At 35.0% G+C, this 72,089-nt stretch overlaps 1 protein-coding gene across 4 annotated transcripts; it reads right to left on the reverse strand.

The window, feature by feature from the left end:
* Positions 1–7,260: 7,260 nt before the first annotated feature.
* LOC149786888 (monocarboxylate transporter 13-like) lies at positions 7,261–48,864 on the reverse strand. 4 transcript variants are annotated; one of them, XM_089977410.1, is made up of 6 exons: positions 48,847–48,864; positions 47,389–48,080; positions 16,933–17,266; positions 13,360–13,630; positions 11,912–12,293; positions 7,261–10,864 (listed from the first exon to the last, which is right to left on the reverse strand). In XM_089977410.1, the coding sequence occupies exons 2-6, from the start codon at positions 47,618–47,620 to the stop codon at positions 10,155–10,157; spliced, it is 1,929 nt and encodes a 642-aa protein (XP_089833536.1). In that variant the 5' UTR covers positions 47,621–48,080; positions 48,847–48,864; the 3' UTR covers positions 7,261–10,154. The 4 variants fall into 4 exon arrangements, with proteins under 4 accessions (XP_089833536.1, XP_089833535.1, XP_089833532.1 ...); XM_089977409.1 differs by lacking the exon at positions 48,847–48,864 and adding an exon at positions 48,572–48,831; XM_089977406.1 differs by lacking the exon at positions 48,847–48,864 and adding an exon at positions 48,481–48,831.
* Positions 48,865–72,089: the final 23,225 nt, after the last annotated feature.

Here is a 72,089-nt window from a genome sequence, read left to right on the forward strand (position 1 = left end):
AAACGTGGAATTTTCGCGAATTTTGTCTTCTGGACAAGTGCGCGCACATGTGAAAACCGGCGAAGAGAGCTACATGTACCATGTTTGCGACTCTACGATGCATTCCTTCTTGAATTACAGAACAGTGGTCGATGCAAAAGTAAGTTTTTTCTTACCATTAACTTGATTCAACTTTAGGAATCCTGTTCCATGCAAGAATTAGACATTATCTTCTTCACTGCACATACGTCGTATACATGCATCTCTATTTTCAAAATAGGCAAACTATACGGCACACACGTCAACGCTGAAATATGATTGGCTCAAAAGGTTATACTTATTACCAGAGGAGCACGGACTTGTCTCAGCAGTAAAACTTCGCGACAATGCAACGTTTCGGAGCCCGTAACTTCAGTTTGGTACAACGTAGAAAAGTCAATGATGCCTTGATGAATAGAAAAATATCTCAGGAGTAACACAAGCCATAGAGTGTGAACGTGTGTCTTTAAAGACGGAAATAGCAGAAGGAAATCGAGTGTCATGGATGGAACGAAATATTTGGAAGTTCCGTACCTTCTCTCTTATATATTATGATAGAGAGGGTCCTATGTCAGAACGGGTCATGGGGGAAATCTAAGGTATTTTTGTCAATCTGTATGATTTTTTCCTTTAAATTTTTTTTTCTCAACGTCAAGCTCGCGTCCAGCATCTGTGGAATCAGGCTCTCATTCCTTCCCCCGGGATCAATTAAATAATCCGTTTATGGACATTAACCAGACGTACATGCCCGCATGGGCGAAAACGGTTATAATTTAAATGATGGTGATGATGGAATGAAGTCAGTTGCAGACGGTTATTTGTCAAAGATGACATCAAAATGGTCAGAGACTAGGATGGCTTACCGATGATAGTGATTAATAAACAGGAAACTATAATATTTCAGATTTCTTTATTATATGTTACTCATTTATTCCCAGTTGATAATTGTGAGTAAAAGATTAATAATTCTCTATTAAATATAATAAATTGTTATGTTAATGTCGAAGGATATACATTAAAAATTGGCAAAGTAAAACTCGAATTAAAAAAAAATATTTATTTTTGACCGCATCAACATTTCAGTTTATTTGTTGCATTTGTCACTCTGTCTACTTAGAATGGTGTACTTTAAACAAAAGTGAACTTGAAAGGAGCAAGTGAGAAACATATTTCATTAAATATTAAAACTAAAAATATATTGTAAAAACGCTCCTTTCGCACGTATTCTCTTGTATCTAGTGAATTGCATATCAGTACTATCTACATATCAGAACTAGTTAATTACATATCAGTACTATTTACATAATAGAACTAGTTAATTACATATCAGTACTATTTACATATCAGAACTAGTTAATTACATATCAGGACTATTTCATATCAGAACTAGTTAATTACATATCTGTACTATTTACATATAAGAACTAGGTAATTACATATCAGGACTATTTACATATCATAACTAGTTAATTACATATCAGTACTATTTACATAAAAGAACTAGTTAATTACATGTCAGGACTATTTACATATCATAATTAGTTAATTACATATCAGTACTATTTACATATCATAACTAGTTAATTACATATCAGTACTATTTACATATCATAACTAGTTCATTACATATCAGGACTATTTACATATCATAACTAGTTAATTACATATCAGTACTATTTACATATCATGACTAGTTAATTACATATCAGGACTATTTCATATCAGAACTAGTTAATTACATATCTGTACTATTTACATATAAGAACTAGTTAATTACATATCAGGACTATTTACATATCATAACTAGTTAATTACATATCAGTACTATTTACATACAAGAACCAGTTAATTACATGTCAGGACTATTTACATATCATAAATAGTTAATTACATATCAGTACTATTTACATATCATAACTAGTTAATTACATATCTGTACTATTTACATATCAGATCTAGTTAATTACATATCAGTGTACTTTATTAAATATCAGTACTAGACAATAAATGTCTTAGACTAGTATAATGCATGACAATCAATGTGTGTATTCAGAGGTTTTAACGGCACGTCATCACAATTCTAACCATATAGTACTGATAAAAAGTTAAATTCCGTCAAGATAACAAATGTACGCACATTTCGGTCATGGCAAACAAATTAGTGATCAACACTAGCTTTTCTTATCATCATCAATACTGAACTAGTTTTGTAATGATTTGTCTTGCAATCTGTAAATGACGGAGTTCTATCGTCTGTCGTCAACAGGAAAAAGTACTGAGAAGCAAATGTGCGGCCACAAGTCAAAAGGGACGTAAACACGGGCAACTAGGACTAGATAGGAATGCTTTCTTTCTTCACGAACATTTCCAGACATAAAATATATCAGCACACCTAAGGTCAGACTTCACTATATTTCCAACAACGATGCATATAAATGGTTATTTGATAAGATAAAATTCGAACTATTTGATTTTTTAAACTACAAGGAACGATCACTCACATTCCTTTGTTTCTATTTTAACGTCTGTCAGTTTATGAAATATTTAATATCCCTCATGATTTGTTTTCTACTTCTAGATGGAGTTTTATGGATTTATAGACTGGTTCTCTGCATCCGAAAACTTTTTATAATGAGCAAAACTACTGATTTATTACTGCGCAAAGCTGCTAAAGCAGGCAATCAAGTTAAAAAGTACACACACACACCATCTCTAGAGGTAGTATGTTGCTGAGTTCATTATTTGTCTAATACTGTGTGTTTAAAAAGTTGTGACTGTGAATTGCTGAAAGCAAAGTGGAACATTCAATTCGATACGCAAATGTAACTTTTTACGCTTGTTGTATCAATGAAAACATAAACTGCTTATACCGTTTGAAACATATAAAAGGAAAAAGCAATTCTAGTAATTGAACCTGCAACACTATAGATATGTTCGTTCCTTGAAGAAAAAAGGAAGTTGTGCTTGGTCAGTCTCTCAAATTGAGAAACTAATTATTTGTATATAGTTTGATATCCCATTTACTAATCAAGCTGGTATTGTTATAATTTTTAACGGATAGAGTATCTATCAATCTATCGATATATATATATATATATATATATATATATATATATATATATATATATATATATATATATATATATACATACATACATACATACATACATACATATATCCATCCATTCGGGGCCCGAGACGACCGAGTGGTCTAAGTGGTATAAAACACTCGTCTTTACCGATCACTGCCACATCATTTCTTTCCGCGTGGATTTCAGTCTCGGGTTCGGCCAATGTGGGTATGTCAGATACCTTACCAGTAGCTTCCCGTAGGTTAGTGATTTTTAATGGGGTGTTTTTTTTCGAATTCTTTCTCCACCAGTGATACTGGCCACCATGAAGACTATCGTGCGCTGAGAAATGGAGTATTATTCAAAACAACAACAATCTCTCTCTCTCTCTCTCCGATTATTTTGTTATAACACTTTTTTCTGTAAATATATATAATGAAGATCTATGGACAAAATGATGTTCTTTAATTATCAGTAGCTTTGCATGTGACGCATCGATAGACAAACGACAATGACGTAAAAATGTCGAATGATTTTGCAACTGTGCAAAGAGTATACTGTAAAATCTAGGTGCTCTTAAGTAACTAAGACTGTTATCAAGTCCGACATATACTAATGTTCGGGTACAATTATCCGTCATATTCTACAATTTTTAAGATGCTTTCGTCAACGATGATCGTGAATCCATTAAAAATTACCCCCATTCTGGAAGACCGTTGTCTGCGGTTGATGGTGTCTCAAAGTGGCTGCTGTGAAGGTAACAATTGATGAAATTCTTGATACACAGTAGATGATATTTATGTTATTAAATCCAACTGCAAAACGGGTACCACATTTGTTGACGGCTTAGCGCAGACACTGGCTGAAATCACCAAACGGCTACTCGTCCAATACGAAAACAGTGACCAGAGACGTATGACTAACATTGTCACAGGTGATGAAATTGATTTACGTTTCTAAACCCGATTAAGAGCAAATAATAAAGTATGACTTGGGGGAAAACGCCCATAGAACACAAACCGCTCGGCTTATTCACACTGTCAAACAAGTTTTATGCGTATTATTTTTAATGCCAAGTGTGTGATCATCCAGGTACCTTTGCCTCACTCTGCTAGTGTCACTGGACATTTGCATTTGTCCATAGTGTTGCCAAAAGTTATGAAATCCTACAGGACAGAACCGGTACATTGGGTATTCACTGGGATAATGCAAGGGTATTTGGCGAACTAGGCCAACCTTCAACCTTGTGCACCCCACCCCTGGGGGGGGCAGCATCGCTTTTATAAACTGTTCATTACTATTATTAATTCACGTTCGGCTTGAAAATGTATTATTTTCATTATGTTGTCCACAAATTAATTATAATTAATGATAAAACTGACTGTGTACTTCGTTTTGACGCACCCTCCCCCAAATCATATTGCCCTTGACGACCGCCTCGAGGTTATACCGGACCTGGGTATCCATTTAGTCCATATTTCTGCTATTGTAGCTGATCTCCTGAATAAGCAAGATTTATCTCCAAGTCATGTTTGGTTGACTCCTGTTATCAAAGAAGGACAGGCGATATGAAAGCCACCATCCGGTTGACATTGCAGTTTTCCAGTGCATGATGAACATACCAAAAGGTGAATAGAAAATGGAATTTAATAATTAGATAATCAGAACAAGAAAGAGTAGAGGTACATGAGGGGTACCTTGAGGGAATGCGTTCATGTACTTGTACACTAATAGCGAACTTTGTTTTACAGATCACTAATAGTCACACCTGTTTAAATCTCCATCGTATTTATTATACTAATCAAGGCCATGACCCACATTGCACACTCAACGATGTTTCTTTGGCTGATTAGTTTTAGCGGCACATCTATTGGAGTAAACAACCTTGCCTAGGGGCTCACCACTGCAGCTGACCCGGCCTGGTCAAGACAGGATTCTAATATTCTCACCTATCTTGGTCTCCAGCCTAGCGACTGAAAAGAGTAACCAGTAAGCCGAACTGAATAATAAATTCCGTAACTATTCTCCAAAGGTCCGTATTCCCGTGGTTGCATTCATTCTATTTTCAGGATATAAAAATGTTGACAAATGTTATGTCGCATTAAATATAGTAATATCTCTTAATGAGGGCAGTGTATTTCTTTTTTATACGTATCGCACTGTTTAACACGGAATATAATTATCTTTTCATTAGAGTTTTCTATTTTAATTAAAATGTTGATTGGCATTGTGCTGCCATGATTCATTTGGCTGTGTTCTTTGTATGCTTCTTTATCTTAAAAAGCAAGTTTATCCAACTCAAACGTTAGGTCACATGACATATAATTTACGGCAGCTATGACTTTTGTTTGGCGCGAAAGCAAAGCAGCCGATAGTCTGGATGTATTGATTTTTCCTCATTGCTCTTGGTGAAAACCGGGATTAAGTACAGCTACGGGGGAAAAAAAAACAATGGGGCCTTGTCAGGGAAAAGTTGCAATTCAGTATTTATATAGTGGGGGGTGGGGTGGAGGCTAAAATATTCATCCACTAACTAGTGTAAAATCGAGATGCAAGGCTACAATCTACTTTCTCCAGAAGCTGGAATTACACTAAGGTACTACTTGCTCTACTTTCGCATTCATTAAAATAAAACTCGAGTCATGACTTATGGGCACTGTAGAAACAATTCTGTAAATTTTTGTAGTTCAGGTCCGACATGTTTTCTTCTGGTGCATTCCTTCTAATGATTAAAATGTCCTTAGTAACTGGGATAAAAATGTTTCGAAACTAACCATTATTGTCCAGATTTTCTATGGAGTTTTCATCTTAAAAGTATAGAAATAATAAACAAGAACCTGCATCGTTTGTACGGCTAAATGATGACTGAATTTTGCACAAACTATCTTTTCACCAGGAATGGCTGGTAGTGTATCGAAACGGAAATGCTATTAATAATGAGGGTTGTTTAATTATTTTGATCTTCTGTTTGCCATAAAACCAGTTCCAAACAAAATGGTTTTATTGTGATCCTAAGTCTTCAAAAATAGTTCAGATGCTAATCGGAGAAAGGCTGGATTCATCTAAACAATTAGGATGTCATAAGGATAATCCTAGCAAAAATCTAGGACACGTTCCCAGAGAGATTGAAACAACAAGATTTGCTTATCTGCTGCCAATCGGTTGAATCATTTTCATCATCAAGGAAACCAAGAGTAAGGAAAGTATTAAAAAATCTTAGTTTGGAGTGAAACGTTAAAATAAAGAAACAGAAGGTCGATAATGCACATGATGATGACAACGACGATAATATTCAAATCTATCTAACCAGTATGACACACTAAACTAACCTCACTTTCATTATAGCCGTGTGCTATCGCGAATTATAATGTTTTGTAGCAATAACTTCTTTTGTGCACTGACATTTCAACTCTTTCTACGTTGGCTCGAGTCTCAAGCTCAGTTAACGTGTGTACGTGAGAAAGCTTGCCATTAGCTTCCCGTGGGTCTTGTGGTTCTTCCAGGGATTTCCCGGGTTCGTCCTCCACCAAATATACTGGCAACCATTTATAGAATATTATGCGCTGAAAATGGCGTCAAGCCCATGCAAAACAACAAGAAGTCAAAAGTTACCATGTGAACTTAAAATTCAGTCATTTTTGTGCCGTGTTTATTTGAAGTGAAAGGGATTGGGAATACAGAGTTCATGCATGAGAAGAGAAATGCAGAAGACAGAAGAAATATGGCTTCCATACTGAGACCAGCGCAGTTCCCGCACCTCGAACTTGTTGCACTATTTGTTTGCAGGCATAGAAAACGCTTCACATAGTTTCCCGTGAAACAATTTCATGGAGTAAAGTCACGTGACTTCAGTCGTCTAATGGGAGATTGGACAATAACAAATGTTCTTTGTGCAAATTTAACTTTACAAACGATTCTACTATAGAATTTGATATTCTGTGAATACAGTTTCTAAGTCGGTAAAGTTTTCAGTTTAATACACCAAACTCATTTTATTCTGGATCTGCTCTTCTGCTTTGGAAGAGATGGATTTGAACATACCATTAAAAAAAAAACGGAATTCAGGTCTGAATGTAGATGAATTCTGTAGGCGTAGTGATTTGAATCAAAGTAGGTGACAAATATGAAACAAACTATATCAATCAAAATAGATGACTAATATAAAATAAACTATAACAATAATAAAGCTTTATTTTGAACTTCACGACAAATGATGTAACGAAAACACAAACAGTTTGAAAGAGATCAATGCATTTGATTTTTTAACACTTTGTTCTATTACACTTTCTAAAAGTTATGAATGTATTTGTATTACTGGACATACATTTAATTTGGAAAGCTATAGAAGTACGTCTCTCGTACAAAAGAAAATACTTGCAGTACTAATTCAACTAAAACAATTAAGAAATTGTATCAAAAAGCAATGTCAGAAATTTTGTCATTTATCACCCTTCATAGATTACAACAATTAGTACTGGATGCGAAGAGAATATCGGGTCTCAAATGATGATCAAGTTTGCCCCTAGTTATCTTGTATGAATAATAGCATATTTTACTGTGGAATTCGACGATTACTGCACAGAAACGTTAAAGCAGACAGAAAAAAAGACTCTGCAAATGCATGATGCATATTCTTATATTAGTGATGGGTTGTGATCGGCATCAGAGAGTGTATACAAGCTAAGTACGGTATCGTTTGTTTCCTGCATCTTGATTGGTCAAAAATGCAAATGACAAGAAAGAGGATAAATCTGAATTGTATAAAACTTCTGGAATAGTCAAATGTGATATTTTTGATGTTTGTATTAAACTTTTCAATTTGAGTCACGTTACTTTACTTGGAACATTGGGTCCCTTTTATGTTATCCTTATCATATAAACTGACTATATATATAGTGTGAACAACCAATACCAGATAACCCACTTGTAATAATATATAAATAATAGACATGTATGTGAATTGGTACGATGTCTAATTTTGTCAGACAGTCCATTATCACTATAAACTGTTCGATGTAGGGGAATTATTAAACTATATCGACTTCGAGTGATTCAGTCTGTGAAGAATTAAACTATACCGACTTCGAATGATCCAGTCTGTGAAGAATTAAACTATATCGACTTCGAATGATTCAGTCTGTGAAGAATTAAACTATATCGACTTCGAATGATTCAGTCTGTGAAGAATTAAACTATATCGACTTCGAATGATTCAAACTGTAAAGAAAGGTTCGTTCCGTGGCCTGGCAAATACCAGCACACGGACAGTATTCCTGTCTAATTTGCTGGTGAACATTTTTGTTCTGCTTTCTTCTGGTTGATAGAGCAATGGCTGTCTAAAGTATTATAAGTATATAACTTTTTCATACTCGAAGACGACAAAATTGAATTAGGATCTACATTGAAGCTGCGCTATCTTCAGATGATTTTTTCACCTATTAAGTGCTTATCAAACCCCTTCCCCAACATCCCTTTCCAATAGCCTACCCTAATGGGTGTGCTCAACCCCTTCTTACAGCCGTTTCCTATCGCCTTACCCAAGGGTAGAGATCTAAAATACAAGCTGTCGTGACTAAATACAAAATCACAGGCACTTAGGGGCCGGATGCACATAAAATACATTCTGGCTGTTCGGATGCAAATTTTGAACTGCCGGGTTGACCTGGTTGCCAATACGAATTACTTATTCGGTAATTATTAAAGAATCTGATACGAAAAAGTATAAGATTTATTTGAATCGTTTACCAAGAAAGGGTACAATTCTGAGGAGACAACCCAAGTCCAAATTTAATATGTCGAAAAATGATTATATGGATAAAGAAATACATCAGACGTTGTAGAAGGAGCGAGTTGTGCATGACTTTCAAGCATAAATTCACATGTCTACAAACACAAGTGTACGATACTCGCGTTGCAAATAAAATGTAAAGGAAAATTACGGTAAGAAAGTTTGGAGCGATTCTGATTTTACATATCAAGCTGTTGGACATGTACACAAAACAATCACGGAACTAGATCAACAGGCCAAATTAGGCGTCAGTATGTAGGAAAGACAGATAGTCCTAGATATGTATTGCATATATAGCTTAAATCATTTTAGAGACCCAGGAATAGTGTACCTCCATATTATTAAATATGGCTATATTGTACCATATTCTCACATCCAAGGTGAGCACAAAAAAAAGAAAAAAGACCACAAGAAAACGTACAATACAGAGTGACGTAAATATCAAAATAATAATAATAATAATAATAATGATAATAATAATAATAATAATCAAGTTATTTTTATTTTCAAAAAAGCAACTCAAATTGATCTGGGACTGATTCCGGCTTGTCGGAGTTAATTCCTCAATGTGTATTAATTAACAATACAAACCTTATAGGAAATGAGCAAAGGAATATTGGAATGAATCTCTGACCTCTGTCACTAGCACAACTCTCTCTCTCTCTCTCTCTCTCTCTCTCTCTCTCTCTCTCTCGTATCAATCGAAAGTACAACGCTGTCTAATACTAACATAAAATTGGTAACAAACTTCATTTGTGATACACACTCACTAAGGCAAAATATTGGGACTATTTCTTCATTCCACAAGCTTCCAATTTTACAGTGAGTTTCACTTGATATGAAGTTAGGACAAGTATTTCATTAGCCATGTTGAAAAACACGTCAACGTTTGAGGTATTACTGTACCTGTTATTTCACCCTAAGTGACGCGTCGAGAAATCTCACAATTGCCTCGATTCGGACTTGGGTGTTTCAAATAATGGCTGACAAAGCACTCGCGCCTAGCATCACTGACGTTAATGCAGGTCCTTGACATGTTCCTTGTATAGTTTAGATCCACGATATTTCATAGGAAGAAAACAAAAAACAGGCATCGTCGCAATTGATGCAAAATCTAAATAGTGCCTGAATAAGAGCAACTATCCCACTTCAGAATGCATCGATCACAAATTTCCAATGAAATAATGTAATCTTAAGTACGAAAAAGATAACAAAATTGGTCATAACGATAGAAGACTACATTGCAAAAAAGAAACTACGATTAAAATATGAAAAATTTAAACTTGAGCCTCACAAAGATTTATGTACAAATCGCTATCATACGAAACGGTGGCAGTCGACTCTTTTTCCTGGCTCGGCGGATCGAAGTAATCTATCTTGACATTGTCAGAGCTTCTCCGAAACTTTTTGCTCTCACTCGATCGGGACGAATTACTTGCCTTGTTGGTTTTGTCGGTATTGTGTGAGTTGGTACTTTCTGACGGGTAATCTATGTGATTGTCGACCAAGCAATGCGACGATTCTTTGTCATAGGTGTCCCGTTTATTCAAAAGAATGTCCGTCCCTTTAGCAACACTTGACAAATTAGGCACCTCGTTAAAATCTAGTCTAAGACCCTCTTTGTCCTCCGTTATTCGAGACAACACAATTTGCTTTGGTTTCTCTTTATCTATGTGTTGAATAAAGCACTGCATTTGAATTTTTCCGCCATCTTTACAATTATTTTTCATTCGAGATGGAGATACAATAAACTGAACATTGTTCAACGGCTTAGTTACTATGGCGTCTGTAAGGTCAAGGTCAAGCAAGGCTGCGGCCTCAGCAGAGTTTTTGGAGCATGTGTTGTTCTGCTTTTGGATGATCTCATGGTTGGAGAAATGCCTTTCAAATGGAGGCATGCAGTAGAAGAGCAAGCTGCCGCATAACATGGTTACACCAGCGAAAATGTAGCAAGCGTAGTGGTTTGAGTAAGATTCGTTGAGGTAAACTACAAAAGAAAGAAAAGATATATTAGATGATACAGTGCTTTTTAACTATCATTTAAAGTTATTACAGGTATATTGGTTTGATAAGTGGTAATTGTAAAATGGACCTTATGAATTAAAAGTTTTAAAAACGTACATATGGCATTTGTGTACTTTTGTAAAACTTTTTTCTTTTGCGTAGATTTCTGTACAGGTTTTTACAACTCGAAGGATATGATGCTGGCGTGGCGCAGTTCTTAAAATGGCAGAGCACAAAGACACCATTTACGCCTGCATGCCGTAATCGGCTTGACTGAATCGATTTTTTAATCAGTAATAAGTTAGGGTTAAGTATCTGCGGATTGGAATCGGCTTCATATATATATATATATATATATATATATATATATATATATATATATATATATATATATATATATATATATATATATATATATATATATATATATATCTTAAGCCATACGAAGTATGAAATTGCAGGCGATAGAAGCAACCAGGAATAAACCAAATCTACTTCAGCAACAAATAAATTATCTACTAACATCATAGTTTGAAACCTTCTATATGAAGTTTTGACATTTTAGTACAATACTGCATTTATACATGGTTAAAATAACATATCAGAGCTTATGAAAATGCATCGTCTGTGTCCTACTTAAATAATCAGATATCGTGAAACAAATAAAGATGTTTGAAACTAAAACTGATAAAATCTGTTCTTTAAATATTAGATAATTTTCATATCATGACTAAAGACTGTTAATCGAGAAAGATAGTAGGATGTAAAACTCTTTTGGTATTTTTTTCAATGCTAAGCAAATTTCGTCGTATTTGGTACACGACTTTGTAGAGGTTTCGCAAAGAATCATTGACACTCTTTTCAAAGTTTCATTGCCTAAAGGTTATCCACCTGCCCGCTCCAAACTTGCCTCCAACATCACACACAATGTATGTATGTATGTATATATATATATATATATATATATATATATATATATATATATATATATATATATATATATATATATATATATATATATATAACTTACCAGCAAGTGGAGGTCCCAATAGATAGGAAAGAAATTGAGCAGCATTGATGAATCCAAAACCTCTCTCCATAACTTTCTCCTTTACAAGTTCGTATATGTACATTTTGATAGTGTAATAGTATCCACCGCATGCAATACCATACGCCCAAGCATACAGGGCGTGGGAATTGAAGTCTTTAGCCATGATGAGCAAAAGAGTAAATGTACCGCACATGAATACACATGACTGGCACAGATGTCGTCTGGAAATCGCACATTCACTACTGTCCCGGATGATTATGAAACCTAAAACGAGGCAGCCAATCAGAAAACCAAGGCCTAAAAACACATTCAGAAGAAACAAATTTTCTGGGCTTAATCCATAATGCGTGGCCGTCTTCATCTGTGAGAAGAGCAAACAAGAGATTAACATAAAAATGCATTCCATAATTAATGTTACATTTCAGAACAAAGAAACATGGTTCATGTAAATTTGAACAGAAAATGTCGAAAAATCTTAAGTCGGTATATCTATCTATATTTCCTTTCCCACGTTCTTATATCTATCATGCGTTTATTTACTACATCTTCGATAACTGATGTTAACAAATACAATTTAAAAAATGTCACCAGCTAAGTTCTGCGCATGAAAATGTTGTCACTGATTTTGGAAAATATATCATAAAGACTAACCTTTTTCATAGTATAACATATTATGCAAAACAAAATACTGAACGGAAATTAAAAGGTAAATCGGTAGTATAGACTACGAGCAGAAATTTGATTTTATATTCTGCGCTATCGCAATTTAGGTACAATACAGAAAATACTGGAAATTAAGAATTTAAATTTCTGCTGAAATTATGGTGACATTCTCTTTTTGAGACAGTACAACCCACAAATGGGTTATTGACAAGGGCGTCAAATTATTATCCTGGATGAAAATAAGCAATTTATTTGATGCTTCTCATGTTTCCCCATAATGTTTTGAGAACTGATATTTGTCTGGAATAATGTCTGAATTAGCAACATTTGTCATAAATAGAAATGAAAATTATTTATCTGCAAAAGAAATTATGATGTATTATAAAAAGACCATGTGCACATTTTTCAGTTTTCTCCAGTGTATCAAAGACTAAGCTTGAACAATACTGTAAAGTTATACATAATTGTTAAAGATATATTTATACAGAATACCGCGATGATATTGTCATCATCACTTACAAAAAGATAATCCTGCATAATGCAGAGATCACATGCATAAGGTTAGTATTAAGCATTCCAGTTCTTAATGCTTTATACAAACCAAAACCTGCATTACTTTCAAAACGAAGATAACTGTATGCCTATCCATTTCCTTGTTCATTCACAACCATAGTCAGCAAGAAACATTTGCGTATGGGTCACATCAACCTAAATACTTAATCATGCGATGTTATTTGCAAAGTATCGACTGAGAGGTAGCTTACCAGCAAGATGAATGGCACATGAATTCCAAGAGCAATCACGGCGACAATAAACATCAGTCCTTGTATGGACCGCATGCGGAGTGCACTGAAGTCGAAGTAGGGTGGTTTCTCAATATCCCTCTCTCGTCTACTTTTTTTTTGGTTCTTTATGTGAAGGATTACACTTCGGCGTGGATGATACAGTGAAGCCGACCGGTACATCGCCCCGGCAAACATAGTCAGCGCAAGAAGACCGGCGATTGATTGAAGAGTATGATCCCATCCAATCGAGCTGCAAATTTAATCCAAAAAATGTTAAATAAGTTTTTTTTGTGCGAAATCTATCATTGTCATTTATTGGAAATATGCAGTGCTTACGTTGTATCCTAGATATATTTTATCGATGGATGTTATCTGATAGTTGCTATCCCATGAGGAAACAAACTGTTGTGAACAATACAAAGAAAGATATAAGAAGCGAAGAGAATAGAAGAAAGAAAACTTTGGACTTTTGAACAACCTTAATATTAAAGTAAATGAAACTTTTCAATACTTAAACCTCAGTGAACCGAAATTTCCCATGCAACTGAAATAGTGTTCACGTCCCATATGTTCCCTCTTCACAAAACAATTATCTCAGTAAATTCAAACGTTCTCGGTCTTGAAAGATTTCCCTTTTAGTTTCAAAGGCATATCAGATTTACCTGTCATATAACAGACACCCCCTCCCCCCCCAACAACAATAAAGTCCAATACAGTGCATATTCAACAAGTATCGCGGATTTGATGCCTGCCTAGGTCAGCATGCCTGGACTGCGTCGGTGTCCTTAGAAACGGTACTCAACTCCCATTTCCTCCACATGATATAGCAAGGAATATGTTAAAAGTAATTCTAAAACTAAAAGAAACCCAACATTTTCATCGACAATTCCTTGGCAAGTACTGTAAATATCATCTGGTTCGTGTTACTTTAAAACAAACTCATCAGCGTTCTTTGGAAAATAAAACCACTCTTGCTTCCAAAAGATTCATCCTCCCTATATGTCAGAATGTGCTAATTTTGTATTGCCTGGCCTCTCCTAAGTATGTTTGACTGTGGAAGTTGAATGTACACAAGACATGTCAGAACCTTAATCTCATAATAAGTATTCACATCCCATGATACTTTAAGCTCCACTATGCCTTATCCATTGATTGGTTTGGGAAGAAAGAAACTTAAAATAGTGGAAGGAGGTAGTAGATCAGACAACACAGTTGAAAAAGAAATATTATTTTCATATCGAGTACATGACAGACACTTTAAGGTGGGATATTTGTTATCTTTTGAATATTGAGAGTAATTAGACTTTCAGGGCTTCTCTTAAAGTCTTTTGACTGGGGAAGTGGAAGGTAAACATGGTGTGTGAGCACGTATCAGCTTCACAGAAAGCCTGGCCATATTTAATGATTTATTTGGGTTTTGGAAGACATAACTTTAAAATAAATAGTGGCATGAAGCAAACGATGTGGGTAAGAAAATACGACTGTATAAAGAATATTTGTCTCATGTTGAGCAGATGTTGGACAACTTTAAGATGGACATGTTTTATATACACATATAACCTGAAACAATAAATAATTCAGTTCAGCACAGGCACGTTAGCGTGTCACTTCGAATTCAACCAATCAGGGGAGCTTCCTGTTAAGTATTTCGGATAAATTTGTATCAAAATTGCTGGAATAGTTTCTGAAATTAGCACACTCCGCGTCTTGTACCTAAGGAAGCGTACATATTTTGTTAACTTTCCTATAATACAAGTGACAAATCTCATGTCTGGAGACTTTAAGATGGTAATTTTCAGAATGGTGGCTACTATTTCCTTCTTCTCAACTAAAGCAATATAATTTTCAAACATCGTATAGTTTGTACATTTCTCAGACGTAATTAGTGGCTATTTGTTAAAAAGGGGAGGGGATTCTAATGTTTGCTTTATATAGCTTATAGACTGTAGATGTACAGATGACACAGAAGGCGTTGCCCAAGCCACCAGCTTAGCAAACTCCTGTAATAAATGGTAGAAATATGTACATTTTCCAAAGTGAATGTTGTGAATACGTTTCGTTAAGCGCAAGATTGTCCTGATATCAGAACAGACTTAGCAATTGAAAAACAGTGATCTCGAAACAAGTGACTGATCCCGAACTCGAGGAGTTGCGTACTAGCCAAAAGGCTTTTAATTAATTGTAATATCTTCTTTTACCAATAAAACTGTTACTAACTGAAGCAATAAAGATATTAATCGTGCAATATATGATAGTTGTGTTTTTTTTAAACGATCAAAAGCCGCAGTCAGAGAAATGTTCATGCTTTCCGGATATGTCGTCTGTCAGTAGAAGTGTATAGTATAATAAGTGCACCGGTTTACAGAGGCATTTTATTCTTCGATGGTACGTACTACGGTACACTTTCACTGTACCGTTACTTTGGTAGTTTCCGTCATTATACAATGTGCGGAAGTTCCCATTCAGTATTATCCATTTGTACAGAAGAGTTGTATTTATTACAAATTAATTTTCAGCATTACAAATATAATTATATCTGCGAACATTTAATCATATGTTTAAAACGTGTCACATATGTCAAAATGGAAGCCGAATTAAATGTTGTGAAAGATATCCGGGCCAAAAGGGGAAAGTTTGTTGTAGGTTTTACTAGCGTGTCTTTACGTGTTATTCTTCTGTAAGACCGAGAATAATTTTAAGATTTCCATGTATTTGTTTTCCTTTTGAATTCCACATAATTTCTATCTCCCAGCAAATATTGTCTTGTTTCTTGAGCCAGTGTATTTGATGTGTCCTGGCTCTTTCTCTTATAAATATATTGCCCGCATATTAGGGTCCCACCCAAAGTTTCCCTGCCAATAGTGTAGCTCTTAACTTGCACGCCTTATCTTTATCAGCAAGGTCTCTAACTTCGGCAGAATGTGTTACGATGTGTTACAATGTGCCAGTATATCTTTAATCATCCCAATTTAGTTAAATTATAAGTATAAAACAATTACCATACCTGTATCAAATCTATCTACTATAAGGTGCTGACCATTTAATTGGGGGCGGGGCTAGTAATTTTCTTTCGAGCCAAGATGTTTTCAAAATAATTATTTTCTTTCAAATAATTTAATACTTAGAATATGGTGCTATTTTTCATTAGGAATCAGAGCAATATATTTTATCGGCTATTTAATAGCAGGAAAATGTATTTAAAAAAATCCCAGGCAACTGTCTTAGAAAAAATAAAACGTTGGTCCCTAATATAATTGTGGTATGCCGTGTATCGTCGTATGCTCAGAAAGAGATTCCCGTATGTTCGTGGCACCAGTTCTATCTGTCAGCATACACGTGAGGTTAGATGCACGAATGCGCCTAATTTCATATTAGCACTTAACGCAGCTTGATTGGCGCAGTGCCAGCTGCTAATGTAACTCATAGAACGTTCTGGAACGCTCTCTCTCTCTCTCTCTCTCTCTCTCTCTCTCTTTGTACAGGCTTTCGTTAATGTTCTACGCACGAATGATGAAGAGGTCATCAGATGGGATAAATCAAAGCATGCCTTACTCGTTTAACGTTGGAACGATGTAAGCCATGAGTGCACTGCCAATGCCAGTGCTCCCGACTAACAACATTTCTGCTAACTCTCGCTTCTGACAAAAGTAGCGGCCCACTATGATGTTGGCGGTGTTGAGAGTGATACCGGTGCCAATGGCGAGTACTACGCAATGACTTATGAACAACTGCTCAATTTGTTCGGAGAAGGCCAAAAATAAACTCCCGAGCGAACTAATCAGGCCTCCGATGACAGCGTAAAGACGGGGACTCTTTCGTCGACAGATCGTGGTGATAAGCGGAGACAATAGAAGGGTGATGCTCATTCCTGTGCTGCCAAGCCAAACTGAAAAAAATAGAACATAACCTTATTTAGCATTAAATTAAATTCAAAAAAAAATATAGACACAGGAGAACCAAACTAATTTCTTTGATTATTACATATACAGGTTATCTAATTACACTTAAATAGTACCCTTCAATTTTGTAGAGACCAAAACACAGATTAATTATATTAGTCTTAATCTATAATTTCAGCATTAATTACTTCCAAAAACACTTACTATTTTCTGTCCTTTTATTTTGCATAAAAAAATATAAATTTCGACAGTGTATTTTAAAATGTACGTATCCTCGGCCAGGAACCATTATATTGAGGTGCACATTTTCTAATCAATTTCTATACTGTTCTATATCTAGTTTTAAAATGAGCGTCCTTTATCAAATGAAACATTCTTCAAAAACGATAAATAATAATATAGCTTGCATAGTAAACTTAGAGAATATACCAATATCTTTGCTTAGACTGATCTCTGATTTCTTTGATTGATAATACAACAACATATTGAGTTTTCGATAAGAAAACTCTAGATCATCTAACAGAGAATTAACTTGACACGCCAATTTTTTCCCCATCGTAAGAGTTATTGATATCAGCATGCCTTCTTTGATTTTAATTTATTTGTCTTACATTTTTGTTTTACATAGTATACGTCCAAACATTCAAACAATTTAGATTAACTAACAATATAGCCAAGTGTGTGTGTGCAGACGTTTAAGTTCTTATTTTATCGATAGAACAGTATATTCAAATAATTTGCATAAGTTAAAAAGTTACTCATGTATGTTTATATACGTGTCCATGAACGATTTATGAACAAATGCAAAGCTTGGAACTTAAATGAAGCACAATTTTCTAATAATTAACAGTTGTAATACGTTGATGGATTTATCGTTTTACCTCTTTCGAAAACCCTCATTTCTGCTGAATTAGTTTTAGCCGTAATTTTCCAAGAACGGGTTTACTATTCCATATAATTTAGTATGATTTGTAAAAGCTGTTCAGTCTTTGCGAAATTATTGTATCGTCAGGAGACAATAACACAACTAGATCCAAAATATAGACAATGTATCATCTTCATTTACATTATGCTACTAATAAATATCGTTTATAAGAAATGGAAACAATTCTAGTGAAAGAAGTTCCTCTTTGTTTCCAGTCGTACAAACTTGAACACATACTGTATCTTACACAAGATTTTACGGACTTATAAAAAGCACGTACAGTCTTTACTATAAATGAACTAACTCCGCTATGTGTCAATTTAGTCCGAAACAAATAAATGTACCCTTTCCCTCAACAAATACAGAGAGAGAGAGAGAGAGAGAGAGAGAGAGAGAGAGAGAGACTTTATTATAACTCAAAACACCTTCCAAATAATTGCGTTCAGAATAATTATGATACCTAAAAGTGGATGTTTTCTTCTGGAAACCATATAGGTTGTCAATTATTATTATACCTGTCAACACATTTAGAAAATCTTTCAATCAGTATATCTGAATAAAGTGTTGTTAATATACTAATAATTGTAATACCCGTCTAAGTATGGATTTGATCGATACTACCCTTCTTGTGAATCGATACTATGGCACATTTATGTTTTTTAAATCTGGATATTGACGAATTCAATTAAATGGCATTACAAATCTCTACAAGGAAATTAACATCATTTATGACTGTATAAACAGACCTGTTTATTTTTTATGAGGTCTCAATGTTTCAATTGCTTTGTTATCTATTCTGTCTGGTTATATATATATATATATCTGTGTGTGTGATTTGGATTTTTAGTGTAGCTTTAACAATGTTTCAGTCATATTGCTAGGATATATGCAATATGGCAGTTATAGTGATGTTTATCAGTGGGGCATCAATCCGCAGACAGGCAGCACCATGTCCCATCCAGTCTAATTATCCTGACACCAGGCCGACCAATCCTAGTATTAAACCCTTGATGTTGAGCGCCTAGCGAGACAGCTGTTAGTACCATTTTTGTAAGTCACTGGTATGACTCGACCTGGATTAGCACCCACGACCTCCCGCATCCGATGCGGACATTCTAACCACTAGGACACCGGAGCGGTCAGGTATCTTGAGAAATATGAATATTTTGAAAACGCTCACAAAAATCAATTTCACATAATTCACAAATGGTTTCAAATATGTTTATCAATCTCTCTATAATTTTTTAAAGTTAGATTTAATCATATTGGTAAATTTGATACCCTCTTTACTGTAATCATTCTTTGCGAACTTCAAACCGTAAAGTATTTTTCGCATTTTTTTATTCAAGCTTTTATTGCAAAGATATTCGCTTCTATGTAGACTAAACTTCCTAACAACTGTCACGAAACTAAATATCCCTTTTCTTTTTTATCTGATAAGATTGCGATGTAGCTTTCTTTCCATCCAAATGATGTGTACATTCCAAAAATCTTAGAAAAAGAAACCGTCATCAATATCATTTCATATGCCAGGTTTGTCAGTACTTCTGACACTAAATCAAGTTCAAACTGGTCACCTGTACGCCCTTTCATATATATAGGCGCTAGTTTAGTTTATTTTCCGTTAGCCCAGAACCGGTCTAATTTCATGGGTCGCTAGGTAGGTCCAGAGAAAAAATCATTTTCTCACTGTCAGTCCAGACAAAACGGAAGGCCATGGTCTGGCGCCGGGTAATGTCAAGGCGGAACCGGTACTGTGGTCATCTAGAATCAGTTTAAAGTCTAGCCTTCCTCGTAAATAAGCGAAGTAAGAAAAATAGGAACAAAAATATTTCTTATGTCTTCTTCGGCATCTTTATGATAACATGTGTTGCTAATAACAAAAGAGTTCACATCTCGACAAAATAATTGTGTACTTTTATGAGGAGCCGTTGCCGTTGAAATTTTAATATCGTATGTCCAGAATTTCATTTTCACTTGATGTATCAAATATGCTTGTCCTTAAAGTTCCATTTTCTAGGTCGAGATTTTAGATTGTATATGTTGAATTAAACAGTAGTGGTTAAAAGTTATATTTTCTATGTCAGGGTTTTCGATTGTTTCGTTTGAATTACACGGCGGTGGTTGCAATTTCAATGTCATCCGTCGAGAGTTCATAATTTACGTATTGGTTCAAAGAGTTTATGTTGAAAGTTCCATTTCATATCTTGAATATTTAGATTTCATCTGTTGAATTACACAGCGCTGGTAGAAAATTCGATGTCGAATGTCGAGTTTTTAGATTGGATCTTCTGAAGTACATGGCGGTTGTTGAAATTTTTATGTCATATGTCGAGAGTTTCAATTTAACATGTCAGAATTGTTATTTTTATATGGTGAAATTATGTGTTGGTGTTAAAAGTAACATTGCACTATGTCCACTATAACAATTCAAAATAATATATGTATTAAGATACATAATTCGTGTATTGAATTATGAGGCGCCATTTCATTTCATGCATTTACAGTTTGAATCTTATCATTCACAGGTCGAGAATTACTATGAATTTCTTCGCTTGAGGTCGCTCCAGTGAAAGTACCGCGTTATTTTTAAACAGTAAGGCTATTACTGTGAAATTCAACAGATCAAATCTAAATACTCGCCATATTAAATGGAACTTTCATCAAACAGTTACATACAACGTGCGAATGAGAGATTCTTGAACTGTGATGTTGACATTTCAACCACCGCTGTGTAATTCAAAATATACACTATAAATCGCCGACATAGGAAATAGAACTTTAAACCACCACCATACGAAATCTAAAATCTCGATCTAGAAAATGGAACTTTAAGGACATGCAATTTGATCCAACACGTGATATTGGATTTCTGGAGATACGACATCGAGATTTCATCTATAACTTTCTCATTGGACCAGCTTTTATCCGCTACAGCGCCTCATACGCTTTGATATACAATACAGTATGCGCCATGATTATATCAAAATTAAAATTGTAGGTAGGGCAAAGAACGAGATTTATTTACTACACGTACAACATAGCGTTAATGATTCCAAATTGAGTTATTACTTACTGAAGCAGTATTTCTCATTTAGAGATCGTCTACTGTACAATGGTCGACAGGTAAATATGATTACCCTTATATCTGCTTCCAAGTAGGAGCAAACGCTAAAAATGCCCTGTAAGATTTGCATAATATGGAATGGTTGTTTGAGAAAACGAAAAACGTTGTATTTAGTCCTTAAGGTGATATACTTATATCGCTTTGATTGCATCAATATTAACTAATAATTAATTAGTAGACACAAAAGTCGTAGCATTTATAGAGAAATTTTAAACTTCAAATGGTTTCGAGAGTTCCTGGTAAATTCTCATAAGCACAAACACTTTGTCAGTGTTTTTCATGTTATATTTTTTAATCAACTCTATGTCACTGTTTTCCCTATTCAAATATTTTATTATTTTATATACTCACTCAACTCATGTCTGTGATTTCTGCGTTATTGTATTTTATTATTTCGTCAACTCTAAACTTCATGTAATTGTTTTCACAATTATAATATTTTATTACTTTATCTATTCTCAAGTCCATGCCTGTTTTTCCTGATTACTATATTTTGTTAATTTGAGGGGAAAAAATCACCTCCATGTTTTTGTTTTTGCACGTCATTACATTTTATTACTTCATCAACTCATTCAACTCGCTGTCTGTTTTCCACATTATTATATTTATTATTTTATCAACGTTCTTAACTCCATATCTGTGTTGGACCGTTATTATATTTTGTTATTTTGTCAACTCTCTCAGCTCTATATGGATCTCCCCCAGCTCAATGTCAGTGATTTATTATACTTTTTATTTTATAAACTCTCCTAACTTCATGCAATTGGTTTCCAATTATAATATGTATTTCTTTGACAACTCACTCTTTTCTACGTTATTATATTTTATTACAATACCAACTCACTAAACTCCATGTCAATATTTCTCGGATCTTACATTTTATTACTTTATCAGCTCACTCAAGTCCATGTCCGTGGTCTTTTCCATCATTTCATTTTATGACCTTATTGACTCTCTAAACCTCATGTAAGATGGTGTTCCTGTTATTCACTTAGCTCTCTCTCTCTCTCTCTCTCTCTCTCTCTCTCTCTCTCTCTCTCTCAGCTATATGACAATGTTTTTCTTTTTATTATATTTTATAGCTTCATAGCCTCTCTCAGTGGGATCTAAGTTTCTTAATTTCACACTTTGTTTCGTTGACAAAGTGTCTCATAGTTTTATTCAAGCTCTAAATGTACATCGGAATAAATTTCCTTTCCATTATATCCATTATCTATTTTTGTCCCTCCATTTTGAGCGTACAAAACTGGTATGTCAATGCAAATAATAACTACATGTATTAGCTGAAAATACCATACAGCTGATTATACCGCACCATACAGCTGAACATACCATACAGCTGAAAATACCATATGGCTGAAAATACCATACAGCTGATAATACCATATGGCTGAAAATACAATACAGCTGAAAAGCTGAAAATACCATATAGCTGAACAGCTGACAATACCATATATAGCTGAAATACCATACTGCTGAAAATACCATATACATTTCCATTTGCTTTTCATCAGTCATTATTTCTTAAAGTATGCCTTGTAAGTACCACTGCGAAGCTGAATTAGGTCAAATTTTATAGTAAATATTTTGCTCACATCAAAATACATCCAAACGTACTCGACTTTGTGAATTCTTGTTTTCTTTGGTTTAGTGATGTTACAGCACATCGACACACAAAGTTAATACCGAGCCGAGGTATTTGGGGTCGAGTACATTACCCTGAGGCTTATCACAGTGGTCGAACCGTACTCGTCCAATGACAGGGTTCAAACCCTTCTGGTCGCGAGTCGGACAGACAAACTTCCTTAACACCATCGCTCTCATTAACAATACGAAATCTCCGCCCACAAAAGTGAACTTGGATTTACGCGTTTACTTTTATATCAGCATAAACAGTAGCAACCCCGAGTTGCCACAGCATACTTTTCATATCAAGGTCAATACTGTTAGATTGAAAGCATGAATAAAATGAGCTGCATAAACACCCATCTGTGTCAACCTCTGGGCAGCTGTGTGCACGTTCACACGATTAAATGGGGGACTAGGAGAACCTATATCATTGCACTTTCAACCATCCGAACTAAAGTAGAGATCAATGTAATTTTTATGTACAATTATTATGCTTAGTGCCTAGGTTCTGCTGTTATACCTCGGAAGTGTCTGGAAGAGAAAGAAAATAAACTTAGAGGATGCTTAGACGAACCGAACTAAATATTTTTTTTTATATCTTTGATGTATACCGATACATATATTCAGCTAGAGTTAATCTAATAAGATTCAAAGATTTCAAAGACTTTAATAAATTCTTACATTTAGTAGCTCTTACCAGTATTTAGTCGAATTTTGCCTTTAGAATGCGATTCTGTTTAAAATCATTGTGCCTATCTGGGTCGATTTTTACCTTACTATTATACGATAATGGTCATGAGTATAAACTTCACTGGAGGGAAATAAAATTTTAAGCAAAGCCAAGCTTAGTTAACAAAAACATCAACATATTACTGACTATTTATTGATATGAATCTATTGCACAGTCGCATTCGAGTCAGAGAAAAGGACCAGTTTCTAAGCGATCATTCTAACTTCGACTTCATTCAAACGATAACAGAAAGCAGCAAGCTTGTAACCCAAATCTTATTCCACATTTACAGAATATTCTCGACTAGCAGTCACGGATGATGCAATCATAACTATAGCACTCTGCTGAACAGATTGCCCTATATCAGCTCTAGAAAATCATAGTGTCGGGCTCTCTTATTTGTCAGTGTTTGATTGTGCAAAGGGACACATTTTAATTTAGCCATAGTGAGCAGAGATGCCTCGTACAATGCATATAACTTCTGTTATGTTTGTGCTGACGTGACCTTTGCATCACAAAAGCGCAGTATAACCACTATGGTTAAGAAAGCCTATCACCTTTATTTTAGCTTCAAAACTGGAGATCAGGACAAGAGGTTGTCCCTACACATATGCTGCAACAATTGTGCAACAAATCTTTGCTAGTGTTTGAACATGAAAAGGAAATATATGCCAATGAATTGGAGATAGCCAACAGATCATATCAGCAATTGTTACTTCTGCATGGGACTTCCAGTTGGGTAAGGTGTGTCAAGAAGAAAAAGTGATCTGTCAATTATCCAAACAGTACCCCACTGAGAAGGACTGCCGGTTCCTGGTGCAACAGAAGCATCCTCATTTGAGTTAGACGCGGAAAAGGAAGAGGATGACACTTCTAGTCCTGAACCATCAATGTCACATGACCCATATTATTTCCCATCCTCCTCCTCTGAACCACACTTCATAATACAAGGTGAACTGAATGACCTTGTCAGGGATTTTGAAATATCCAAGCGTAAGGCAGAGCAGTTCGGCTCCAGATTACAGCAGTGGAATCTCCTTGCAGGAGATGCTAGGATTTCCATGTTCCGTGACCGTCAAAAGGATCTTGTCCCAGTCTTCATCATGGAAGGTGATCTTGCAGCCTGCAACAACACTAATGGTGTGATGGCAGCCATCAGCAATGTTCATGATCCAGATGAGTGGAAACTGTTCATTGGTTCATCAAAGAAGAGTCTTAAATCTGTTTTGCTGCATAATGGCAATGTTTTGCTATCAATTCCAGTTGGTCATGCAATCCATATGACGGAAACCTATGAAAACATGAAACAACTTTTGAGGTGCATAAACTATGATCAACACCAGTGGCAGCTTTGTGGCGATTTGAAGGTTCTTGCTCTCTTGCTTGGTCTGCAGACTAGATACATAAAGTACTGCTGTTCTCTCTGCGAATGGGATAGTCGTGAGAGAGATTCCCACTACATCAAGAGAGATTGACCACTCCGACAATGATTGGAGCCTGGGAGGAAAAGTGTTCAGCATGCATCACTTGTTGAATCAAGGAAGATTTTGTTACCACCCTTTCACATCAAGCTGGGTCTGATGAAGAACTTTGTCAAGGCCATGGACAAAACACAAACAGCTTTCAAGTACCTCCGTGAACAATTGCCTAGTTTAAGTGAAGCTAAGATAAAGGAAGGTGTCTCTTATGGTCCTCAGATTCGTGAAATTCTTCAAGATGATGTATTTGACCGTGCACTGCGTGGTAAGTAAAAGACGGCATGGAAAGCCTTCCAGTTAGTGGCAACAAATTTTCTAGGAAACAACAAGGCTTACAACTACATGGAGTTGGTGGAAAACCTCCTCAAGGCATACAAAAGCCTTGTTTGCAACATGTCAATAACGATACATCTTTTGCACTCTCATCTATATTTTTTCAACAGAACTGTGGAGCAGTGAGCGAAAAGCACGGCTTTCGATTTCACCAGGACATTGTAACAATGGAGAAACGCTACCAGTGCAAATGGAGCCAACCAGTGCTTGTAGACAATTGCTGCACAGGACAATAGATGCTCCATTTAACGAATACAAGAGACAAGCCAAGAAGCACCAAGTAGACAATGAATAAGGACTAAACTATGTACTATATGCATACTAGATTTTTGCCTTTTGTTTCATAACACATTTTATTTATATAACTCTTTTGCTGTTTTTTTTAAGTGTTACATAAACAGGGCAGGTGAAACATTATCATGTAAAGCAACCATAAGCACATGAAAAGGCCAAGGTTTACAATTTATGATTAAAACTCTACTATCTACACAATATACATAGACGTAAAATGTTAAACTTAAATATCTTGGAAACAGAAGCTTTTCAGTTGTTTTAATTGTCATATCTTAATTCAGCACATCAAAATCCATAATAAATAGCACCTTTTTTTATCTCTGAAGCAGACGACTTCTAAACAATTGTAGGCCAATGATAATTTTCCATATAGATAAGAAAATGTACAGCAGATCCTGCCTATACGGGACATTCCAGGGAACGCAAAAATGTGTACATTATTGACAGTTGTCTCTTCTCTTCCATCAGTGTTAGAAAACCTTTTAATTTATGGGTTGTTATTAACAGTATTTCATCTCAGTCAAAACTTACTAGGATTCTTCAAAAGGAAGCAGCAAGATTCACTTCAAAACTTGTACTGCAGAACTATTTATAAGTGAATTCAACACGAATCACTTTTCTACTTGTAGTACATAAGTTTTTCACTGAATTAAATGACGTCATTTGTTTGAGGTATAGGTGTGTCATATAAGGAAAGAACAAAGATTTGAGATCTCGCGTCCGCTTTGCAACTCGCAATACGTGACTGAAATGGTCCAAAAATGTGGAAAATCTACTGAACCATCCCACTTAATATGGTTGTATCGGAAGACACGAACTGTATCTGTTAAAGCTAAATATATACAATTGTTTCTCAGGAAGCGATAATTACAAGAGCTAGTCATTATATACACTTTGCAAATATTTTTCAATTAAATAATTATAATGTCTTTTATAATAATAACAATAATAATAATAATAATAAAAACAACAAATAACAATAATAATAACAAACAACAATAAACATAATAATAAAAATAATAATAATAATAACAGTAATAATAATAACAGACAACAGTAATGATAATAACAACAATAATGATCAAATACAACAGTAATAATAATAATAACATATGTTGCTGTTGTAGCAGTGGCAACAGTACTAACAAGAGTAGTAGCAGAAGTTGTTTTTTTTCTTCGTGCTGTTCCTGTTAGTGATACAAGTAGTAATGATGATTGATAAGAGGTGGTACTACTGTTTTTCAAAGAAAGATGGATTTACTTGTCTTATGGTGTTGGCGGTGGTCTTTGTGGTCATCTGGATATTTTGTTATAGTTGTTCCTTCGTAAACAGTGTAGATGTATCAAGCAAACAGTTGTTGGTTACAGTGACACCGGACAATAACATTGAATATCTGACATTCTTACATCAGTACCCTCACTCCCTTCTTCAAGATGATTTAATGTTTCCTTTGTTTTCGGCTGACATCTTGTCTTCTGTTACTGTGGCCCGCCAGACTTCCAGAAGAAATCAATATGGCATTAATCTCACGAACGTCATTGTCATGATTGAAGTGAAGATATTTCCTAAAATAGACATTTCTATTGAACGGATTCGATTTTCATCTAAGGCTCACTCTCTGACATTTTGCCTTGTATCAGCGATACGGATAGTGCTTTACACGAACTATGATAATGTCAACTACCGGTAACCTTGACCTTTGACAAAAGATTGCTCTTTCAATGTGCATGCCCAATAATATTTGCAATACACGTTAGACAGTAAGATGGTATCGCATGATAAAATAGGAAGGACAATGTACGAACGACAGAGTGCGGGCCATACATACATACATACATGCATGCAACATAAACGCGATTTGACTGCATTTTTCTCGCATGAATAATGTGAACAGTTTTACACTCACTTTCATGATATTCTGATACAGCAAAACAAACACGGACGTGTGTGATTAGGATTTTTAACGTAGCTTAAACAATTTTTCAGTCATATATCTACGATCTCTGCAGTGTAGCAGTTTAAAGTGATGTCTAGCATTGGGGCATCATGCCGCAGACATGTAGCATGATGTCCCACCCAGTACTTTATCCTGGCACTAGGCCAACCAGTCCTAACACTAACCTCTTAATGCTGAGCGCCAAGCGAGGCAGCTGTTAGTACCATTTTTGTAAGTCTTTGGTATGATTCTGCCGGAGATCGAACCCACCACCTCCCGCTTCCGAGGCGGACACTCTAACTACTAGACCACCGGAACGGTCCGAACACGGACGATCAAAAGTAAAGCAAAAAGAAGTCACCAATCAAAAAAGGTAAATCGTATCGCTATGAGGAATAATGTGGTGGATATAGTAATATTCTTGGCCGGGGGAGAATAATGGGGGAGTGGGTAGTAAAGGTTTGTGGGGTGGAAGCCCCCGCAACTCCTGCTGCTTAAGCGTTTCCATGGCACGACATTAACCATCGAACGGCAAAGTAAATTTACACTAGGAAACGTTTCAGTTTTAAGCGATTTTTCTTGGGGGAGGGGGGCACATGGGGTCTTTTCTGAAACCCACCACCAGCCGCATATATTTTTTTTAGAGATACTCCCAACCGTTCCTAGGCAATCACCTCTTGGAATTTAACAAATCGCTTCTATTTACGGGTGACATTTTAAGAGACCTTTTAATTTTGACAACAAATAATTGTAAAGAAATAGACTAAGTTCTTATTTCAGGATATGGGATTGCTTACTTACTAAAGATTAACTTCAAGCCGTGAATTGATGACAATAATAGCCCTAATCTAATTACAGATGCTAACAGTGAAAGCTATTTCTGAGCGTTAGAACATTTGCAAATGTAACAAATTAAATATATTCCACGCTTCTTTGCCAAGTAAAATGCTACTATACATGATGCCATAAAATTGGAACAGCTAATTATCATAAAGACAGGATAGCCAACACTTTTAAATAAAAGCTTATTTGATCATTTAAGTAAAATTATTTCGGAAATCATCAGGACAGTCAGCGAAGCAAATCTGTCCATATTCCAACGATACCCGACTGATCATTAGCTGACATTAGTTCATGCAAACCTTTTAAAAGAAGTGAATCAGACATGTATACGAAACTGCACCATTAGAAACAATGGTTTCTGCCAAACGAAAACGTTGAATGTTTCCAGAAATATTTTGTATAATCATAGAAGTCAGAGCTGAAAATTTTTGGAAGTGGCTGTCACTCAACTCTTGTCTAGGCTGGTTCTCTGTTTAGTAGCCCTTCGCATATGAGAAAAAATGTCTGCAAGAATACAAAAACGTCGATTGCAGGAATAATACTCTAAGAATGTGATCCATTATCATTAGAAGATTCGGAGATATTTTATCTCTAAGTTTTGTATAAATAAAATTAAACAATTATTTGGAAAAAACCCATCCCAGTCTACGTTCTGAAGGTCAAGGCCAGTACTTTCAAGCTCAATCTATGAGAGCAAAGTTTGAACATATCCATCTGTGTAAGTCAAATCATTCATATTACCTATATTACCTGCAGAAAGTTTACAACTTTCACACTAAACACGTAGAAATGATTAAATTAAATTCAAATACGCAACTACTCTGCAAGTCCGCGCAACTTCTACGTAGACCCCACTTTCTGTCGAGGGTTCAAAACAGAGACTATCCAGACTTCGAAAGAAAGTGAAGGAAACATTTCTAGATCACATTACAAACGACCGACAAATTGCCAAATATTCCATTTTATTTATCGTAACCTCAAAGCTCTAAGTTTCCAACTCGATCAAGAAAAATGAATGCAAACGTCGTTTCGGAGTTTCTCATTCCAGCAACAACAAAAATTTAACATAATGTCTTTTCCGTAACTGTCATAAATTTACATCAATTTCTTATCAACCAGTCTCTGTGTAATCAAGGCAGGATGATTGAATTTTCAGGATAAGAAAAAGACTTCTAATTGTGCTGAACATGCGCATATGGCTGATGTTGGTACAATATCAAATGATTTAACTGTCTAAAACTTAAAATTTAATACCATTCTAAGAATTCGAAGAAGGCATTATAATACATGATATGAAGTCACATTATTTTAAATAAAAATTGCTGTTTGAGACACCCCTACAATTGCACGTAGCCATATAATTTAGTACAATCAGTTCGCAATACAAATAGCTGTATTCCTTTTAAAAGCAAACCAAAAGGTTAAGAAACTTCTAATTATTCAGCGTTGGCGCCAGGATCAATTCTGTATTTTACACAATGTCATCGTTAGATACATTGTACTTATACCATGTTGATGGGTGATACTTGTTATATATCGTCAAAGCCTATGTGCGTCGCGAGGACGTACGAATATGTATAATTATTATAGTTTATTTATGCAACGACACCTGCCAATCAAATTACTGAACGTACTATATATAATACAGCGGCCATAACACGATTGGCTAGATATGGTTAAATACTTTTATAACCCAAGTGCATGTACGTAAAAAAAAATTCTGCCTTCAAGTTTTCTTGGACAATAGCTCAATCAGCTCTATGAAACCTCTTATTGCCTGGACTGTTTTGCTGCACGAGGCATTTCACAATACTAATTTTTTTAAATATAAAAATGAAGATAAAAAATATTACCAGAATGCTTGTTTTCTTTCTCTCATTGTTCACAAGCAGTTCAGTAAAACCTAGTGTCATGTTGTGAAGAAAGCCCTCATGTGCACAACTTACCTGGGTTGGAGAATGTCGCCACGAACTTGGAGATTGACCTTTGTTGCGCAAGAATGCTGTTAGAATAGACACAGAACGGAACAAAGCGGCGGCTATCTTCAAAGAGACGAAGTAACTGGTAAAACAGGAAGATGTTGTTTATTCACATCGAAGCCACAGCCCAGCCGCGGGAGAAAGAAATTTGATATACGCGTGAGAAACTAGGCATACCACAGTTCAAAGAGACCCCAGTATCAAGACCCATATTCTACAGGTCATTTTACAATCACTTCAGTACCGCAAAGATTTTTACCAATGCAGATGTCTAGTAAGTTAGAGAATGAATTCTCATAGGCGTACTCCGAATGCACGACATTCGTAAAAAAAGAGCGGGAATTCAGACTTAAAAAGTTTCTTAAAAGTAAGAGTTCTTCACCAGAATTTGTTGAATATTACTAACTGAGAGTTGTAAGTTTATATGTAGAAATTGATTACTAGAATTATGTTGGTATATAAAAGTTACCTTTATTAGAGTTAATCTCACATACTTATTTGAGTTATTTAAATATCGTAACGTTCTGTAGAGAAATTATTAGTATACAAGATTGAATTACGTAGATTGTTAGCCTGTGATCGGAATTAATTGTGTAATTTGCTGCTGTGTGCATCGTATTGATGAATTATTGAATGTATTAGTGAGTTATGTTAGAGCTTAAAATTGTTTTAATTTTGAATTTGAATATACAGTTGTGAACTATACAGAGCTGGGCATGTTGGCCTTGTGGACATGTCATGAAGTATCTACATATTTGTATTTGAAAATTGTGTGCACCTCTTATGATTTATAAGGTAAGGAATTCGTCTGATTGTTGTGATGTTGGTAGTTATTATATCGAGAATTAAAAATGTGTACTCCTGTCACGGAAGTTGTTGATTTATGTATCAGGAGTCGTTAATACCATTGTTGTATTATTACACTTATTCTATCATACAAGCGTGTATGGAATATTTCGATGTGAGTGTATGCTTGACCTAATGATGAAAGTCTGTGTGAGGGTGTGAGATTGTCTAGGTCGAAAGGGAGACTAGACTATACATCCCTTATTATTTACAGAGAAACTTTCGGTGCTGTTTGGAGTTGTTCGGGTTGGACCGAGTGTTACCCAAAGGTGACGAAGGAGGGAGAAGTTGTTCTATATGTCACGGGACCGGATAGAATAACGGAGGCAGAAGTTTGAAGGCAGACCGGAGAACGGAAGTAGAGGAAGTGGAAGGGTGAAGTACGTAGTCGAGGGGTGGAAAGGGTGCTGGAGTACCAGTCATGGACAAGGAAATAATACAGATAGCAGGGACAGGTGTAAAACAATCATGTTGCACATCAGATGATGAAATTGGCAGATTAAATAGGTCGACCGAGTGGAGAAATTGTGGAAATTTACTTGTCCTGTTAGAATATTTAGATCTGTTATTAAATTATTATTCCTCGCATTTTATTTTTTTATATTATCCACCTAGACCGTCGACAGTGCTAAATGGGGGCTCGGAGCTATTTATCCATCTAGTTAAAAATTTTAAATTGTACCTCCTCCTACGATATTAGCAAAAATACCCTACGAGACAACGCTACACATACTATGTCATTGGGGAACAGAAAGGACCAATGTACATATACTTGTTCTATTTTGTTTTGTGTTTGTTCTTCTTGCTGTTTTCTTGTTTGTTTTTCCTTCTTTTTCTCGAGGTTTAGGGGTTTGTTTGGCAGAAAAGTGCTTCATGGCAAGTAAGAGAGACAGAGATACATAGAGAGACTTTCAAAGCCTACGAAAAATCACTACATATCTTTTTAACAAGTACAAATGAGGAATCTGTACATGTGTATATAGGGTGTAACTGCTAACCGACCACTAACCGGAAACGTATATGATTTGCCTTCTGAATATAACCCAGATGAGCAAAAACGAAACAGAAGACTTTATTTCAGCTGTGTTTTTTCTTCTTCTTAAATTAGGCTATACAATATGACCTTTTTGTTTTGCTTCAACGTGGCAAAGACACGCACTAAGATCAGTGCAAATCGGCAGAATAGACCTTTCAAGTACTGAATTCTTCGACCTTTACTTCTGAATGGCCACTATTCACCATTGAATGGCCACTAGTACTAGTCACAATTGAATAGCCACTAGTCAATGAAAATCGTGATAGCCCACGAACACTTTCGTACTCCTTAATTATTAGCACTAAACTTAGTCTCCGATTTAAAGATGTACCGTCAAAGACTATAGTAAACAGTTTCACCAGAGCATAAGCAAAGAACAAATGATAAGTTAATCAAGACATATGGTCAATAGAATGCATTGTCCTTATTTCTGAAAGAAAAGTCAAAGTGGAAGAAAACGAAGTGATAAATCAGGTGTGTCTTTTATTTAATTGAAACTTTAAAACTTATTTAAAAGAAATGTTGAGAACTTAACTTACAGCAAAATACTGGAATTACATTAATTTAAATGAGGCCGAGAAACCAAATCTCATGGAAAACTTATCCAGTTGAAACACTTGCCAGTATAATTTGCTGCCTCTTTGATGTATCATCACAACTCTAAAAACAAATTATATTTAGCATTATGTGAACGAATATGAGGGAATTTTTTTCTTCTAATTTTTTCAAGATGGCACGACTTATAAGGCGAAAATCATTAATTTAAAAACCAGTTTCTAACCAATCTAGTGAAATTAGTAAAATATTTAGTAAATGCAGATTCATGATTTAACTAATTCGGAAAAAGGCATCCATCGGGATATTATAAAAAAAAGAATCAACTACAGGAGATTTTACGGAAGAAAGGAGCATATCAAAAGAACACTGTATCATTTCGGTACCCAGTTCAGTAGATATTGTTTCAACGCGATGCATTAACTTTACATTCTTGGGCAAAGAAACGATATTTACAGTTCATGTTGCTCAAATACAGATTATTCAGTATCGAGTTCTGGGCGATACCTGTGCTATCAAGACGGAATGGCACGCGATACAAATTTGGACTATCACTTTAAAACCGTAATGGTGGCTTCCTTGTACGATAGATCTTAGCGACAATCAACCATAATTTTAGAACCTGCTGCTCTAACTTTTACCCATGGTCAGTGGAAGGGACATCTACTAAGACATCTACTAAAACATCTACTAAGACTTGGTGCGAGTAGTTTCATCATGTGAAGTAATGAGGATCTACATGTGGTTCACACAACCTGGACAAAAATAAAGGGAATAAATACTAACAGTGAGCTAAAATATAATAGACCCTACTACCTTGATTTTGCTTCCAAGATGTCATTCTATTAAACTAATAATACTTTCAAATTTTTCCTTTTTTCCTTTCAGTGTGTGTGAGAGTGTGTGTGCGCGCGCATGTGTTTGTGTATTAGGAACGATATTTTTCATGCAAGTGAGCACAGGCACGGCTTAGCGCGCGTTAATGTGTGTATGTGCGCGCAAGTGTGTGTATGTGTATGTGTGTGTGATTTGGATTTTTAACGTAACTGTAACAAATTTCCAGATATATCGCTACGCTGCAGTATGGCAGTTTACAGTGATGTCTAGCACAAGGGCATCATGCCGCACACATGTAGCATTATATCCCACCCATTCACATTATCCTGACACCAGGCCGACCAGTCCTAACACTAACCTCTTAATGCTTAGCTACAAGCGACGCAGCTGCTAGTACTGATTTTGTAAGTCTCTGGCATGACTTGGCAGGGGTTCGAACCTGCGACCTCCCCCATCCAAGGCGAACGCTCTAACCACTTAAGCGATACGGGGCTTAACGTAAATTTCTGAAAGGTTCATTACGGTTTTAAAAAGAGTGGCATATATATATATATATATATATATATATATATATATATATATATATATATATATATATATATATATATATATATATATATATATATATATATATATATATATATATATATATATATATATATATACACGTATCACGTGACAATCTACGATTATGCTAACGATGTAACTCAAGGCTAGGACTCTAGAAAATGTAATCGTACACATTTAACGTACATTTTACTTGCACAGATACTTGAGTTAACAGTTCATCGTCGAGAAACATTATTGTTTGATATGGATACCATATTGAAACATTATTTAGAAAATTGTGACTTCTCAAGTTTTATTTTGTTTCAAACGATGGGCCATTTTGCGTACAGTTTCGTTAAATTAGTTCTTTTTTTTCAAAGCACAAATTCATTATATTTTTTCCTCATTCATATATATCATTGTCATACATTTCAAATTAATTAATACATTTGATTATATTAATTACATTTACATGGAATATCTCAATTATGATGCTTTATAAAAATGTTTTCTTGTTCAATATTCAGGAAATGGAGAAAAATAATTATAATGTCCATAAACAATTTCTGCTTTCATTTTATAATGATGTATGCATGCGGCTAAAAGTAAACCATAACATATATAGACTGCTAATTTTCCAACGTTTCGGTCTCTCTTTTTAGAACATAATTTGTCCAAATTTAACAATTCCTCTGTAAGTTAAATTTGAAAGCTTCTTTAAAATACATTTCCCAGTTTCATTTAAATTATCGGTGACAGTTTGAATAAATCGGATTAAAATCAGATCTCCGCTGTTATACACGATGATCTGACACCGACCGCTTAGGAGTCATGTTCTGGTAATCCATGGTATTACCTTAATCGTAAATTTTATCAACCAATCAGACGAAGTCTTATATCTTCTTATTTGGAGATAGAACAGTATGGTTCACCAGTTATTATGTAATTTTGAAAGAATGACGTATGTAAGGTGAAGTTATTTGCACTTAAAACATGCACAGTGTAGAGAATATTAGCATACCTCTATGCTGCCTAAATGTAATGTGGCTGACATTTCTTTGGATATTGTACTTTTGGAAACTATACATGATCTAAGCACACTGCTAACTAAAATGATTGCTCCTTTGTGCTATAATAAATCAGCCCGAATTAGTCTAACGTACACTATCCGTGGCAGATATTAAAATAGAGAAAATGAATTTTGCCAGACTAGACAATACCAGCTTCTGAAAGTGCAATGAATGAATTACCAAATATATAAAATGTAAATAAAAAACTTATCGGCTCTTTTTGTACAATTGATCTCTAAGTGAAGTGAAAATGACCAAGGGGGCTAACACTTTTTTGAAAGGTGCACATCTGGAGTAAGACCAAGCTGTATATAACCCATATTACACCCATCAACCATACACCAAAAAAGGGAATCAAAGATTCTTTGAACTATACCTAAGACAGACAAAGTCTTTTTTAAAAAGCCAGTATTACCAGTGAGGAAAACGGGAAATTATTTTTCTTTAAAATTCTAACCCTATGGAAAATACAAAACTGTAGAGCGCCACCAAAGCAAAAATGTGTACCAAGAGATTTAATTCACTTCCAGATATTTTAAAAGTGCATTTCCATTGAATAATTCAAAGGTCACCAGAACATGACCCTTAATCGGTCGTCGTCAGATCTTCACGTAGGACAGCTGAGATCTGAGTTTAATCAGTTTGATTATGTCTACATTTTTGTTGCAGAATGACTTTTCACAGATACAGACAGTGAAACTTACTGAACGTAATTATCATGATTAAAGTGTGTGTGTGTGTGTGTGTGTGTGTGTGTGTGTGTGTGTGCCAAAATATTTGATTCACTTTTAAATATTTGAAAGGTGCATTTTCATTGGCTAAGACAAAGGTCACCATAACATGACCCTTAAGTGGTCGTCGTTAGACCTTCACGTAGGACAGCGGAGATTTGATTTTAATCAGACTGCTGTTTCATTATGTCTTGTGATGTAGAATGACTTTTCATATATACTCACAGTGAAACATACTGAACGTAATTATCATGATTAAAGTGTGTCTCTGTGTGTGTGTGCTTACGTGTGATTTCTTCTGTTCACTATATATTCTGATGTAACTGTTTAATCTAGTCCGCGAGAGTATATTTTCGACGCATTCTGCGGAGATAAAGTTTATGCAAATATGGATGAATTTGTGGTGCAGCTTTCATAAAATTCAGTCTTTCTTTGGTCCATCTTTCCTATCCATGGGTAGTCGAACTACTTTTTTTTCTCATCCTACCTATATAATTAATGTCAAGTGGCGGCGCGAGGGTTCGACAGACCGTGGTAGTGGTCCTTGGTGGCGCTCTTACCGAGGCGCCCCGGGGCAATGTTCCTTAGTGGTGTCACTAGTTTTCCTCAGAGAACAGTTTTAACGTCATTTGCCAACCTCCCTTTCCACCCACAAAAAAAGAAAATGTTTTGTCACAAATTGCCCCGTTACATTACAATTTTAGAACAGCACAACAACTTCAAAAGATATACAATTGGAGAACAAAGCGAAATCAAAAGGTTTACAAATTTTAGAATAGTGCGACATCTTCAAAAGATTTACAATTTTAGAACAGCGCGATAAGTTCAAATGTAAACTTTGAGAACAGCACGACATCTTCAAAGATGTAAATTTTAGAACATTACGACATCTTCAAAATATTCACAATTTTAGATAATGACTAGGTCATCTTCAAATATGTACAATTTTTGAACACTACATCTTCAAAGATGTACAATTTTAGAACATTACGACATCTTCAAAGATTCAATTGGAGAACACTATGTCATCATCAAATATTTATAGGTTACCGCATTTGTATGGGAAAATATGAACGAGTTTTGGGATGGAATACTGCACGAACTTGTAAGTGCAGCATATCCTTCCAACAAAACGATTTCATATTTTCCCATACAAATGCAGTAACCTTTATATTATATGCTCATTTTTTTTATTCTACCTAAGGTTTAATTATATAAACAAAATACACTACAAGAAACAACGTAAATGAATGAATGCCGTATTCCAAACTAAATACACAAGCGCAGATTTGTCATTACCACAATGACATCATTATTAATGCGCACATAACTCCGCCCAGATAAATTTGAACTTAGTCGCGCGCTCGACATAACTTTCGAAAGAAAATGGAGTGTCTAGTTAAAATTGAAATTTGCAGTCATATTGTGAATTAATGCGCATTGCAACAACTTTTCCATTTGATCTGAAATGAATATAGTTTGGTATTTTGTTTCGATTCGACGAAAGTTTGTGATTTTTGACTGGATTCATCTGTGCAAATTATACATGAAATACATCGGATTGAAGTGGCGCGGGAGAAGCGTGTTTGTGTCTGCAAATGTGTTTCTGTTTCTGTCATTGAATGTTTAAAATCATAACGTGGGAAAAATATGAAGTCTTTCAATTGCAATTATCAAAAAGACGCTATGGAATTTAATGCTTATTTCATTTTGAGTGCAGTAAGGAGGATGCAATTGCACTTATCATCGAAATTACAGCACAATTTCGAAATGTGTAATCCAGATTGAAAACCTATGACATGGCTCATGTAATTCGGATTTGCAGAATTAAGAAAATACATTTTGAGGGAATTGAGGGTGTAAAACTGTAAGTATATTTTATTTTGCCATTCTTATCACCAGCTAAAGAAGACAGGATATGCCTTATCACTTGTATGTTATTTGTAAGGACCTAATCTTCCGTCTTTTATATAATGTAGCTAGCCTAAATCCGTAACATTGTATCAACGCAGAATGTGCCAAAACAGCTGGGTTTTTTTTGTGCAGTCCACGAAACATGTTTTAGTTCGTTCAGAAACAAATTTAAACAACCATAACGTAAAGAGCCTCTTACGCGAGTGTATATGATTTGTTTACAAATCAAAAGTGCTGGCGTCTGCGTCCATTGTTTGTTTACAATAGAAAGTAGTTCCTTTATTCACGTGAATGCTATATGTGTATTATCGCGCGCGTTCAGTTTCGGGGAATACTGAACGATTCTGACAATGTAAAGTTAACGGGGAAAAAATGAGCATATAATAAGTACAATTTTAGAACATTACGTCATCTTCAAAGATGTACAATTTTAGGACACAACATCTTGAAAGATAAACACTTTTAGAATAGCTCGACATCTTCAAAGATGTACAATTTTAGAACACTACGACATCTTCAAAGATGTAGAATTTTAGAACACTGCGTCATCTTCAAAGATGTACAGTTTTAGAACACTACATCTTCAAAGATGTACAATGACAATTTTAGAACAGCTCGACATCTTCAAAGATGCACAATTTTAGAACAGCATGACATCCGATCTGATTAAAATCAGATCATCGCTTAGGACAGTGGATATCTAATTTTAATCAGACTGGCGCGATATCTGATTTTAATCAGACTGGCACGATGTCTTATTTTAATCAGACTGGCACGATATTTGCAGCAGCAGCAGGTGCTTAGATGTACTTCAATATTTTCTTCTTAACAATGCGATTACACCCAATGTAAATGTACAGGTGCAACTTTGTCATTAATGTTAGTGAAATGCGTAAACCAATATAAGATTACATTTCAACGTTCTCTCATAAGCTGTGTATTATAGAGGATAATGTGTTTGTGACTGTCTGTCTGTCTGTTTGTGTGTCTGTGTGTGTGTGTGTGATTTTGCTTTTGAACGTAGCTTTAAAAATGTTCAGGTATATTGCTACGATATCTGCAGTGTAACAGTTTATAGTGATGTCTAGCACTGGGGCATAAGACAGCATCATGTTCCACCCAGTCACATTATCCTAACACTAGCCTCTTAATGCTGAGCGTCTCGCGAGGCAGCTTGTTAGTATCATTTTTATATGTATTTTGTATGACTCGGCGGGGGTTCGAACCAGCGACCTTCCGCATCCGAGGCGGTAAAATCACCAGTATTTTGTTGTATAACACAAAGTTATTACCATGATGCTCTACAAGGCAATGTCTCGTTTTTGTACGGTTAATATTCATTTATTGTATGATTTTTTAAGCTATCTTTTCTGTACGTCAATATTGACTTACTGTAGCATATGCACGTCAAATGTTGACTCACTGTATACGTACGGTCAATACTGAGTTATTGTATGATTTGCAAGATGGAGCAAAATAATTTCAATCTATTGCTTTGTTCCATGATAGCTCCTGAATCTTAGAACATATTATCAAGATCATTTTTTAAATATTCGACGTATTCAATGTGTTCTTATGTGTTACCAAAGCAGAACCGCTGTGTCCTGTGTAATGCTTGATATAACTCAATACGACTAGAGAGAGACAGAGACAGAGACAGAGAGATCAGGTCAATGACCTCACAAGAAATATACAACTAGCCTATCTCCAGCACGATCGATACCGCTAAGTAATCAGACTGTATATACATATTTAACTAAACCTACAGAGATGGGATTTACGGTTAGACATCATGCATCAATCCAGGTGTAGGCAAATTGCAGCTAAATATATTAGACAGCTAGTCTTCTTGCTAATGCGATCTGTAGATGGCGTGCCAATTTTCCATAACGGCTCACAAGTAAATGAGGACACTGACCTTGACATCACACTCATGTCATAGTAACTGTGTATAATTTGGCTAACACCATTGTATTCAGTGAAAGTGTAACAGGGATTTCAACTGGGATGAAATTTCTCGCGGTTTCGATACTTTTTGAACACTTACTGTCACTGTTGAGAGATTGCAACAACAAAAAATGGGTTTTTAAGAAACATTTGAAACTGAACTTGCACCAAGCAACCTACAAGAACCTTGGTCCTTGTAACAGTATGTGTACACTGTATGTGGATTTTATCTACAGTCTTCACAATTCCAATGATACAAAGTTAATTCAATGATTTGTTTTCGGTTTGTGTCTGTTTTTGCTTTATTTTATAAACTAAAATGTGGTTTTAAAAACAGAAGCCCCCCCCCCCCCCTTCCTTCATGGGTGGTCACTGTCATGATTTATCATGCAGCAGACTAATCGACAAAAAGAGAAACTTAGGTACGGACAGTTATGACTTAGGTACGGACAGTTATGACTTAGGTACGGACAGTTATGACTTAGGTACGGACAGTTATGACTTAGTTCCAGAATAAATTTAAATGTTTGCATTACCGCTTGTTGGCAACTTATCAAATTGCAAAGATGATTGTAAATAGCTGCAATATGTACAGAACTACATTTTGTAGCGGACACACACTGGGCAGGGCTGTAAAGAGTTCTCCAACAACATCAATAAACAGTTGCTGTAGCCAATATTATCTCAGATGAAAGTGTTAGAATCTTATTGGTGTTTCATATAAATAAAATACATGTATAGCGTGTGCACTGTATTATCGATATACCACGAAATGTATTCATTTTTCCTTAAAAGGAAGCGAGGCTTGCAGAGATTTCGTCATGAATATACATAAACATGTTGAAACAATCACAAAGCAACCAAAGAACAAAGCATTCAATGGCCATGTTGTATACTTCTTGCAATCTGAATTTCTCCATTTTGAGACTTGGCCCTTAATTAGGATGCAAAAAATTAAATTCTAACTACAGTTGATTAAAATAATGTTCGAATTACATGAAATACGTTGAGCTTCAAACTTTCAAAATAGTTGAATTCAACTTAACGGATTCATATCATTAGCAATAACCAGCGCAACATTCTTTGAAAAAATCCACAAAAAAAGTGGAGGAAAGAAATTGTATTTCCAGATTTAAAAATGTCTGCGAAATGCACTTTAGCAAAAATTGCTGCAAAACTTCTGATGTATGTCGCATAACAAAAACATTTGTACAATATCTACATATTTCTTATTGACCAAAATAGTTCAGATTAATCAACGTATGTTATAAATTCTTTTTCCAATAAATCTGCTCTCAATTTCAATCAAATTATACCAAACGTTAGTGGTGAGACTATTGATGTTTTTGAAATACCTTAGCAACAAATTGTTTTGCTCTTTTCCATTTTCTTGTTCTGAATGTAGGGGTAAAAAAGACATGCAGATCTGGTTAGTGGTGAGACTATAGATGTTATTCGATATAATTTAGCAACAAATTAATATTTCTTTGCTCTTTTATATTTTCGTTTTCTTAATGTAGGGGTAAAAATAAAACATGCAGATTGTATACGTCGTATTTCAAAGAAACACTGAGAATGAATGTTAATGTAACTATTAGCGAAGCGAGCTTTTCGTTTCTCTTTCTTTTATCTTTTTTTTGGTAACGCATATGATCCCCTGGAAGTTACCTTGAATATGATCGAAACCATCTCCAAAAGGTACACTTTAATTACTGCCTATTATGATTTGTTATGTGTAAATGATGTGAAAAACACGAAAGTGAAATAGACTTTTCGGTCCTCCCCGGCAAGGTTGCTAATTTTTTTTTTCTTTCAAAAACAAATTTTACGTGCATGCATGCATAATCCATCAACATTTTACTATTGCACCAATGTAACCGCTGCAATAAGAGCTGCAACTCTTTTTCGACCATAAAGCTGACTTGGTGTTTATATACAAAAGATGACCCCTTCCCAATAAACCCCTTTTTTGTTACTGGAGACACTCATCTGCATGACCAAATAAGGGACACTCGTGTAATCGTATTAAAGTTTTGTCTAAAATTTGCAATGATTTATAATAGGTCTTGGCATTCTGATTTTTATCTACTTGTAAAACAAGGTTCAAATTTAGGTTAAATACAATTCATCACAGTGCTGATGTTCTGATAGAGGCTGCATTATGAGTTGGTAATCACAGACGTAAGTAACAGAAAATGTTTACTTTTAGAACACAAATTTACAATTTAGATTTTCTATCTCATGAAATGTAGATGTCTAGCATTAATTGCCAAAAATTGCAATTTATGTTTAGGTGAAATTCTTTATCGATTTGCTGCGGAACCGATTGACGGATTATTCAAACGGCAAATAGGTATCAATAGCCTTCGCGAAGATTGCTTTTGTTTTGTGCAAACCCTAATCTCTGCTACCATATATACCTTTACTGCAAATTATTATTAAACGAAAGCTGGGAAGAGCAAAGAGTTAGAAATAATCATGTTTGATCTGTGCCTGAAAAGGTCTTTTCAGCCATTTCTGACAGTTGTGACTCACCTATGCCTCCTATAGGTTATCAAGACGATCTAGTCTTTGCTGTACGTCATATCTCGGCGTTCAGATATAAATACGTTTATTTCTAACTTGTTATTTTACCTCAGATGTAGAGATGGCGGCGGATAAATTTGCTGTGAATCTTGCCGACTCATTTGATGCATGAAACTCTTGCACAATTTCAGCAATATTTGGGAGTTATAAGACAAATTTCTAACGGATACGTCAAGACGTCTAATAAGGTCAAGAGATCAGGAAGTAAAATGACGTCAAGACATCAGAAAGGCAAATGAAATGATTTCTTCGAGACTACTCCATATTTTAGAGAGAAACAAACAAAACACCAAGTGGGAATTTCGGTTGTATGATTTTCTAGTTACAACGGAGGACTTGACCAATATTTCTGAGGCAATTTTAGATAAACTTTGTGGAAATGGAATTGCTGAACATAGATTCTGTTATCACAAGACCGGCTTTATCTGCTTTAACCCGATCGATTTCGGAACGTCAAAAATAAATGTTAACTCTTTTTTCAAGTATTTGGTATATAATTTAATTACTAACTGACCTATCATATACGATATTCTAACCTTATTACTTAACTCGTCCTAAAGTAAACAGCTTGACACACCATGACGCGCATGTTCCCTGTGTTTTATATTATGAAAAGGAGAATGACTAGTTTAGAATATGCATGAAAAATATATATTAACATAATACAATATGTTAGTAAACCATTGTTATGTATACTTGATTTAATTTATATTTGATTTAATATAATTGTTTAATCTTTAGTTTTAAAAACAAATTATTCCATTAAATGATATTGTAATGTAACTTTAAGTACTGGATTTGATAATGTCCAGAACAGAGTTCAGTTCTAACTGATTTTTTTAAATTTATGACGTAAACAGATAAAAACTAGAGACTGTATATAATGCTGACCTAGTTCCTGACCTTGATTCAGAACCGGTGATAGTTTTTGGTAAACAATTTTTTTATTCTTTCTCAGAATAAGATTCATAAAGTGAAATTAAGGCCATACCTGGAGAACGTGACAAATAACATGTGATTATTGTTACAATCTTTTAATTTTCCCAGAAGTATGAACTCATGACCTCCATCCTGGAATCTGTTTTGCGTTGTAGTTAGACTTATTGCTGAGTTTTGAGAAAGGATAGTCATTAGTGCCTTAATACTTGACACGTCCAGGTATCTTATGTTGTGTCCAGTTTGGGCTAACTATTTTATTTTCTTCGAATTATTTGGATTTCAAGTAATTGTTTTCCCTGGAAATACTAGTACTCTAAATTAATTCTTGGACAAGGACGTTTCTCGAAATTTATACGGAATTCAAAAACTGGAATACTATTTTCTGTGATTCAACAAGAGACTGTTAACACTGCAGCACTTCACAGGTTTCAACAGATGTCATCGTCTTCCATTTTGGGTTTCATCGGGATATGAACTCACTTTCATTTAAGACATTTTAATAAAAGGACTTCTATTTTTTAATTCTCGGATTATTATTGGATCTTGATTCGTAAATCCGTAAGTTCTTTTTCTCATATTTACATTGTTTTTGAAGGAAAATAAATCAATTGTTAAACTTTTACAAAGCTTGTTGTCTTCATTTTTTTCTTGTTATTTTCTGTAAGAGTTTAAACACGTAACACCATATATACCCACATATAAGTATGATCAAACTGCACACTGCACCAGCAGACATGGCTCTATGCAGTTTGTTAGGAGTCGTCAATTGAACAAAAACTAAGGACCCTAACCTGTTGGCTCATTATGCGACGGTAGATCACACTCTATGTTGTTTGCAGCTGAATCTAAATTTTAATACGGTATATCTAGATCTAGCAAAGGTGAAGGTGAAAACTGCTAGTGGCATATCCTGATTTCCGGAAATACACAAAAGTTTAGCCACCCTGTATACTGCCCATCTTATTTGTGAGGAGGCAGATTTCTGGCGATCTATGCAGAACACATTATTTTGAGACCAGAGAATAAGTAATTAGATGTATGGAGACAGGCGGCTTGTTAAATCGCTATACTGCGAGAATTTCTAAATATATGATCGGTGACTGTGGTGATTCCCAATTACACTTTTGTTTATATAGCAGCCAGATGGTCTATTAGGGATACGGTAAACTTCGATTTTATAGTGGAACTGTCAAAAATTGAAAATTTCCATGAACCAGTAGTCGCAACGTAGGTCAAATTGACCCCAGATTTGGCGCCTAGTTATAAAAAGGCGGCAAATATATTGAATCCTGACTGGTTACGCTAAATACGGGGTGTGTTTCCCACACTAAATTTCCTAGCATTAATATCGCCACTTCGACTGATCATCAGTCTAAGCTTTTCTGCAAGAGAAAACAAGTGGAAGAACACACTGAGAGTAAATTTAGGAGAAATTCTCTCGTAAAACTATTGTTCAAGAGGACAGTTGTCGAGGAAAACCGACGAACAAATTTGGCGATAGAAGTGAGGAATGCTGAAAGCTCAAAGGGAGAAAATAGCTCATGTAACGTGTTAACTCCGGGACGTATTCTATGACGTATTTTCTCTGAGACTTATTCTGAGACGTATCCTGTGACGTATTATCTCTGAGACGTATTCTGAGACGTATCCCGAGACGTATAGTAAGACGTATTATCCTGAGATCCAGGTATATTTCAATCTACGTGCTACGCACACAGTTGAGGACCGAAAGAGACAAGAGAGAGGGAAGTCGAAGAAACTGCTACAGTAGAAGTTGAGTAAACCAGAGAAGCAGGTTATGCCATTGTACAAGGCATTGACTTCGATTGTTCACTCGATCCTATGATGAACTAAATCTATCAGTAAAACAGATCGGCTACTTTATTTAAATATATTTGAATTTGTAATTTGGTGCAAGTTTTATTTCTAGAAGCAGAGTATATTCCTGATATAATGAATTCTCACGGCTGGTTTATGTAATTGATGAAATTGTTGTTTACATGTACGGGGGCTCGTGTTGGTCTGTTCTTTATATCTGCTCAGTTTTCTATTTACCTATAAGTTTCACCACATATTTATATTTACTCGAACCGGGCAATACCATCGAGGGCGGTCAAACTCTAGAAAATGAGAACCAAATTAAGCGGACACCTTGAAAGAAGGTACAATCCGCCAAACCACAAACCTCTTGCAAGAAGAGGGGACTTTGTGCATGGTTTCTGCAAAGTGGACCGTGGGTCGCTTACATTATTAGAGACCAATAAAGAGTTGCTATAATTGTTTTGATTTTGTTTCTGTGTTGCATTATCGCCTACTAAAATCACCATACATGACCTATGAGTGGGTCGATTTTCAAGTTCTATATTTTCTGCTGGGTATTACAACCCAGATACATGTATGATAACTGGTACGTTGTGTACACTTCCAACGACAAAGGTGTACAATTCATTGTGATGTATGCAATTAAGGAGTTATGATGCGTGCTAGCTATACAATTAACTTTAATAGTCACTGCTCACATTTCCTGAAAACGCATTTTGGCACATTTGCATACCACAGAATACGGTGTGATGGATAATTAGATAATATAACGAAATAAGTATTTTTTTCTGAAATGGAAAACAACACAACGAAACAAAACAAGAAACAAACAAGCAAACAACAAGATCAATGGTGAATACTCACACACCTCTTAAAGAAAAGAAAGAATACAAAATCACAACCTACCCTTTCGCCTCAACGAAATGGTTACAGTCAGTTAGAGCAGACATAGATAAGCTAGATATTGAAATCACATACATAAACACACCATCACACTGTCACACAACCCCGGGAAGAATAACCCATGTGTAACTGATATAATCAGTGGCGTCACTTTGGCTGGTATCAGCCAGTGCGGTAACTCGCAGTGTCACCCCCATGGACCTCCTTCCTGCACAAAATTCAAAACGTTTATAGACAGTGATGTGCGGTGTCACCCTCCATGGACGTCCTTCCTGCACACATTTTTTTTTATTGACAGTCACTTTAGTGTCACCCCCTCTGATGGTGTCACTCGGTGTGGTACGCCCCGCCCGCACCCCCATTAACACCGCTGCTATAATGCAAATAGCCCGCAAACATTTGCAATGCAGGATACAAATGCTGAATAGTAACAAAATTTGATGACGAGAAACGTTGCTCGTTGTAAAATAAGCCATATATTATATTATATTATATTATATTATATTATATTATATTATATTATATTATATCATATCATAGCATAGCATATCATATATTATATTATATTATATTATATTATATTATATTATATTATATTAGATTATATTATATTATATGTGTGTGTGTGTGTGTGTCTGTATGTGTTCTTTGTATAGTATACCTTTGATAAGAAATACTATCCGTTATAATCGAAGGTCTGGCTTAGTTTGATGTTTCACCACAAAGAAACACGTGCGTGTGTGTGTGTGTGATTTGGATTTTTAACGTAGCTTTAAAAAAATTCAGTCACATCGCTACGTTGTCTGAAAGGTGTGTCTATTGTGATGTCTAGCACTGGGGCATCATGTAGCATGATGTCGGAGGGAGTGGTAAGTCAACATAAAAGATGATATATGACAGGGGCTGGGGTTGGTGGAAGTGGTATATAAAATTCACACTACGTCTAATATAGGACGGGAAAAGTTGTGACAATGTCATTTTCTGAAAATCTAACCAGATAAGTATCTTTAGGTTAAAAGTAAGTCCTATGAAAGGTGGTTGTACACATCCTGTCAAAAGAAAAAGCATCTTGTAAAAAAAATTAGATAATAAAAGCTTACCTGAATTTATGGCATCATCCTTCAATTTCTCTCTCTCTGTTATTATCAGAAGAAGGGTCCCGAAAGCAAAATGGAAGCCATTACATAGGATGTAGACAACCATCGCGGAACAGACAATGACCCATCCCCAGCCACCGTCGGGGTAGTGGTCCCCAAAGTCGATGCGTGTAACCGGCTTTAAATCCGGTGTTACCACAGGAATGTCTTTGCGGGATTGCATTTTCATTCTCATGGAGGAAGCCTTGTGAATGGAGAAAATGGCGGAAACTGATGTTGGATTTGTTCTCTAAGTGAACGAAATTTGTACTCTTTTTATTGTCTATATCCTCTTTCTTTAACTATCTGAATTTAGTAAGTCAAATCTTGTCGTGCAACGGGCAAGGCAAAGGCAGAGAAAGGAACAAGATGGATACGTATCTTCATGACAAAAGAGTCACTCGTCTTTAGGAATAAGATTCTTGGATACTGAAATTTCTATCTATAACCTTCCTGTTATATCTAAGCAGTTTTTTAATCCCAGTTTCACTTTCACTGTATTCAGTTCAGACACATCATCAGGAACCTCTACGACAGTGAGTCATAACGAGTCAGCATGACAAATCGGGATCTTCATATTGATTAAAATGTTATCTCAGCCATAAATCAAACTTGCTCGCAGTTCGAAACTTTCCCGTTGTTTATGAAAATAATTCCTGGAAAGGAGACAAAGAATACAATAAAAAGTCTTAAACAAGTATTTCTTCAGATAAAGCAGCAATTGACAATAACTTAAAATTTAGCACAAAACATACTTCTATCTGACCTAACTATTCCAACAATTATACCCCCTAGAAAAGTTTTGCAAAGACGTTATATTTCACATGTGTCTGTTACCGGAGCTTCAGAAACATATGAGATAATTTTAAAAGCGATGAAGTTTCGTTAAGAAATGTTTCAAAATATCTCTTAAGCATTAAGTCAGCCCATCGCTAATAGCTTTCCTGGATGACTGCCAAATCAAGCAGTTACTGTAGCTCAAAGTAAGCCTTTATTATTGTGGTTTGTTTTATCGAAATCTTTGCTCCTATTACACGACGTATCCACAGTACAAACTGATATAGTTCATTTCTTCCGTGTTCTTGTCTGCAATGTAGTTGCTGTGTTTTATGCGCTTTCCAAAGAAATATGTCAGCAGATATATCACCACCATTTGCAAATATTTGCAAACTGTCTGTCATTCCTTCCACAGAATAATGTAACAGCACCGCTTCATCTTCGTATCAGCCTGTGAACTCTCTCCATGAATTTGACATTTTAAAATAACGGCCATAATTGCAAGAATTGTTTATAGCAAGCACAAAAATTAAGCCCATTTTCCTTCATAAATCAGCATTTCAGTTCCGCTATAGAGCTAGCGCATGTAAGAGAAAGCAGCGATTCTAGCCCTGACAATCAGCGGGGAAAAAAAACAAGAATTACATCGTCTTTCCGATGAAACGGTTGGTAAGGTAACATGACGTAGATCCAGCGCACGAGAAATTAAATGTATGCAACTAGTGTAATAGGTCGAGGATTCCCTAGCTGCTGTTTGGCTTTTGAAGAGAAGTGCGTTTTCTATCTCGTCTGGTTCGCCTGGCAATTGCACTTGGTGGGAATCGATCAAGAGGCACCTATGGGAAATATTAGCTATCCCTATCAGGCTACATATCAGTTCGTTGCTAGAGCGCTGAAATGATTATCGATCGATTCAGACTCAACCAGCAAGTCTTATTACCAAGCTCCGCGAAGTGTTTGCTTACATAATGTATCTGCAAGGCGAGACATCGTTAAAATGGATAATTACTGGCTGGTTCTGTTTGGATTTTGTGTAGTTTCAGAATTCATGTTATTCTGAAATTATTCTCAAAAGGCCGCAAGGAAATTTATGTTTGACGACAAAGAATATAAACGATACAAGTATAAACGCGCATATTATTTACCAGGGCAGTAATTAACCAGTTCGTTCTTCCTTTTAACTATATATTATGAAAACGTACAGTCATGTTTAAACAATTTACCACTGCCTTTAAATAGTTCCAAAACCTTGGTATAGTGTTTTTAGTTTACGTCACTATGACGTCGAAGAGAAGGGAAATACAAAACGAGCTGCATGCTTAAGTGTTCTGTAAATATATGGCATCATGCAAATACTGTTTCATTTGTTGAAAATATTATGTTACGATCATCTCAAGATATTTTTGCAGCTTAAAAAACGCTTTATCTTCTCTCGATGAGGTTGTTAATTTCTCCTGCATCATTCATTGCGCAAGTGAAGATAAATAAACTGTTGTGACGTCTGTCAAATTACTAGCGGGTTCCGGATCAGTTTATTTGTTGTTATTGTTTTCCTTTTGTGAAAGGAATCAGGAAAACAATATAGATTATCGCGTCAGCTCAGTCACATAACTTATGTTCCGTATTCAAATTTCATGATAAAGATTTTATTTTCCATCCGTAATTGGACTCCCTTTCATAGGCTAGATTCGGGCCTTTCAGAACTAGTCTTCAATAGCTGGTAGTTTGTTATGCACCCATCGACTAATATTTGAATTTGTTTTGTTTGTTTGGGGTTTATTTCACTTAAGTTTACCTGTAAGAATGGCATCCATGTTGTATCCAGACCTGCGGGCTAAAATAGTCAATCCAAATTGACAAGACAGGCGTCCCTTAACACGCTATGGTGCTATTGAAATGAATTCTGGATTGAAAAAATCGAATATTGAATATATTGTTTGTTTTGTCCACATAGAGAAACTTGTATTAAGATAAAATGTGTTATTAATATGAACGTTTGAATGCAAAATTCAAATTGATTTAAAGTGAAAGTTGTCCATGCTAATTCTCTCTCTCTCTCTCTCTCTCTCTCTCTCTCTCTCTCTCTCTCTCAATCAATCAATCAATCAATCAATGAATCAAGAAAGCTATATTCCCCATGGTCTTTCCTAGACTCATTCTAACATGTACCTAAAAATTACCACATCTCACTATACCTTTATTGGGCTTTGCTTGAGAATAATTTTTCATCTATTACTTAGAATGTCTGAAAAAAAAAATATAAAAATAGATTCAATAAATTTGATCCCTGTGGATTTATTAAATTCCTTGCAGATCCATTTTTGTGGAAATGTCGATTCTTACCTTTGTGCACATGCGTCTGAATGAGGTTATAGTCCCCTTATGGATAGATCATTTCTCGAATTCGTGATTTGTAACTTCTCCAAAAAAGAAACAATTAGTACTAACCCTCAGATAAAAGCTAATCTTCAGCTTTCACTGAAGGGCCTTTGAACTCTCTTTTCCATTCCTGCGTAAATGAACTTGAAGTCTTGGCCTTTAATAAGTTGCAACGCTCTTCCCCTTATGTCGCAAATAACAAGGTTTGAAATATTTCATGTTGGATTAACATTACACAAACAAGTACGTGGAAACACCGAATAAAACGTATAAGTAATGATCTTCGCTCACTGAACAGAGACAAAAAATCGAGCAAGACTAGAACTGTAGAGTCATTCCATCTGCGCGCGCATTAACCTTTTGATTTTAAGTCAAAAAGATCTTAATTTATATTGATGACTTCAACAAGGTTCTTGCAAGAGCAAGATATTGGAAGGTCCTAAGCGCTCTATGAGGGGTGAACAATGTTGTTTTCTTTCCAACAGGAATGCATCCGGCTTTGAACACTTACGTTTATTTCAAACAAAATAATCCAATTTCCCCTAAATTATAAAAAGAACTCTTAAACTGTCCATGCAGTCTGCATATTGTTCACGCGCTTTTACCTCAGTGATGGACACATGTAAAGATGCTTGTTAACGATGACAACTATTAGCAAATCATCAATTGACAATGGATTCCATTTCATTTGATGCTTTCAGATTTTAAGATCTTTTACTGCAATTATCTTGAATATTCGAACATTTGAAAAATTAATAATAGTTCGGGGGTTTTTTTAATTTAAAAGATTATCATCGTTCAGTAATTTCAGGAAAACTGCCAATACTTTTATTACTTGAAACGAAAGGCCGACATCCATAAATGACTTTTGCCCGATGACAAATTATAATCTCCACAAAAATGTATTTAACCAGTTTTTTATTTCGTAGGATGTTTCGGTTTGAATTTTATGGGCTTTACTTCTTAATGTAAATTGTATTCACAAAATATTTCTATATGCATTTACTTGATACGAAACTGCTTTGATATTTTTTCTGTGAGAAATAAACTTATGTTTCCAACATATTATTATTATTATTATTATTATTATAGTTGCTGTTGTTGCTGTTGTTGCAGCCGTTGCTATTTTCATCATCGTCATTATCATCATGATCATAGTATTATTATTATAATTAGTAGTAGTAGCAGTAGTAGTTGTATTAGTAATTCGCAATCTCATTCATAAGTTCTGATAGAAAAGTGGCTGCTAAATGGTTTGCCTGGATTGGGTTAAGTGTAAATATATTATCTTCAGTTTCATGAATAATGTTTAGACAGATTAATGTTATTTACTTTTAGACATAACATTTATATTTTCTAATTAGATATGTATATGTTATTTGTATGATGCTGATAAACATTGACAGCTAGTTCTTGAACGTATCTTATCGCGCAACATTGCGAACGCGCGAACAAGATTTAGTACACGATATTTTTTTCAATATTAAACCAATGACCTCTTTATTACACACCACAGAAATATAAAAACTTTAAACTGAACAAAGTTTAAAGTTCATAAAATATATTATTACAGTACAAAAATAAAATTCTGTCAACAAAACCAGTATGTAAAAAGTTTAATGCTAGCAAAAAAAAACTTCATTTGATAGTGCAGTAATGTACGTTTACACAAACATAAAACAGCCCACTAGAGATATCCCTTCATATAAAATTAGCACTAGCTACGACCTTGATGTGACAAGAACGCTGACGGAATCACAATGCTAAATCTCGATGACGTCATCACAGATACACATCAAATGTAACTGGAAACAATTCGCTAATATTCATATGTAGTTCAAAGTAAAAGTCAGATGATATACGAAGGCTAAGAAACATAAACGAAAACCTGCGCCGAGCTTGGCTTGAGTAAATGGCAAGATGGCGAAAGGCCATCGTTTTACTTCGGCATTGTACACTCAGCTGAGTGGTAATACTTTTGAGATTTGTTTGTTCTACTAAGGACACTATTTAGACTCTACTAAGGACACCTTTTATTCTCTACTATGGACACTTTTTAGTTTCTACTAAGGACACTATTTTGTCTCTACTAAGGACACTATTTAGTCTCTACTAAGGATACTATTTAGTCTCTATTAAGGACACTATTAGGTCTCTTCTAAGGATACTATTTATAACCTTATAAGGACGCTATTCTATTTAGTCTCTACTATGGACACGACTTAGTCTCTACGAAGGACACTATTTAGACTCTACTAAGGAAACTATTTAGTCCCTACTAAGGACACTACTTAGTCTGCACTAATGAAACTATTTAGTCTCTACTAAGATACTATTTACTATTTATTTACTAAGGACACTATTTAGTCTCTACTAAATGCACTATTTAGTCTCTATTAAGGACACTATTTAGTCTCTACTAAAGACACTATTTAGCCTCCAATATGAACACTATTTAGTCTCTGCTAAGGATAATGTTTAGTCTCTTCTAAGGACACTATTAAGTTTTTACTCATGATACTATTTATAGCCTGCTGAGGATGATATTTAGGCTCTACTATGGACACTACTTATCTCTACGAAGGACACTATTTAGTTCCTACTAAGGACACTATTTAGTCTCTACTAAGGACAGTATTTAGTCTCTACTAAGGACACTATTTAGTTCCTACTAAGGGCACTATTTAGTTCCTACTAAGGACACTATTTAGTTCCTACTAAGGACACTATTTAGTCTCTACTAAGGACAGTATTTAGTCTCTACTAAGGACACTATTTAGTTCCTACTAAGGACAGTATTTAGTCTCTACTAAGGACACTATTTAGTTCCTACTAAGGACACTATTTAGTTCCTACTAAGGACACTATTTAGTCTCTACTAAGGATACTATGTAGTCTCTACTAAGATATTATTTACTATTTTTTTACTAAGGACACTATATAGTCTTTACTAAAGACACTATTTAGTCTATATTAAGGATACCATTTAGTCTATACTAAGGGAACTATTAAGTCTATATTAAAGATACTAATTATAGACTACTAAGGACACTACTTAGTTTTTATTAAGGATAATATTTAATCTCTACTATGTACACTATTTATTTAGTCTCTACTAAGGACAATATTTAGTCTCTACTGAGGACACAATTTAGTCTCTACTAAGGACAATATTTAGTCTCTACTATGTACACTATTTATTTAGTCTCTACTAAGGACACTATTTAGTCTCTACTAAGATCAATATTTAGTCTCTACTATGTACACTATTTATTTAGTTTCTACTAAGGACAATATTTAGTTTCTACTAAGGACAATATTTAGTATCTACTAAGGACACTACTTAGTTTCTACTAATGATAATGTTTAATCTCTACTATGTACACTATTTATTTAGTCTCTACTAAGGACAATATTTAGTCTCTACTAAGGACACCACTTAGTCTCTGCTAAGGACAATATTTAGTCTCTACTATGTACACTATTTATTTAGTCTCAACTAAGGACGATATTTAGTCTCTACTAAGGACACTATTTAGTCTCTACTAAGGCCAATATTTAGTCTCTACTATATACACTATTTATTTAGTCTCTACTAAGGACATATTTAGTCTCAAATGCTCCTCCATCAATTAATATATGTACGTTTGCACACTTCAATATCCAATGCGGACGATTATTTGATACTTGGTATAACTTGCATTCATTTAAATGTCTTGAGGCCTGGATGATTTCCGTCAGAGCTCGTTAAATTTTACTAATCTCTTTTTGACAAGCAACAGTTCGATTTTCTTTCACGACAATCCAGTTTGATATCAGATATGCATTACTGGAATGAATTTTAAAGACGTTGTTTTAAAAATACATGAAAGTAACTTTTTATATAAAAAATGTAGGCCATAATACCCTCTATCAAATTGGTCATAGAGTTGGGTTTCTTAAAATTTGAAAGTATATGACATTCTTGCATGGCCTCTTTGGAAACTTGCTAAATATGTGGAGTCGTAGATAGGATTTTTTTTGGGGGGGGGGTAGAGCGATGTTATTTAAATGCGTAGCCTTGTCGCCTTAACCAAAGTGAAACTCCTAACTGGAAAATGCTATATAGTAAATTTAAAATCTTGTTGAGCACAGTTTGCGAAAAAGACTTGACTATTGTTTTATCATGTCAGTACTGTAAAGCCAAAGTTGATAGTAGAGTAGTATTAATTCCTCAAAATGTACAGTTCATGTTGAATGTTCATATGACTGAACCTGATCTATCGTTTCTGAGAAGATAATAGTAGTAGACGCTGATCGATAAAGAAGGAAACACAGTCTACGCAAGGCCATGCCAGAAATTCATACAGCCTTTGGGCTACTTAAAACCAAGAAAAGTTAGTTTTACTTGCGTGCAATATTGATTGATTTTAAAATCAGACAAATGTATTGTGCTATAGAACTAAAATGGCAGTTAATTAATTAAGAAAAATTAAGAACATTTATTGTCAATATAAATTTTATTTCTGCGCTAAATCTAGCACCTCAGTACTATTTCCCTAAAGAACATGTCAGGAAACAAATACCAAACGTCCCATTGTTACTGTTACACAACAAAGAGAATCAGTGACAATAAATTTGTTCACGTTATCTTTTTTCCTTATATAATATTACAATTTCTTGTCCTATTCTATGAAACACAATATGAGTACTAACATTGTCTTTAAAAATTCCATTTTGTAAATAGAGTCTGAATCACAATTAATAAAAGTCATGATTAATATAAATTTAATCTAAATGAATTGTCGTGTTATGGAGGGTGTCTTGGGGGAGTTGGGGGCGGGGAGTTTACTTACAGTTATGTTATATTGATAACATGTTTCAAAAGAAAGGCGTTTAAAGCGAAACTGCTCATAAATTTAGTTGCAAAATATATCGACGCCTACGGCATGATCTTTGCTATTATTGTTATGTTCGTTCTTGGTATCCTCATCGTCATAATTGATATTGATACAGTGAAAGGAACTTGAAAGAAGACAGACGAAATACAGTGGAGAGGGGTCATTTGTATCAAAGAAATCATAGTGGTTTGCTAGGCCTGCATTTTTACTGGAATAATTTTTAAAATAACCCATATATGTCAGACTCTCACTTTGAGTATCAGTCACCAAATAAATCTAAAGCCTGCACAAAATCTAAAACTTGCATAAACAAAATATTCCACAAGCCATACGCTGCAATCTATTTGTTTAATTTCCATCTTTATTTGATTATTTCACTCACACTACCACATTGATTGAAAGGGGAAAGGACCGGTCTGGTCGTATACAAGATGTTTACTATATTCAAACGTTCCATATCGTTATCAAGGTTCATTATGATCCGAGAGTGACACAACCCAAAATGAGCATGCCACTTTTCAAGGATCTGACTTCCTTGACAAACATTGTCGATGATGAAAGATAGTATGGTATGTTCCCCTGAAATCTAAACTTTTGTTATAAGCATATTGATAAACAATACTTTTGAACAAATATAAAAAGCACCCATGGTTATCATATTGCAGTACATACACGTATCTAGAATTCCGAATTAATTCCAATTGTGTTCCGAATGAATTACGATCTTGCAAATGCTGATGTACCAATCGCCTGGAAATGTGTTTATAATAATAATAATAATAATAATAATAATGAGGACTTTGTATAGCGCCTAATCTTTAGAAGCTCTAAGCGCTTTACAACATTAGACAACACCTATAAGATAAGAAACATAATAATAGTATTACAAAAACAAACAACATGAAATTAGAAGAAAAAAAACATTAAAAAATAAAAAACATGCTGAGAATATTTCAGGTAGGAAATATTACTAGGTCTTTAAGTTTGTTCTTGCAGTCGAAATAAGTGAGTTTTGAGATCCCTCCTGAATGTGATCATTGTGTCTTTGTGTCTAAGTTCAGTGGGCAATTCATTCCACGTTACTGGGCCCTGGTATGCAAAAGAACGCTGTCCATATGATTTTGTTTTCATAGTGGGAATAATGAGTATACGATTGTCAGAAGAGGAGCGTACGTATCTTGCTGGTGTGTACACATGGGTGAGGTCAGATAGGTATGTTGGACTGGAGTCCGACAGTGAAATGTAGCACAGAGAACAAATTTTGTGTTTGATTCTGGATCGAAGTTTCTGGAGTAGATATTGAGACGAACCAGACAAAATTGAATTACAATAGTCCAGTCTTGAAAGTACTAATGAACACACAAGTGTTTTAGTGGCATCAACTGAAAGATATTTGCGAATTGAGCTGATGCGTCTCAGATCAAGATATGCAGCCTTGCATGTGTTCATGACATGTTGGTGCAATGTGAGAGTACTGTCCAGAGTAACACCTAGGTTTCTTACTGATTGTGTGAATTTTTGTTGGCGTTGCTGATATTTATTGTTTGAGGTAAAGGATGTGAATGAGAAAGTCTTTGTGTTGTGATCAGAATGGCCTCAGTTTTATCATCATTCATCTGCAGCTTGTTACAAGTCATCCATGATTTCACATCAGAAATGCACCTCTCTACACCTTGGATGGTAGCATCAACTTCAGTTGGGTGGCTAGATTTGTATATTTGGGTGTCATCAGCATACAATTGGTGAGACACTGGATGATGATCTATGACACTTGAGAGCGACTGAGTGCACAGAATGAAAAGAACAGGTCCAAGAACAGACCCCTGTGGAACACCACAAGATAGATCAACTGGGCTGGAGTATATTCCATTTACAGATACAATTTGTGTCCTGTTGACCAAGTAGGACTTGAACCACAGTAAGGCTGTATCATGAATGCCAAATACATGCTGGAGACGGTGAAGTAATATATCATGGTATGTTGTGTCAAATACTGCAGACAGATCAAGGAGTGTGAGGACTGTAATCTTTCCGCTATCCAAAGCAAAGAGAATGTCATTAACTACTTTTAGAAGAGTAGTTTCAGTACTTTGGCAAGGGCAATATGCAGATTGTGCATTGCTAAAAAGACTGTTTGAATTTAGATGAGATACAAGCTAGAATAGAACAACCTTTTCTAAGATTTTTTAAATGAATGGGAGATTAGAAACTTGGCGGTAGTTCTTTAAATCGTTTTGGTCTAGTGTTGGTTTCTTCAGCAGAGGCTTTACAATGGCAGTTTTGAAAAATGATGGGAATTCCCCAGATGAGAGAGAGGTATTAATAACATCAGTTAGTGAAGGCAATACTGGATCTAAGCACTAAGAAGCAGTGATGTTGGAATTGGATCAAGTTCACATGACTTTGGTGCACTTTTCATCACGATTGTACGTACGAAATCCATAGAGACAGGTTCAAATGCTGCTAATGGTTGCCGCTCAAATTCTGTATCCCAACTGTATGGTGACGACGAGTCAAGTGAAATTGTGGTGTCAAGCTTATCTCTAATGGTTTGTACTTTGTCACGGAAGAAATTTGCAACTATGTCCGGAAGGTCGACTGGAGAGAAGGTAGTTGGAAGTGGTATTGATTTGTTCCTTGACATTAGCTTGTTAGTAATCCCGAAGAGCTCTTTGCAGCTGGAACTTTCCATGATCTTAGTAGTGTAGTGGGCTGATTTCGCTATATTTGTGACATTTTTCTTAGCGACTTCATAGATTTGCTTATGAATAGTGAGTCTGGTGGAAAGCCAGAGCCTCTCAGCTTTACGGCGGTCTCTTTTAGCAGTGCGAAGTTGGTCCCGAACACTGCTATACCATGGAGAACACTTTTGAATTGATACTCTGCACTTGGTAGCTGGGACATGTTTGTCAAGTAATGAACGCAGACAGTTATGGAGTTGTTCTGCGGTAGGAGGTAAGCAAGTTGTTAGGTTAGCTTGGATGTCGTGCATTAGTTTGGTTCTATTTATCATACGGAGGTTTCTCTTAGTAGCAGATAAAGGTGCAGGGTTAGGAACTGATACGTCAAGATGGCATGTAATGCAGAGGTGATCTGATGCAAGGTCATGGGATACCAGGGAGGACCGTAGAATGTTATCATCAGGTTTATGAAGAATCCAGTCTAAAATGTGACCATGTTTATGGGTGGGTTGGTTAACAGTTTTTGACGTTGAAAACATTAATGGAATCTATGAATTTTGATGTATTTGAGTTTCCGGGACAGTCAAAGTGAAAGTTGAAATTTCCAAGAATAATCAGGTTGCCACCTATCGAATTTCCATAGTCCAGGAGATTCGGAAACTGCTCCAAAAAGAGAGTCAGCCAGCTTGTTTTTTCTACTAGGAGGAGGGCGGTATAGGCAGAAAAAATGGACTGACCTTTGATCCAGTGTGAGTATGGTTTGGACTAGTTCAAACGATGTGTGGTCAAAATTGAATGTTGTGGTATAGTTAAAATGTTTTATCATGGAGTTCTTTGTGATGATAGCAATTCCACCTCCGCGAGAATTACGGGGGAACGACTTGATGGAGTAACCAGTGGGTGTTAGATCCGCACACTTGGGTTTATCGCCTGATGTTTTTAGCCATGTTTCAGTCACGAAAAATATGTCAACATTTTGGTCGTTGATAAAAATTAACCATTTCTGTGCGCTTTTCCGGTGGTCCTACTGACTGGGCATTGAATAATGCAATGCGCAGAGGTATTTCTTGAATAGTTGACACAAAGGTTGACGAATTAATTGGGATTTGAATTAGGTTATCTAATTTAACGGTCGAAGATTTTTTTATATGTGCTAACAGTCTTGATGTATTATAATCATAAGATCTGAAACATCTTTCAATGAATTCAAAATTATGCCACAATACTTAGTAATTCTAGCGAATAATTTAAATAAATCTTCTCAAATTAAAAACTGAAAACAATTAAAAGACTTATGTCAGCCCGAATGTTAAGGTCGGAATGAATGATTCTAAGATAACGAACCCTAATATAAGAAACTAAGACACAATTAGACGTCTAGGACGGGAGTCACAGCATGCTTTCTGGAACATTCACATTTGTCAACAAGATCAGGTCTATTATTAAATATTTAGTAACGAACATGTCAAACATCAGGGACACTTGGAATTCCCAAGAGCAAAACCAATGTCCTGAACTTAAATCCATGTAAAGATTCATATCTAAAATTAACAACAGTCTTAATATATAATCTTCAATGACAGACAAAAATTAGATTTGTGCTATGTACTATGATGTTTACAAGAAACAAACAAAAAACTTTGTCACGTCAGCCCAAACCCAAACTTGTACCCTCAGATTATAGACAAAGGTCATTCACATACTTCAAATTATATATATATATATATATATATATATATATATATATATATATATATATATATATATATATATATATATATATATATATATATATATATATATAAAGAGAGAGAGTCATGATGTTATTGTATCAATTGTTCAATATATTTCGTTGAAGTATATAAATGCTTTGAGTCTTAAAAACAAGTAAGGTACGATTATTGTCAAGGTCTTTTCAGTTTTTCTTTATTTCCTTCTTGAAATGCATTTTTCCCCTGAAAAAAAAATTCTGGGAGAATACAATTTACTTTAAAGGAAATATAAAATGATTGATGATTACCTCTGTAGAATAAATGATGGAAGTGTGTAACACAGACTAGGACAACCTACATGTTCTCGACGATTTCAATATTGATAAACTTGAAACGATTAAATTAAAATACGTGATAAATACTCATGTATCAAGTACGAAACCACCCAGCATACTGATACTAGAATTATTCCCCGTAGATGTAGTGAACATGAAATGGCATAGAAACAAAGTTAAGCAAAACACTAAAATAAATATTAAATATCGCGATTTCATATACCTAGATAAACAAAAGTTCGAAGAAGAATTAAGGCAAGTTATATGGCAAACAATTCTGATTTATAGGGGTACCCCATGCACAGCTGGAGTTTTCTGCATTAGAAACCAGTACAATATACATGAGAAAAAGATTATTTATTACAGAGTTTTCACAGTTAATATTCTTGTAAAAAAAAAAAAAATAGGCTTAGTGCTGTAAACATATTTATTTAGAAAATGTGTTAAACCGTCATCAAACAAACCAACAGGAACGCGGAACAAAATTGAAAGGTTTTATAACTTTCATCGAAGTTCCATTATTGTGCTAATCATCCTATTGTTGATGAGGATGTCGCTAACGACGTTGCTAATATTGTAAAGAGATTTTATTGATTTCATCGTTAGTATTGGGTTGGATATTAACAGGACTATGATTCACCGCTACCAAACATTGGACTTGATTACTCTTTCTTTCAGATACAAAAATATTATTGAGGGTTTTGTTAGAGACGAATCTTAATAAAAATCAATAATTCAAGGGCTGCTGGTTTCGATGACTTTTTTTCAGCCCTCAGTGCATTACATTGTTGAGCCAATGATTTACCCCGCAATTGTTCTTACATATAAATACTGTACAGTGTTAAAAAAGAGCAGTCAGGCTTATTTTAAATGTTATAGATATTTTAACATTAACATTTCATTATCATATAGTAAGATGGATGATAATAAAGGATTACATTGTGTTCTTCAAAGCTATTTTTACTTTCAAAGTTTAAATTAGCACAGGAGAATCTGAATGTTTTTAAGTTTATAGGGAATATTTGCACAAATCGTACAGGCGAGTAAAAGCAAAGATTGATTTATACCAAACGTTCAGATAAAGTGTTTCAAAAAATGTTTCGCTTACGCCGGTACAATTATTTTGAACATTTTGCAGCATGTTAATAAACAAACAACTAATCTTTGATCCTTTAAGAATTTATACTTTTGCAAATACGTTAATCCTGCTTTTAAGACCACGTGACATTTAGACGAGGTAGTTGTGGTATATCTATGTGATAATAGTTTCTTAACCATTTATACAATTATTAACTTCGGTTAAATTGTGGGTGGGGTTTGCAGCATTTTGTTAACCTTGTTGATGCCTACAAACTGTATGTATATTTGCTTTAATTGCATGGCCGTAAAGACAGATAGCTGCTAGCTAATTGTGTCAGCCCGGATTTATTATTATTATTATTATTATTATTATTATTAGTAGTAGTAGTAGTAGTAGTAGTAGTAGTATTGAAAAAGAAAGCAAAGTTGGAAACTGAACAGGGCTTATGCTTTACATATCAGTAACTTATTCAAAATCCGAAATGTAACATGCAACTAAAATATGTTCGTAATTTAGAATTATGCAATGGCATGCTACTTTTGGTGAATGTCTTATTCTATCCACATCAGTTTGCTGTGTGATCAGATTCCTTTATAAATAGCGTAAATTGATGCGACACCAATAACAATGAATACTATATTGACAATCAAATTTTTGGATGTTCTCTTTGTTCTTCCGTATGCGAACGTTAACTGTAAGAAAAATGGCGTAGTGCTAAATAAAAAAGTGAGATAAAGCCATAAAGAAGAGAGATAAGCAATAAAGAAGAGAGGGGAAAGCAATAAAGAAGAGAGGGAAAGCAATAAAGAAGAGATATAAAGCAAAAAAAGAAGAGTGATAAAGCAATAAAGAAGAGAGATAAAGTAATAAAGAAGAGAGGGCAAGCAATAAAAAAGAAAATGAAAGCAATAAAGAAGAGAGGGAATACAATAAAGAAGAAAGTGAAAGCAAAAAAAAAGATTGATAAAGCAATAAAGAAGAGAGATAAATCAAAACAGAAGAGAGATAACGCAATAAAGAAGAGAGATAAAGCAATAAAGAAGAGAGGGAAAGCAACAATGAAGAGAGATAAAGCAATAAAGAAAATAGATAACACAATAAAGAAGAGAGGATAAGCAATAAAGAAGAGAGGGGAAAGCAATAACGAAGAGACATTTTGCATTAAAGAAGAGCGATCAAACCAACAAGAAGAAAGATAAAGCAATAAACAAGATAGATAAAGCAATAAATAAGAGAGATACATCAATAAAGAAGATAGATAAATCAAAAAAGAAGAGAGATACCGCAAAAAAGAGAGATAAAGCAATAAAGAAGAGAGGGGAAGCAATAAAGAAGAGAGATAAAGCAATAAAAAAGAGAGATAAAGCAAAAAAGAAGAGAGATAAAGCAATAAAAAAGAGAGATAAAGCAATAAAGAAGAGAGATAAAGCAATAAAGAAGGGAGATAAAGCAATAAAGAAGAGAGGGAAAGCAATGCAAAAGAGAGGGGAAGGCAATAACGAAGATAGATAAAGCAATAAAGAAGAGAGATAAAGCAATAACGAAGAGAGGGAAAGCAATAAAGAAGAGAGATAAAGGAATAAAGAAGAGAGATAATGCAAAAAGGAAGAGAGATAAAGCAATAAAGAAGAGAGATAAAGCAATGAAGAAGAGAGATAAAGCAATAGAGAAGAGAGGGAAAGCAATACATATGAGTAATACTCTATTGGTCACAAGCTTCGAAAGATTTGTTAAGTTCGTAAATGGTAATGTCGGAGTAGATAAAGGAGTGGACAAATGCACTTATTTGTATTAATTCAGCTTTATTCTGTTGTTGATTATGTTCTTGCTAGTCACATTTTCTCATGTTCAGATTAGTGCACAAGTTTGTCGAGTTTTATTGAACAATTGTCACTTTTCTTTTACATTTCCATCTTCAGACGTTACAAATACCATTAAAATAGTGTGTTTCAATGAAACACGCGTTTTTGTATGAAATATTCCCATAAGGATGAATATAAAAGCCTGAAAAGATGTCATGTAGTTTTGCATCCTGTATGTTTCTATTATTTGTAAAAGTATATCAATTTTAATTCACGCACTTCGAACATAAGTTAAGTCCTTTTGTATAACTTTGAAACTCGTTGAAAAACGATTGTCTGCTTGGTAGATCTGGAGGTTCTTATAAAATACCCGGTGAAAGAAAATATACTGAAAATGACTGTATGCATGATGGTGTTCTGGAACCCCTAGATATACTACAAATATTGAACTAAGTAAAGAAAAACTGATTAAAAATTGCTCAGTTAAATAAAATGAAAGATGTAACGCGGATACAACACGATCTTAAATCGTAGCAATACATTAACCGAGAAGCATCATTAGGCTATATTGGTCGGAAATTTTTCATTAACCGAGTGGCATCATTAGGCTATATTGGTCGGACATTTTTCATTAACCTAGAAGCATCATTAGGCTATATTGGTCGGACATTTTAAAAAATTTACTTTCAGCTTCTATTACGCCTTGATGTTACAAGCTGAAGGTGATGGCATTTGTTCTCATCAAGTGCAAACTAAATGTTGTTTGATAATTGCCTTCAAAATTGTACATCTAGCTAATTTTGCAGGTTCTTCAAAAAGCTATTTTCAACAGAAATTTGCTAGCATTTGCTATCAAATGTATTTAGAAGCGACACATATTAGAAAATATAGAAGAAGAAAAACATTGAAAAGTTTCTTGACGTTTATTAGAAATTAAAGCTGGCATTTATAATTAATCTGGCAAGACCTTAAGGTAGCTATAAATAGGTTTGCTTGAATGGCCTCTAGGTAAAGTATTAACACTGGAAGTATAGATATGTTATCACACATAATCTCCATCATTATTAGTAAAGGTGGCACGAATGCATTCTACCTTATTGTAGGCCTTGCACAACATTAATTGTGTCCGAAAAAAAAAGCTGTGTCAGCTAGGCTTGAGATTTTCTTCAAGGTCAAAGTTAATATGGATGCATGCGTAGGTATGACTAGTTCTTCATAGGCACCTGCTTGATAAGTATCAATTAAATAGTTTTTGCTGAAAAACGGTCCATCCATGGTTCAGTTTTCTACTGTTTATTTCTTTAGTATTTGTGTCTCGCTTAATAAATCTTTAAAATTGTAAATTCAGCGACTTTCTTCCGTTTAGATCTTTGAAAGGATTGGAAATGTAGAGTTTTAATGTTAAATGCTTGGTGGGTATGAAATTTAATGAGCAAAAATCACTTGAGAAATGTTTGTTTCTTTATTTCCTACAGAAACATTCTGTGTTCTTGAGAGTATAAAATATATAGATGCTTATGGGTGCTTTGAAATTTATTGCAAAGGTTCATGCAGGTATAATGACTTTTCCCGATACTATTTAGTAGAATTAGTTTAGTTGGGTAGGGTATGGGCTATTTGTGTACGGTAAACAACAAGACGTGTGTTTAATTACATCGTCTATAGCTTTGTATCTCTTCTTGAATGTTAAAGCATTGTTATTTCACTTCGAAATGATCATTTATAATGGACTCAGGGGCATGCTGCCATTGCATTATGAGTAACAATATCTGCATTGACTGATCATGACGTCGTGTTGTCTCTGTTGCCTTTGATGATCTGTACAACCACCGCCCCATATACTCCTGTAACTAGCATATATGACCAGCTCTAAAACAAAACTCCCCTGCAAAACAAAGACTTTTTGCTTAGTAGTGTGTTTCGAAAAGATGTAGAAGCTATGCATTTTCAAGGTGTCAAATTATGATCATATTTCTGAATATGGAGGCTATACTGAAATGACTGAAATAATGAACTGATAATAAAATCGCACCATTATATAGACTACAGAACAACCTTGGAACAAATGCTTTGGCCACTTGTTAGATGTGTTAGGGTTGTGCAATGGAATCAAGACAGTCAAAACCAGACTTCTCAAATGTAAACAATGGAGTTCCGAAAAAAATATATTTTCCATCTTGCTCAAATGACTTCTGTGATTTATATTCCAAAATCTTTTTTTCTCGTAAGAGTTTTTAACAGGATTAGTTTTGGGGTATATGGTTAATAATAGAGATATGGATAAGCTATCTCACGTTATCTTATCATTTTATGGCAAGGGGATTTCTTGAATGTGTTCCCGCCTATGGTAGACTTTGTGTAACACTAATATTGTATGCAAAACCTTTGCTACATTTGGGTTTGAAATTGATGTCTAAATGGACACAAGTCTTGCAATTCTCAAAGTAAGTAATTTTGTCAAAATGCGTAAAACGTTGTTCCTGAACAAAATTATGGAAACAGTTGAGGAAATGTTTATGATTCAAACATTTTGTTTGCAGTTCCTTTCGCCTACTTACTACCTTGAGAAATATAAATGATATTATATGTATTTTAATGTATTGCAGTTGGTATATTTTCATGTGAGAATGCATGCATACACACATACCTAGCCCTATAATATGTATTGTGATCTCAGATAACACAATAATGTAAACACGTTTTTAATTCTTCTTCAAAAAATGACTGACATAATTTTTTTTGTTTGTCCCTTACTATGAAGTATTACCCCCAAGCTTACTGGAGCAATCAGCTAAAACACGTTTAAAATGTGTGGATTTAAATTCTGATTCTTGTGCATCTATTGTAATAAAACCACACATTCTTTATCTTTAAAGCGTATCTTTTAAAATACTTTGTTATTCCAATATATTTTAGATCATTATACAATACTATAAATAATCTGCAAACTGCACGAATATATATATATATATATATATATATATATATATATATATATATATATATATATATATATATAGATATAGATATATATAGATATATATATATTTCCACAATTTCTCTATTGGGTCGACATATTTATTCTGCCAATTTCATCATTCGATGTGCAACATGAGAGTGTTTCCCCCTGTCCCTGCTACTAGTTTGCTCGTCTGTATTATTTCCTTTTGCTTGGCTGGTACTCCAGTACCACTTTCGTCCCTCGACTGCGTCCTTCACCCTTCCACTTCTCCACTTCCGTTATACGGCCTGTCTTCAAACTTTTACCTCCGTTATTCTATCTGGTCCCGTGACCTCTATAACAACTTCTTCCTACTTCGTCACCTTTGGGTGGCACTCAGTCCAACCCGAACAACTCAAAACCAGCTCCAAAAGCTTCTCTGTACATAATAATGGACGTATGGTATAGTCTCCCCTTCGACCTAGACAATCTCATACCCTCGCACAAACTTTCATCAGCATATTGGCGATTAAAATCATTAGGTCACGCATACACTCACATAGAAATGTTCTATACACGCATGTACGATAGAATAAGGGTAATAATACAACAACAGTATTAAAGACTCCTGATACATACAACAACATCTTATGTGATATAAGTACACATTTTTTTATTCTCGATCTAGTAACTACCAACACCACAGCAATCAGACGCATTTCTTACCTTACAAATCATAATAGGTACACACAGTGTTCAAATACAAATATGAAAATACTTCATGATATCTTCACAAGGCCGACATGACTTACTATGTATAGTTCACAACTGTGTATTCAAATTCAAAATTAAAACAATTTTGATATCTACAGAACTCACTAATAAATGCAATAATTCAATACGATGCACACAGCAATATATTACACCATTAATTTCGATCACAGGATAACAACCCACGTAATTCAGTCTTGGATACTATTAACATAACGTTACAATAGGTAAATAAGTAGGTGAGATTAACTCTAATAAAGATAACTTCTACATACCAACATAAAGCTAGTAATCAATTTATACATATTACTTCTAAACTTAAAACTATCAGTTGGTAATGTTCAGCAACTTCGGAGAAGAATTCTAATTTTTAAGAAGCTTTTCAGGTCTGAATTCCCTCTCTCCCTTTTAGGAATGACGTGCATTTGGGGTACACCTATTATAATTTACTCCCTAACGTACGGGGGGGGGGGGGGATCACCTGGGGATCACCAGACAGATGCCCCCCCCCACACACACTTATAAAAAAAAAGTGTTATTATGTGTTAGTGTTACTCCCGAAGGTACGTATGTTTGTTTTCTTTAGAAAAAGAATTTGGATCAAAATTTTAGTTGAAACTGAATTTTGACGGGGTATTTTTTTGGTCCCTGGTATATTCTAAAGGGTCGTTCATCCGATACGGGGTTAGATCCCCTATATCGGAGTTCCTTACCTTGTTTGTTTAGGTGATCTTTACCAGAGATCTCCTACGTCGCATGTATGCCATATGTGTAATTGCTATATTGTTTGTGTGCTATATTGTTTGTATGTGGGGACGGCATAACTACATCAAATCTATCCCAGTTGTCATAACATCGACTTTTGGACTTCATTAGTCCAACATTGTCATTATGGTTATTTAGTTTTTGTATCAGTTTCGAATTTCGACGAGAGAACTGTGGACTGAGTCTTTAATGAAAGAAAACTTAGTGTTTTATATGTATGGTATATTTTGTGTCGTTCCTCGTTAACCTAGTTTGATCATAAATGAGATTGGCTGTGCCCGAGTCAGGGTTCACATTTGCTTTATTTCCTTATGTATCTCCTGTCTCGGGTGAGGCCATCTCTTTCTATTATTTATCTTAATCATGCAATAAAATTTCCTAAAAGGTTTAAGTTGAGTTAACCTTTAGGTTAGATCGGGTAACCACTTGTTAGTTCCCGTGAAATTGTTATGTTTGTCCATTGCCTTCATATGTGTTTTTCTGACACTCTTCCGCAGACCTGTTCACTTCGTGTGGCGCCCTGTGACGTAGCCCTGCGATGTTTGTGCATCTTACTTCACTTACATGAAGGTTTTTAAAAAAATTGAGAGAAAACGTTTTTAGGCCCGAGTGGGGAATGAGGTCAGGGATCCAGCCCGCGCTTGGCAGTGACACCCCCCTAGTGGGTGGCAAATCGAAGCTCCTCCTCCCATCCCCCCTCGATCTCTTGGACCAATTAGGTTTTTATTATAGTTATGTTAATATTCTATTCTACTTTGGTTATTCGGTTAGTCTACATGTTGGTTAGTTACATTTGATTTTGAAATCAAAAAGCCAAATCTAGGAGGATTCAAAAAAAATTGTTCATCAAAATTAAATCGTCTCCAGGCCCGAGTGAGGGATGAGGTGAGGGCTCTAGCCCGCGCTTGGCAGTGGCACACTTCTAGTGGGTGGTAAATCAAAGCTCCTCCTCCTATCCCCCCCCCCCCCCCGCCCCTTCCCTTTGACCATTCAAATAAGGCCTGCACTTCGAAGTACAACCTAGTCAAGGAGCATATAGACTGACTTTTTATTGTATTAGTTTAGTTTTAGAGACATCGAAGGAAGGATTGTTAATTAACGTTAAATTTTGAAGTTGTAATTACAGTTTAGTTATTGATGGCCTATGTTCAGTCATTTTTTTATTGTTCTTACCTGGCCATAGTGCATCATTGTTTTTGTTATGTAATCAGTTATTGTAATTATTAGTTTTTTTTTATCAAAGTTTCCGTCTAAATAAAGGATATAATTCCTTCGATATCTCTCTTTCTTGCATATTTCTATTATCAACTTAATTCTGTCTTCTTTTCCTTTCTCACATTGTGCTATTGCAAGGTACTTGGTAAAACTGGCAGTTTTACACATAGGGCAATTGCATGTACTTATTAAAATTGGCAGTTTTACACATGTGGCTATTGCATGGTACTTGGTAAAATTGGCAGGTTTACACATTGGGCTATTGCATGGTACTTGGTAAAATTGGCAGGTTTACACATTGGGCTATTGCATGGTACTTGGTAAAATTGACAGGTTTACACATTGGGCTATTGCATGGTACTTGGTAAGTTGGCAGGTTTACACATTGGGCTATTGCGTGGTACTTGGTAAAATTGACAGTTTTACACATGGGGCATTTTTTAATATTCCTTATCATTATTCTCCTTATGGCGACTTCCCCGTTAACCACGCATTATGTAAAAATTTAAAAATTAAACTTTGGATTTTTAAAGAGCCGATGTTGGCCCAGGATCTCCATACACTTTCCCCGTTTACACTAATATTCTCTTCTTCTACTTTATTTCTTAGATTTTTTGTCAAGTCTTCCCTTATCCAATTATAAGTCTTACTTATATCACTTTCCCATAATTCTTTTTTATCCCTGAATTTGCATAATAATTTTTTTATATACCTAAATCGTCTTGGTACTTCTTACACAAATTATTATTTTCATATACGTCCTGTCGATTCCTAATGCTAAAACCACAACCAATATATGTATTATGTCTCCCAGGGAGTGTTTGGTTGTACAGTTAACTGTTTAAACCTATTTATAATATTCACACATTTTATTAAAATGGGGCATGGTAAAGCCGGCCCCACCCCACCCCCTCTTGTTTTTGCCCTGTACAGGGTTGGGTTTTTGACATCGTGTGTTTTACAATTCCCGATGTAATCTTTGATTTTATTATCTATTTTATCCAAAATTGTGTTCCATATATCTACCGAATTTAGGATGTAATTCATATTAGAGTAAATATATGTTTTTGCAACTTGTGTTCGCGCCATTATGCACAATGACGTCAGTGCCCAGATTTGAATATTCTCGTTTATTTTCATTATCATACTTTTGCAGTTTTCCTTTTCTTCATTTTCCCCCAATATAACCCCTAAAGCTTTGACTTTCTCTTTAACCAAGGGAGGGGGATAATCCAGGGTGGTTTCCCCTCCAGTTTCCTATTGTTAATATTTCTGTTTTATCATGAATGATTATTCACCCTGAAGCTTTTCCAAGTCACTGATATTAATTTTCTAAGTGTTTGAAGGAGTTGGGGTCTTTAATAAATTTGGTGCAATCATCAGCACGTTGGGGCATTTTAAATTCTTCCTTTAGATTAGGAACCTTTATACCTTCAATTTCCGTATTATTCCGTATTTGGATACTTAAAATTTAAATTGCTGTTACATATAATAGCATTGATAGTGGGCAACCTTGCCTCACCAATCTTCGACTAACGAATTTATACGTGAAACCGCCATTTATATGTACCCTTGTCGTTATTTTGGTGTACATGATTTTAGTCCACTTTTCGAAATTAATCCTAAACCCAAATGTTTCCAGTACTTTCTGGATATAGTTGTACTATAATCTATCAAAAGCTTTCTCCTGGACAAAAGGTACCATAGCACCTATTTGACCTGTTTCTTCTAGGTAATATATTATAGTTCTTATGTTTAAAATATTGTTTTGTACATTTCGTCCTTTCCCCCCGCATGATTGGTTTACTTACTAGTCCGCTGCGTTGGTCAAAATCCTGGCGAGTACTGAAGTGATCGTAAAATGACCTGTAGAATAAGGGTCTGCTTCGGACAGGTACCCTGCCCACATTTCCCTAACTCAGCCTTGATTTGATACTTGGGTCTGTTTGAACTGTAGTCTGCCTAGTTTATCACGCGCATGTCAATTCTTTTCTATCGCGGCTAGGCCACCGCTTGAGTGTGAAAAGACAACCTTTCCCGGTTTTACCAGTTACTTCGTTCCGTTGAAGGTAGCCGCCCCTTTGTTCCCTCTAGAGTCGATTCAAGCTGCAATTTTGCCCAACAGGTAAGTTGTGTACTTGAGGGCTGTCTTCACAGCGTGACAATGTATTAATAACTTCCCTCTTTATGTGCTATCATTATGATATCTGTTTTACGCTTGAATTAGTAGTATTTATTTTGTCATTTTTCATTTCTGTGATTAAGGCGTATTGTTACATTAGGTGTGGTGGTTCAATAAACTGAAATTCTCTTTATATCTTTATGTGTACGTATTTATATTTGCACAAACGCCAATTCCATTTTATCATTATAGTTATTATCCTCTTGTACCAATAGTATGTGACTCCATTTGTTTTAGCAAAATACTGAGATTAACGCAAAAAATAAAACATCTCAAAATTATGCTGAAATTGTAATTGCCTTGAACCTCATCCAATAGTGTTGTTTTCTTCAACTAAACCTTATGTTGAACAGCTTGTTTTAAACCAGCAACCGGAAGATAGCAGTGTGACACTAATATTTTATAATCAGCTGACAGCAGAGTGCAGAAAGATCACTGTCTTCAGAAAGAATTAAACGCCCATTTTGTTACATATATTAGAAAAACACTGATTGCTTCAGCATATGAATAAAACACCACCGTGTTCGGTTCTTTTGAAAAACGCTTGTTGTGTTCAGTATATTAGAAATGCGCCCATTGTTGTAATATATTAGAAAAACATCCATTGTATTCAGTATATTCCATTTATGTAAGCTAAAATGTATATGCCTAAAACTTCGTACAGGAAAACATAAGAGTTTTTATGAAAAGTTAATTTTATAGATTTTAATGAATGGAAATAAGAAGAATGTATCTATGTAAGCTGTTTGCGTTTTCAAAAGTTTACGGAAGGTCAGTTGAACATTATGTTGAATATGCATCGCAGCTGCTAATTTACAACTGCACGAGAAGTAATGATTACACAGATCAGCTGACACTGTATCAAATAAATACATATAGTATTAAGTAACCATATTGAATATAAAACTGCTACAATTTAAAATTAAAATGTAATAGTGAAACCGAGGAGATGAGTGGATTTTGCTTCCAGTAGTAATAAAATGTCTTGATGTTGATCTTATTGAAGTATGTTATTATAAGATACACTCACTTTATTTCATATAAGAATTTTTTACTTTATTATCATTTTCAAGGAATTTCTGAATCTCTTTCAAGGACTGCAGACCTATGGCACTACAATAAATATATTTTTGTCACTTGAAAA

The sequence above is a fragment of the Sinohyriopsis cumingii genome, chromosome 12 (genome assembly GCF_028554795.1).
Source record: "Sinohyriopsis cumingii isolate HCF-2022 chromosome 12, ASM2855479v2, whole genome shotgun sequence".
In the NCBI taxonomy this organism is placed as follows: Eukaryota; Metazoa; Mollusca; class Bivalvia; order Unionida; family Unionidae; genus Sinohyriopsis; species Sinohyriopsis cumingii.

Excerpts from the sequence above, each read along its gene's own strand:
- LOC149786888 (XM_089977410.1), bottom strand. The coding sequence starts at position 47,620 with ATGAGAATGAAAATGCAATCCCGCAAAGACATTCCTGTGGTAACACCG. Across the intron at positions 13,631-16,932 it reads ATCGTTCCAACGTTAAACGA|CTCGATTGGATGGGATCATA; the intron begins GTAAGGCATGCT and ends TTAAATTTGCAG. Across the intron at positions 12,294-13,359 it reads ATGTGCCATTCATCTTGCTG|ATGAAGACGGCCACGCATTA; the intron begins GTAAGCTACCTC and ends CTCTTCTCACAG.